General features: G+C 37.9%; 5 protein-coding genes across 6 annotated transcripts; 3 read left to right on the top strand and 2 right to left on the bottom strand.

The window, feature by feature from the left end:
* Positions 1 to 3,130: 3,130 nt before the first annotated feature.
* LOC129760471 (uncharacterized) lies at positions 3,131 to 19,060 on the top strand. Its single transcript, XM_055758113.1, has 6 exons — positions 3,131 to 3,284; positions 13,171 to 14,418; positions 14,477 to 14,679; positions 14,872 to 15,282; positions 15,340 to 16,849; positions 17,219 to 19,060. The coding sequence occupies exons 2-6, from the start codon at positions 13,204 to 13,206 to the stop codon at positions 18,080 to 18,082; spliced, it is 4,203 nt and encodes a 1,400-aa protein (XP_055614088.1). The 5' UTR covers positions 3,131 to 3,284; positions 13,171 to 13,203; the 3' UTR covers positions 18,083 to 19,060.
* Positions 19,061 to 20,378: 1,318 nt separating this feature from the next.
* Positions 20,379 to 21,961, top strand: LOC129760472 (uncharacterized). Its single transcript, XM_055758114.1, has one exon. The coding sequence runs from the start codon at positions 20,379 to 20,381 to the stop codon at positions 21,906 to 21,908; it is 1,530 nt and encodes a 509-aa protein (XP_055614089.1). The 3' UTR covers positions 21,909 to 21,961.
* A 2,823-nt stretch (positions 21,962 to 24,784) lies between these two features.
* On the bottom strand, positions 24,785 to 34,841 carry LOC129760476 (serendipity locus protein alpha-like). Of its 2 annotated transcripts, XM_055758119.1 has the most exons (5): positions 34,638 to 34,841; positions 34,369 to 34,548; positions 26,792 to 27,428; positions 25,067 to 25,987; positions 24,785 to 25,003 (listed from the first exon to the last, which is right to left on the bottom strand). In XM_055758119.1, the coding sequence occupies exons 1-5, from the start codon at positions 34,731 to 34,733 to the stop codon at positions 24,789 to 24,791; spliced, it is 2,049 nt and encodes a 682-aa protein (XP_055614094.1). In that variant the 5' UTR covers positions 34,734 to 34,841; the 3' UTR covers positions 24,785 to 24,788. The 2 variants fall into 2 exon arrangements, with proteins under 2 accessions (XP_055614094.1, XP_055614095.1); XM_055758120.1 differs by lacking the exons at positions 34,369 to 34,548; positions 34,638 to 34,841 and adding an exon at positions 33,829 to 33,917.
* Positions 34,842 to 37,827: 2,986 nt separating this feature from the next.
* LOC129760473 (regulator of nonsense transcripts 3B) lies at positions 37,828 to 40,568 on the top strand. The gene is made up of 2 exons (XM_055758115.1): positions 37,828 to 38,189; positions 39,414 to 40,568. Exons 1-2 carry the CDS (start codon positions 37,920 to 37,922, stop codon positions 40,488 to 40,490), a joined length of 1,347 nt encoding a protein of 448 aa, XP_055614090.1. The 5' UTR covers positions 37,828 to 37,919; the 3' UTR covers positions 40,491 to 40,568.
* Positions 40,569 to 40,879: 311 nt separating this feature from the next.
* On the bottom strand, positions 40,880 to 62,025 carry LOC129760469 (zinc finger protein 236-like). Its single transcript, XM_055758112.1, has 4 exons — positions 61,588 to 62,025; positions 52,058 to 52,364; positions 45,319 to 47,181; positions 40,880 to 45,258 (listed from the first exon to the last, which is right to left on the bottom strand). The coding sequence occupies exons 1-4, from the start codon at positions 61,626 to 61,628 to the stop codon at positions 45,226 to 45,228; spliced, it is 2,244 nt and encodes a 747-aa protein (XP_055614087.1). The 5' UTR covers positions 61,629 to 62,025; the 3' UTR covers positions 40,880 to 45,225.
* Between the last annotated feature and the right edge of the window lie 4,707 nt (positions 62,026 to 66,732).

The following is a 66,732-nucleotide window of genomic DNA, read 5'->3' as shown; positions in this document are numbered from 1 at the left end:
AAATGCAAATGTTTGAAAAAATGTATGGAAAATTGCCAAACACAACAATTTAAAAGCGTGTTTTCTCGAAATTAATTTTTATACACCTTTACCCCTTCGGCTCATATCAATTCAAAGAGATTTTCAGATCTTTATTTTAATTTATGTTAGTGTAGATTCAAATATATTTATCCAAATGATATAACGATATAACCAAGAAAAACGTTCAATTCTTAAAACATGGTTTTTCCGAAAAGAGCTTCGCGGGTCACAAAAAGTTGGTCGCGGGTCGTGGTTTGGCCACCCAATTTTTGAGATTTTAGGTTCAAAATTTTCTCATTGTTGATCGGTTTGATTTTTTTCTCAATGTAATCCGAACGCGTATGAGTAAGGAGTGTATTCGAAAAAAATGCAACACTTTGTTTTGTGAATAACTTCAGAATGCATAGACGAAATGTGAGCGTGTAAAAAATTTGGTGCCAATCTGTCAAGTGGTTTTTGAGATATCGTCCAAAACAGAAGCTAATTGTCAAGTTTTTTGGGCAAGATACAGAAAAATCCAGGAAACTCCCAGTGGGATACCCAATAACAACTGGAAATCAACTATTCGACCAAAGTTCATAAAGTAAATTGTTTAAGGAGCGCTAGAGGATCTAACAGTGAGCTAAAATTTGCATAATAGTAAAGATGATTGATTTTATGAACTTAAGGAATGTGAGAGGTTTTATCGAACGCAATCTAGAAGTTTTAATCGGGGAAGTGGTAATAAAAAGTAAATTTTTCTGACTGGTTCGTCTCTAGCTGACTAATAAACAGGCCTGACTTCTTTTCTACAAAGTAGAAAAGCTGTCTACCGGTTAAATAAACAAAATACGGTGGTCAAATCATGCGCAAAATATTTCATAATTTGATGTCTAGTACTTGAGGAGACTGACGATTTGTGGAAGCCGCCATCAGTCAGTATTTAATAACGATTAACACGATAAATTGCTAAATATACTAAGAAGACTGTCTCCAAATGTGACCGTTTTCCCTGCACTTCAATATGTCCCAAAAAGTTTATTCTCTGCTTTGGTTGGATCTGAAATCACGCCATTACGCGTAAACTGAAGTGGAGTGATAAAAAGTGAAATATGTAGTTTTTGTGCCGAAGGAGGAAAATCGGCTAAATTTATCATAATTTCGATGAAATTAAACATTTAAGTAATTTTGAAGGTCAAGATTCAGGAAATAAAAAACGTAATCAAAACTAACTAGTCTCAATCAAAAAGGTGGTCCAAAGCATAAATCATAGATTCACAAGGTTTCCAAAAATGAAAGTTGAAAAACTTCTTCATTCTGTCTAAAAACCTCATGACAGAACGTCACAAAAATTCGCACATGTTAAAATTACTATACTGAGAATGGCCGTAGGAACAGGGGAAGATTAACCCCTCACATGAGGGTCCAAAATTCCCAGTGAAATGTTTTTTCTATAAACTCAAAATTTCTAATTTCTAATTAAATATTGATGAACGACTAAAATTATACAAGAGTAACAATCTCGACTCAGAACTTAAACCAAAACATCTAAATCTTATTCCAGGTAAACAATTTTAGTAAAATTTTCCCAAAAAATTCTCAAACATTGAAATTTAGTCCCGAATATCGAATTTCAATGCGATAAGACTAAGCTTGCCAGATTGCCCAGATGTAGCCCGATTTTGTTCACTTTCTTTGTAAAATCAAACTAAAATTTGATTTTATTCATTTGAATTATGAATTTTGCATTCCAATTAATTTTTGAGCAACTCAGAGCAAGCATAGAAAATCAATAAAAACGATTTTTGGAAACCTAAAATTGATTTCAAAAAAAAGTTTTTCAATTGCTTGTTTTATGATTTTTATTGAACAATTCGGATATAAAATATTGGGATTTGGTTTATATTCCTGCGAGTAAGCAGAATAACTTTCCGAGGGTCGAACCGCTAATTGGAAAGAAATTTGGAAATTTTTTTAAACATTTGTTTGTTCTGGTTCTGAGTTTAGAACGAAAAAGGTTGTTTTGGTTGAAGTGATGACGTGACGATTTCAAAATATATGTGTCCGGATGGAATCATCATCCAATGTAAGCAGAAAGCTTATGTGTTTTCCATGAAATTAAAAGAGTGTGAGGAAAAAGGGGCGGCTTTAAAGCGGTACACTATTCCCTGTTGTAATTCTCGTCTTACGAGCTGCCTGGCAGAAGGATAGATAGAATTGTTTTTGGAATGGATCGGTTACTGCGATTGACAGCAATTTTATGGAAAACAAGGGAAGTGCGTCTAGTCGTTTCGAATCTAGAATTTACAAAACAACGGAAGTGCGGTAGTTAGGAGGAATTAGTATCAATGAAAATATTCAGTAGCAACCCAATTCAAGATTACCAGTACCAGGAAGAACTGGGAGATAACAACGGCGGAAACCTAGCACCTTTTGATGAACTTTGGTGAGATCGTTTCTTTGTGAAAATTTATGCTTTTACATAATTATGTTTTATTTTTACTGGTTGCAAAACATGTTTTTTAGTAGTTCAATTTTATTGGATTTGGTGAATTATTTTTTTATAAATGCTAAATTCTTAAAAAAAAACCTTTCGAGTTCTAAACAGGACCCGAAAGGTTTTATGTTCTTTTAATGTTTCCCGTTTCCTTTTTATTTTCAAGAGCGAGTAAAGGCGCTTTATCCTTGGTCGATGACCAGAAATGATTGTACATTGAAATTCAAAACAGTTGAACGAAGAATAATAATTCTTAGAATTTTAAAATTATTATATTTATAACATCCCATTTTGTAAGATGTCTCTATTCTCAAGATTTTGTGATTTCTATGTACAAAATAAGTCATTTCCAGCCACTGACGAATGATCCTTGCGATTGGTGGAGCTACTTTACATAGCGCATAGTCATCATCATCAAGGAGCATTTTTCTTAGCATGCTTCCAACGATATTGCCCATTTGAAACGTATGGTACTGGTGGTCCACGTTTCTTCCTGTTCCTGTGTTCCAGATATCTCTGCGTTCTCTGTTCCATAGTAGGCCCAACCACTTTATGTTTTTGATAATTTTAATATTTCTATGTTAAAATGATTGAAAGCATGAACAACGAGAAGATGAACAATAATTAGCTTTTATTGTTCTTTGGGACTCAGACATAAGTTCTGGCTGTGGAAGTATGATTAGTGATTAGTGAGTGAATAGTGAACAATTCGGATATAAAATATTGGCGGATATTGGAGAAAATAACCCGTAAATGCACGGCCCGTATATTGAAGGAAAAATATATGGTAAGCCTAGGTTAGAACAAATTCCATATTTTGTGGTTTCTTGGCATCTTGGCATCTTCCATCTTCGAAATTCATCATTTCGGAATTTGAAAAAGGAAAAAAATATAACTATTACAATATTACAACTTTCAATTATTTTGCAGAATTGGAACTTAAAAAATTCATAATGATGATCTAGAATTGAAAAATCTGAAACAGTTTCATCATTCGCAATTTTTATTTAGATTTACAAATTGAATTTCGAATAAAAAACTGAAGAAAGAATTCATATCAGAAAACGAAAATTCAGAAGTCAAATATGAGAATTCATGGTTAGGGTTCTGATGCAAATTTCGCTTTTTGGTTCATAATTAAAAGAAATTATTATCTGCATGAAACTTAGATTAAAAAATCGTTTTCAGATTCGGAATCCAGATGTTGAACTGAGGTTCAAAAGACGGAATACCATCCGGAATTGAAATTAAAAATTCTGATTCAGATTCAGCTCGAAGTTAATTTTAAGAATCGAAATTTCATTTGGGATTCAAATTGCAGGAGATCGCAGTTTCATTGTTCTAATTATGGATTCAAAATTTAAATTTTATTATCAAACAAAGTTAGTTTAGAAAATCAAACCGGAAGAAACCAAAAATATAAAATAAAATTTGGATTTATTTTGAAGACCGCAATCTTTGAAAAATCTAGATTTATTTTTTTAATACTCACAGGATTCTAATCATGCATTTTTTTTTTGTTCCGATTATAGTCGTTTAACCATCTTTACGGCATTCGCGACTTTATCTATATACCAACGTTGCAGTGGGTGAACAGTTATTGAAAAACTCATCCGGTACAACTGTGATCGATGTTTACTCTTGGGCTCGAACTCTTGGACATCGGCTCAGGAAGCAACTGATTTGCCACCTAAGCTATATCACAAGCCCTTATAATGAAATATTTTATTAATGATGAAAGAACTTGAACTTAATCTTTAAGCAAAAGTTTTTCTCTTAAATGAAACCTTGAAAATCCATTATTTGTTTTTTTTAATCTACATAAGAAATATGCAACTTCTTGGACTTCATTTCGAAAGTTAGAATTAAAATAACTTTTATTGTAAAGTCGCCGCCCGTGGCCTAGAAGATATCGTTCTAGTCTTCTTTGTCAACGGTCATGAGATCAATTCTCGGTCATGGCATAAATAGTACACATTCTGTGGGTTGGTGGTTTTAGAATTTGTAAGATGTTAGCCATCATATTCTCGAAAGATGTACGCTTAGTGTAAGTTAAAGGAATCTCTTCGAGGAAACGTCAAGTTTCATTGAGATCTTATACGTGTTTGTGTTCGTTTTAACCTTCATGTTATAGAAAAAATGTTGTCACAAAAATCATATAAAATGCGGTTGCGCAGGCAGGATAATGCTAGTTGTAAGAATGTTTATTAATGTCGTTCCGGCATAGAATCTTATACCGATAATTCTGCCTTCAAGGAAGTTCATTATTGGAGTAGAGTCTGATTTGTGGGTGTACTATCGACATGAATTTCATATGTACTTAATTTAAACATTTGTGTCAAATGAATTGAACAGTTGGATGCAGACACCAGAAGGTGGATTTTTCAAAGAATATTTCAATACATATATGCTAAAAAGCAAAAAAATAATAATTTTTTTTGCAACTCGACCTGATGATTTATCTTTATCCTCAAATTCGACTAGATGAGTCAAGTTCTCATATTGAAATGGAATTGCATTACTAATCCCCAAAGTTATTCAAAGTAACTTAGCAGGAAAAATACTTTTTTCATGATTTGATATTCGCTTTAAATTTGCTGCCTAGTACAGGGGGAAACCTCCATGTCTATTAAGCTTGCGTAGACTGATATGCATGCTTCAAACTATCAGATTAAAAAGTCGGGCTAGGTAAGTTGTCGACTGCTCGCGTCCGAATGTATGTATCACAATGCAGCAAATATTTCTTTGTTTCCTTTATTAGCCTGTGCATGGGGCGGCCCACCGCACATCACCCTCTAGTTCTAGCAACTACAAGCAATAAAATGCCTTGATATGCCTTACCGTTGCGTTGCTTCAAATCTTCGATGAGCTAGCTCATGGCGTACCTAGAGTCTAAATTCTTCCATACGGGGGATGCTTGTTGCTTTTGTTTCTGTTGTGTCATTCCTTAACGTGATTGCTCAGTGACTACCTCCAGGAGGCTTCCGTGTGAAATATTCCTTAATCCAGGGGAAAACTTCAAAAGGGCTTACAACAGTTATAGTACAAACATAATAAATGACTTATTTTTTAATCAAATTTCAATCAGAAAATGAACATTGATTCGGTCACTTAAGATTATTCGATAAAATAAACCCAATAATGGATTGAGTGTCCGCATCGCGTGTATCGGGGAGAGGTGGGGGTTAAACTTTATGGGGCACGCATTCCCCACTCAACAGGTCACGAGTGTTTTCCACAAAAAAGTGGTTTTCCGCTACCTAATCGTTCAGGTGCAAGGCACCGAGAAGCCATTGATGAAATGAGTGAAATTCTCAAATGACTAACAGATCTAGCTAAGCAGGAAAAATCCTAACGCATGGTATGGTGGATTGGATTTTAAGTAAAAACATTACCTACCACCTCTTAGACCTAGAAAACATATTATAATGATGTGACTGCTCGGGAAATCTGATAGCGATACACTTTGTAACTATAATATTAGTCTGGCACGATACTGAAATCTTTGTAATTGGTCGTCGTCGTCGGCCGTAAGGTAATTATTGTAATACGATAGTTTACATCCGTCCGCCGTGTTGTGTGTTTGATATCGTTGGTTTTTTGTTGTTGTTGCGGTTTGAGGTGGCAAATAAATAATAAGTGGTTCAACCGAAACGGACCGATCATTATCGCTAATGTTTACAAGTTTTTTTTGCTTGCTTCAACAGTCAAGTGAGAGATATATTGCACCGTTTAGTGCTTAGCGTTGGGTGTAAGTAGATAATATTAGTATGATCTTTGACGATCGTTTTTTTAATACGTTGGTGAGCGTCAATTTACAGATTAGATAAACCTTGGATTTTTTCGGGCCTATGCATTTGCAAGAATGATAAACTTATTGACGTGTTGCATTAAATACAAAGTTCATGGACCAACTTTTTCTTTGCTGGGGCAGCTTAGCAAGGGTTGCCGTAAATTAGGTACATTTTATGTAGGATTCTAAGATCTAAACCAGTGGTTTTCAAACTTTTTTCACTCACCGCCCCCTTTTGCAAAATTCTCGTGATTTTTCAGATTTTCGAAATAAAATCGCAAAGTTTCCTGGACAATTACTTGAACCATATAATTGATATAAATTCGTAACTTTTAAATTTTGGTAAACAAAATTCTTTATTCACCATAATTTGTATTATTGAATACAGTCTTTTCGTATATGTTTTAGAGTTCATTATCAAAACCTTTATTTTTGACAAGTTAAAAAAAATAGAATCTAACTACTGTCGAGCCGGAGAAATAACGTAAAAAATACTATAATTTTTTGATATCTGAAATTGAGTTCTGTTCAAAGTTATACAGCATTCAAAGGTCTGAAGTTTAAATAAAATTCGAATAACTGAATTCCGGCAATGTTAGTGATAACCGAATAGATTAAAAATTAATTCATTGCAAATGGCACAATTGATTTTTTCAACCAATTGAAATAAAGATGAATAAGTAAATTCTCTTTCCAAAAATAATTCTTCCATATTTTCGTTCCAAATAGCTATCATCAAATTACAAATGACTCCTTTTTACACAGGTTTTTTCGAAGATTTTTCTTTCTGTTAAGAAGATTTCTTATAAGACAATACATTTTAAAAATTACCAAGCATTGCCATCTAAAATTATTCTTTTTAAGTATAACCCAAAATAATCTTACAAAACAAGATCAACATGTAGAGCGTATAAAAATCCTGTGACAATTTCAAAGTATCTTCTAGATACATTTTTAGAAAAAAAAATACTGAGATAGTAGAACAAAAATTTGCTGGCAGCTCTGTGAAATTATCGATATTTTAGTCTTCAGCCTGATGTTTAGTTTTGTAACGTTATTTCATTGTTTGGCATCGAGTTTACTCGTTGTTATTCAAAATCTATGTTGTTTCGTGATTGTGAGTTACGACATCACCGCCCCCTTGAGCCTTTTCAACGCACCCCAAATTTTAAAATTGAGCTCACCGCTCCCCTGGAAGCTCTCAACGCCCTCACGGGGGCGGGAGGGACCACTTTGAAAACCACTGATCTAAACCTTCAAATGAAATGTGTAAAAAACAATATATAGAGGCAATTTAAATTAGTTCAAACTTCGTTTAAAGTTTATTTATGCCACCACGAGCAAACGTTGTTTTTTAGAAGCTTGACGTAGCCACGTAATGGGCTATCAATGCCAAATCAATGCCGATTAGTGCCAAAATAATAGCAACATTAAATATGAGGCCCTTGGAGCTAAAGTGGTATAAGTGCATTGAAGCTGATTTCGAAAAAAAGCAACTCAATGTTCGTTATGTTCCAATAAATTCCATAGATGTTTTTCATAATATTTTTCAATCAGTTTGATCTTCTAAAATAAAAACAAATCATTGAACACTATTTTTCAGAAAAACAACCTTTATTTGACGTTAATTGAAGCTACACATGATTTTTGATTTTTGCACTTATACCCCTTTGGCTTCAAACACATGCACTTATACCCCTTTGCCAACAAAAAATTCACTTATACCCCCTTGCCACCAACAAATTTCCATTTTCAAGTGATTTTGTCTTGTTGATATTATTCAGAAAACATGTTATTTATTAACATACTCATTTTTTACTATTATCATGGGAAATGTTCCCTGGTACAGTTAATCAAGAGACTTCATGTCTTGTCAGGTTAAAGTAAATCTCTTCAAACAACAATTTTTTATCAGGATAATTATAAAAATAATTCGTAAAAGTTATTTCTTTATGAATTTTCAATCATTGCATGTTTCCTGCGCCTTTTCCTGATAAATTGGACATTGGACATGGACTTTCGCTCATCATTGTTTAACATTACTTTACGACTAGCGCTTCAACGTTAACCCAATCATCTCATACAAATACATATTGAGCCTAGTCCGAAATTTGTGGAACACTCTATAATTATGACCAGAAATCAGGAATTTGGGATTCATTTATTGGGATTTAGAATTCAAAATTTGTTAATATTTTGTTCACTAGAATTATCACTAAATGCAATGAAATGATTAACTGTTGATAGTAAATTTTCAAACATAATTTTCTATTCAAATGCAAATTAAATTCCACTTTTTTTTTAATTTTTCGTCCCGATGGAAAAAACACTTCTAACTGGAAATAACATTTGGGTTAGTGGCAAAGGGGTATTAACAGGGTTACTAGCGAACCGGGAAAACCGGGAAAAACTTTGGAATTTCATCGCGTCACCGGGAAACCGGAAAAAAACCGGGAATTTCGGCACCTTACCGGGAAAATTGTCAAACTTGAATTTGTTTCACGGAATTTCAAAAATATTTTTTAAATAATTTCTAAATTTAAGTGTAGTTCTTGGCAGTCTCAATATAGATTTATCTCAAAAAACGAAGTTTCAATCGTATTTTTAACTAATTACGGAGCAATATGTGATTCTTTGCGTGTACTCCACATATACAAGGAAAACTCAAATGTTATGAATTTAATAATGAAACTATTATCAACAAAACTAACTGTAGTCGAAAGTCGATAAATGAGAGTCTAAAGGACTAACCTTTTTTCTCGTTTAAAGAGGTTTCTAACTAAACCAGATTCTTTTTTTATAGAGGATCGGCGACATATAAAAGCATCAAAATGATCTAGAAATGCAACTATTCAATGTGTATATGATAAAAATCCACTGATTTATAAGAAACCAGTTGATGCATCAGTTCGAAGTTTTCTCGAGTGAGTTTCAATATGGAACTATGGATATTTGCTCTTTGGTAACCCAATATTATTTTGGTTCCAAAACTTCAATACAATCCTGGTATTTTATCTTATTTCCTTGGTCTAGTCAGGAAAAGGACTCTAGCTTATGATGGTTTCTCACTGTCACTTGATTAGGTTTTGTGCTTTAAAAACCTTGAAAGTTGGTGTTTTCTCTCACTTATAGAGGTTTCTCCTTTATCCAGGTTCGACTGTACCAGTTTAGTTTTAATAAATTTATGCAGAGAACAAATAATTTGACAGCGTAAGACGTTTTCCAGCAGAGTCACACCGTTTTAACCAGAAAAAATGATTTTTCAATGTTGTTGTTGTTGTGCATTTCGTTTGAATTAGCCTGAAGAACGAAGCATTTTATTGCAAGTGTTTAGTGTTTAATTCTTCCTACGTTAAACTTTTGCTTAAAATTTCCTATGTCTTATGTAAAAATTCTATCGAAAAAAGCTCCTGTCGAAATCCAAGTTCATCTTTGATTCAAGGTTTTTAACCTTATACAAAAGGATAGCTTACATTCAAACAATTAAATTTCTGACCTGTCTTATACACGATTTTCTATATTTTCACGAATCTTTAGTTCAAATGACTAGGACACTACAAAAGTTATTATTTGTTTTGTATTGGAAACAAACACAATTGTTTCTCAAACATGTCTTAGGATTTGTACAAAAAAACTGCATTCAGAAAATAGCTAAACACCGGGGGAAAACCGGGAAAAACTTTGGAATTTCAAAACGAAAAATCGCTAGCAACCCTGGGTATAAGTTAATTACTTGGTGGCAAAGGGGTATAATTGCTAAACTTGTACCCCTTTGACTCCAAACGAAAAATAATTTTCAGTTAGCAGGATTTTTTCAACGAGATCAAAACATAAGAAAGTAATGAAATAAGATTATTATTAAAACAGCATATAATGTTTGACAGTCAAGGATTCGTTCTAGATGGTTATCTCGATTTTTTCCATTTTGTTATTTATACCCCTTTGGCTCCAAGGGCCTCATTCGGCATGGATGCTCACTAGGACCAGGAATGATAAAAATAATTTTAGATTTTCGGATGACCCCTTTTTAAAGGGGTCCTCCACACAAGAGAAATATTGCTGATCCATTCTTTTTTTCTATTTCTGCGATAGCTGATTTGGGCTCCCGTAGGGTACCACTGTAAAAAAAATTACAGTATTCAAGGAAAAAATGAGCATTGTTCTACATAAGGATTATTTATCGACTCAAATTAAATCGGATGAACAAGCGGAAAACATTGAAAGATGATTTAATAAAAAGTTGTCAAACAAACATGTATATCAAATATTATTATCGGATTATCTATTGTTTATAAAACAAAAAAATGTGTTTGCCTTGAGCTTGGTCAATCAGCGGTCAAAATCACGAAAAAAAATGAAAACCTGTAGTTGTTTAAATAAGTTTAGAGTTCGACGACGTTTTGCAGTCGGAGTTATCCGTATAAAGTTTAACTGAAAAGCGGTTAGCGTGTAGAAAACCGTCAGATTTTATACTGATTTGACAAATCGCACAAATTTCGCAGTTATGAGTGCGCAGTTCAATTTTTTGCGATGCGAATGGTATTATTTCCTGTAATAGATTATTCACCGTACACAACTCCTATTTCTAACTTCTCATATAAGATTTGTTACATTTTAACGACAACATAATTGAATTCGACCAGCATATAAAGTATCATAGACGCATTTATCGCATCAAAAATCTTCGTCATGCCAAATTCGTTAATTCTCAGGCTATGGAAAAATGTGTTTTCAATAATGTAGATCAGGCATGTCAAACTCGTTTAGGTATGCGGGCCGCATTAAAAATTTTCTATGACGTGGAGGGCCGCAGCCAAAATTAGTTAAATCGGTACATTTAGCTTTAGTTTTATTGCATTAATATTTTACATAAAAATCAGTGGTGTTCTTTTTGTGACAATTTAAGACGGGGCTACGCGGGCCGCACTAACGTAGGCCGCGGGCCGCATGCGGCCCGCGAACCCCCAGTTTGACATGCCTGATGTAGATTGTTTTTTGTTTTGTCTGGGATTTTAACGCTCGTAATTAATTCAATCTAAATGAATACTAAGAATAATAATATTTCATTCCGATGACTTCATGTTTTGTCCTCTCTTGCAAAATAATGAATTGAAGATTGATTCAAGAATTTACTTCTTAACTTTTCAATGAAATTAGTGAGTAAAAGTGAATTTTTTAACTGTGTTTACTGCTCCGGCTAGCCTACCGCACGGAAGGCTACCGTCGCGCGATTAGAAATTTTCTCAGTAAACGCAATATTGTGTTAGCGATATTGGCGTTATTATACATCGGATTGTGATGGAAATTTGCACATGAGTGACCAATCGAATCCAGGTATCAAATTCAGTATTTATAGGTAGGGGAGAATGAGGATACTTGATCCCTGGGGATACTTGATTCCTTAGCTATATCTCGAGACTGGAATGTCTTACAAAGATCAAATGTTCTAGAAAAATGTGCCAAAATGAGCAAAATAACAATGCTTGCAGTTTAAATTTGTTTAACAAAATAATTGTTTGAGAAATTGAACTTTGTTTGAAAAATTTCACAAAATGTAACTTGAAGATCTTTTTTCATCACTTTAAAATGTTCCTTACATGGGAAAATTATGAAAAAAATATTTGTTCCAATGTATCAATCGTTCGAGCGTAAAATGAACTTCATAATGCCATATTTTCAAAGCAATGGAAAACTCTCAACTTTTTTCAGAAAAAGTTTTCTAAAATGTTGATTATGGGTACAATCGATCCCCTAGAATTGGGTACAATTGATCCCCCTTCCAAACGGCATATTCTTGTTCTGAATTGATCGTTATGATTGCTGATTACGAAATTACTAATATTTATCCAAAAACTAATATTTATCAAATAATTGTCTAAAGAAAAGAGCAAAAATAATTATTTTTTTCTAAATTATAAAAAATTGCGCCTTTAAGTATGCAATGTTGTTAGCGTTGAGACAAAGTTATAGAATTTTCTTCTTATGTCTGCTATAAATTGTGAAATGAGAACAAACATGACCGAAATAGTCAATTAACATTCTATCTTGGGGTTTTGTTTGATTTTTATACAAGGATTAGGGCTTCCTGAATAAAAGATCAAGTCTCCTTCAATAGGGGATCAAGTCTCCCCTAACTTCAGAAAAATCGCATTTTTTTTACTCCCACGAAAATGCTTCTAGCTCTTCAACGGGTTCAAGTATCGTTCTAATTTTTGGAGCATAGAAACTTGAAGTTACAAGCTGTCAGAAAATGTCAAAGACGGCGAGTTGCTAAATTTTTCCAAAAAGATATGGTGAAAATAAGAAAAGGGGATCAAGTATCCCCACTCTCCCCTATATAAAAAAAAACAGTATCAAAACGTAGAAAGTCGATTTTTGGCCAAAATTTTTTCGAGATAACACCAATGTTGACGTTTCATGCATTTGACATAAAAATTAAAATTTCAAATTCGAGCGAAACTTTGAGTATTTGGTCCGCAATGTGTTCGGTCGATAGAGTCCAAAGTTATTGAGCCAGATCGAACCCCTTCCATGATTTGATTTTCCATGAGATTTTCAAAACTCGCCCGATTAGGGCCACTCTAAAGTACATGTATGTATTTCGGTTAAGAAGTTACGATCCAGTTTCCATGCATATGCTAGTTCGGTTGTTCGGCAGACAGGCTGTTTTAACTTTTTTCTCTTATGTTTTCTTTGGCCTTATTTCATTTGAACTTATATTGAAATTTCCAAAATTCATTGGCATTGTAGCCACAGTTGCTTGGAAATATTTGACGTGAAGAATCTTCTTTTCGATTTGGGCTAGAGTCTAGACACTAAATGTTGTAAATAATACTCGTAAAATCTAAATCTAATATTCACCTTTTTCCTGTAATTTCAGTAACACACCCACCAATAAACAGTAACACTCAAAATGACCACCTCTAATGAACTGCTACACCTGCGGCTGCTCCGCGAAGAACTCTATGACCTGGATATCGAAGACATCCAGGAGGGGCTAGTGGAAAAGAAAATTTTTAGCCAAGCCGAATATAACGAAATACTCGCCGAATCAAACGAGGATGACCGACTCGATTTGATCTTTACCATTTTGGAACACAAAATCCGCTCCGGTAACATTTTTATCATTAAGGAATTCCTGGAAGTGCTCAAACCCTTCTACAAGTGGATCGTTGATCGGCACGAGGAGGACTTGAGAGGTGGAATCACGGGGCCCATTAGCCGATATCTGTCCTATCGAACCAACACAACCGTTCCCAACATCGACGAGCTGAACGTGTTCCGGCGAGAGCAGCTCTGGCTGATTCAAAAGTATCTAAAACAACTGAAACACGGTGTTCGCGGCCAGAGATATTTGTTCGTGTACGGAGGATTCGGAACCGGTAAATGGACGCTAGTTAGCCAAGCTTGCGAGAATTTCTCCATCGTCGAACACATGGGCTACAACATCTTCTACCTGAGCTTGGCTAATTGTAAAGCTCCGGAACAGACCCTAGAACTGTTGGAACACCTCAGTTTCCAGATGGAAACCGACTTCAAATCGGATGACGTTACTTATAACGGACGATATCCGACCAACGAGATCTATCTTCGGAAAAGGCGCCTAATTCAACTTTTCGAAGACCGTTATCGAAACAGTTTGCTGGTTCTGTCACACGTGCGCGATCCCGATCTCATCAAATCGTTTGATCTCAAGTGCAAAACGTTGGTCATAACAAGCGACAAGAATGTGATTGAAAGCATCAATGAAAACGAGCGTTTAGTAGTTGAATTGCCAGCCGGATTCACGGAAGATCAGAGCATGGAACTGTTTGGGAAAGCACTTCTTCTGAAAGCGGATCATCTGCCCCAGGAAGCACACCAGATCTACAGAACCTGCAAAGGCAATCCTTTCGTGATCAAGCTGATCGCACGCAAAATGTCCGCCTACGCTCAAGGCGCCCACAATAATCCTTCCGATGACCAAGTGCAGACAATTTGGAGACAACTGGCTGGTGAACTCAGTCGGCATAAAATCGCCATCGAAAATATGACAATCAAATCGATTCTGGATCAGCTGTCCCAGGAAGAACAGGAAGCCTTCAGAAGTTTGGTAATCTTCCGAGATAATGTGAAAATTCCAGCCAGTGTAAGTACCAGAAATTCAGTTTTAAACAGTCACCAAAAGAATCCATCCTTTTGTGTAGGTACTCCAACGTTATTGGAATTTTTCGGACAAGCAGACGGTAGACATGGCTGAACAGCTTTTCAAAAAAGGTCTACTGGACAAGCGGCCTTGCAACACTGAGATGTATTACGTGCTGCATTATGTATGTCATAGTTTTCTACTAAAAGACAGACCAGGTGAAAATTACGCTAACCTCCATCGCCGATTGGTTGAAAGCTATAGGTAATATTGCACACACAGAACTAAATTCCATTCACTTCGATTCGCTTTGACGAGTTGTCATTCCGTACTAAGTTTACGTTTTCTATTCAATGAGCACAATGCACCGAAATCGCCAGTTAACTTTTCAACGATTTAACTCTTTAATGTTACTAAACGTAATCATGTTTTGCTACTAAAGTATTCATTTTTTAGGATTTCGGAGGCCCTTCAACACCGCATTGAGCTGGATCTGCTGAAATTCCTTCCGAATGATCACTATTTCCACTTTTACATTGCCAATCACATTCAGCAAGCCGGTATGAATGAACTGTTTCCGGTTCTGTTTCTGGATTTTGGTTTTCTAGAACAGAAGCTGCGCTTTAGTGGGCTGCCGAATACGGTCGGTGATCTGCGCCAGTACCAGAATCGTATTTTCTTCCAACATAAGGATCCGGAACAGTACGCCGAACTGTTGACTGAGTTCCTAATGAGCTCGGAAGTGTTGCTAACGAAATCGGCAGACACTTGCTTGCTCCAGCTGGCCCTCAACTGTACGGGAATGATTGCTACCGAGGCCAGAATCCAGGCACGTCATTACGACAATCGTGTTTGGTTCTGCGACATGTAAGTCTCAGGGAACGTTGTGTTCAACACAGATTTAATATTGAATTTTTTTTTCAGTGATCACACTCATCAACATCAACTGGTGCAGGTTAGAAGTGCTCCAATCAAGGTTCGTTTTCTTGACTCCGGATCAGCTTTGGTCAGTTTCAAAGATAATAAGATCTCGTTGGCTGACCTTTCCCCGACGTATTCGGCTCCTTCGACGATATTTGACGGTTGTGAAGGAACTGTGAAGGATATGCAAATCGCTAACAATTTTCTTGTGGCCCTGGACGAAATGGGATCGCTTAATGTATGGTCAATGAAGAATATTCCCCAAGATAGAAATCCCCGGCAACACGAAAGTGATGGTACTTCTCGCAGTCGAATGCAGTGCTTAAGATCGCATGATTTCTTGGATCCTTTTGTTAGCTTTTGTGTGGTTCCGAAGAAACCCACCGTGAACGACAAGTCGGAACTATTTGCTATCACCAAGAATGGTATTTTATACATCTACAAGTTTCAGAATAACTTCATAGAAGATACGAGCTGCAAGACAAAGATAAAAAATACATACGTTATGAAGTTACTGGTGGACGATCCAACTCGTCTTCCGAAAATACTATTAATGACGCGAGATGGCAAAGGATACATCTTCAACCTAAGCTCAACCAGTGTTGAATGCAGCTTTGACGAACCAGAAGTTGTGAATATCCATTACATAGGTAATGCTTTGGTATCGGTGAGCAAGAACCAGATACGGTTGTGCAAATTAAAGCGCGATAAACGCAATCAGCTTTATACCGATAGCTTTGAGATTATCTACGAAACTCCAGCTTACCATCAAAATACGTGCAGTGCCATTTCGGATGACTACGAGTACATTATTTTGGGAACCACACAAGGGATCTCATTCTTCAGCATTCAGGATCACGTGGAAGTGCGTCGTACTAATATCAGCCATAGTATACTGGACGTGGACATTTATTCGCTTGATGATGATCAGTATCGATACATACTGATTTCATCCTCGGCAGATAACGGAAATTTTATAAATATGTACTCTCTTATGGTAACTGCCACAAACCAGCTGGTAAGCAACCAGTATGAGCTGCAGGGAAACTCCCACTTCCTAGTCGATTTTGATCAGGAACCTGTTACCGTAAAAACTGTCGATCGCAAGCGCATCATACAGGAGCTAAGCTTTAAAACTATTCAAGATTGTGATGATTTCCAGAAGCTGATTCCAATGGTCGAAAATCTTCCATTGAATAGCGATATCCGCCAATTGATCCATACTAGTTCTGAATACTATTTAGGATTAAAAAATGGGGAAGTACTACGATTGAAGGAATGGAGTACCGCAAATGATGAGAATCTTAGACCCAAGGTTATCCTAAACATGAAACAAGCAATAAATTTGCTCAAGTATTACGAGGAAACCAAGGTGCTGGTTGCTGCGACTGATAAGAGTTGCATAATCCTGATAGATGGTGTGTCCAAAATTAAAATCGAAAAAGAGTTTAGTGAATGTTACATGTTCATGGAACGGTATCTGGTGCTTGTTTACGAAAACTGCTCTGTTATGGTAGGTAGACTGTTTCTTTATTTCTTGCATTCACTAACCTTCGATTAAGGCGATATTCCAATCAATTAGCAAGTTACTAACACTAGGTAAGCGTGGTAAGAGTTTTCATGTATTTCCTAATAAATATAATGACTGCATTGCTATTTCGAAAAGGATTTTGTTTTTCATCAAACTCTTTGCTAGGTGCTCATCCGAATTGAATGTAAACCACCATTCAATATAAATATTCAGAATCTATTTAGTAACTCGTGATCGGATTCATAAATCAAAAATACCTTTTAATAGTACAGAAATCTTTTTCAGTGCTCACCTTGCAAGGGTTTGCTCTTTTATGTTTAAAAAGTTAATGAAATTTGAATTCCATTCCAGATCATCAACATACTGACCGAGGAAAGCGAATATCGACTCGACTACAGCCTAACGTATGCTGCATCAGCTTTTAATGAGCAATACCTGATCATATGTACGACCAAAGGTGCTATTTTGCAATTAGGAATATACCTAGACGAACAAAATTCTCTAGAGCTACGACTGCTCTACATTTACGGACAATCGGAAAACTCTCTGCCGCGTCGTATCTCGAGCTGTGCATTGTCTACCAACGGCGAGGTGCTAGCCATAGGTTACAAAAAGGGTGCTATTGAAATTTACAATACCGAAGATCACAAACTTATTGCCACTCTCGAATCGCACAAATACGCTATAGCTTCGATGTATTTTAGTCCCTGGCTTGATCCCAACAGTCCTCACATTTTAGTCAGCATTGGTGAACAGATCGTGTTCTGGAGCTTGGACTACGTTATCAACAATCCTCGGCTAGATCCGTTCGATATCAAAAGGCGTTCCAATCGTTACAAATCTCGTCCATCTATAACATCGAATGCCTTGGATATACACCGATCTTCGTTCGGAAGCCGTTCTTCGGGCCTCTCTTCACCAATGGCCGCCAGCCCTGCCCGCAACGGATCGTTTATGTTCGACTTCGATGAAGCTGCTCAGCAGTGGCTTCACAAGGTCGGTCCATCCAACAAACCCCAGCTGCTGTCCTGCATCAAATTGATCGGTTCCGCAGAAAGACTTATCATCAATCGAGATTTCAACAAATTCTTTACCATCGACGACGAAGGTTACCTGTACTACCTTCGACTATATCAGCCGAGCCAGAACAGAATAATAATCAATTTCGAATCGCCAGTTCGAATGCATAACAACGGATCCTCTTTTCATATATGACTAAGGTCACGCGGAGCTGCTCGATCCATAATGACCTCGATCTACTACATCTTGATGTACATTTTCTACACTGCCGTGCTCAAATGAGCACCAAGCGCAGATACGTGCCAACTCATAAGGATTTCAACAGCTCATCTCTGGAAAAATACTCCATACATCTATAAACCAGCAGCATCTACCAATTGTGCGAGCAGCCCGTCATTTTTCAATGTTTACTTAAAAGTATTCTTCCCTCAGCGAACTCGAGGGACGCTAGCGCAAGTTTTTAACCCCAATTTCTTTATACATCTCTAGCTTGTAAGTTAAAAAAGAAAACAAAACAACAGAAATGTAAGTGTGATAGCCATTTTCTATTGCAAATGGCGCGTAATGTGAACGAGAGACAAAAGACAAATTTTCGTTTTTCTAAAACGAATCAATCGCTAACCTTAGAAAGTATTAAGCGAAAAATTATACACAGTCGGATTTTAATCGTGAGAAAAATTAACAAAAATCTTAGAAACCATTTCGATCGATCGTGTTTTTAACGTAGTAGCAAAACAAATTCGCAAACGTTTTTAGCAATGTGAAACAAGCAATTCTAATTATTGGAAATATTTTTGGTTTTTTAACTAACTATATAAGTTTGGCATTTACTTAGCAACTTACGATCACACATACATAGACACACGTACAGTACACACGGTTTAGTCCTATAGTTCTGTTGCTCAAATATTTGCATTTGATTGCCATAAGTAAAAGACAATGTTGTCTTGCTATTTTCTATACTCGGTTTTATTTTTGTTTTTTAAACTTTTGTGAACCTACTTTTATTCAAGTTTTTTAAGATAGAAAAAAATTGGAAACATCCACCGTTAGGGAATTGTGCGCTAGCATTTATTTTTATTAACTTCCATCCATTTTAGTCTATTTGTATTTGTACTTTTTGGTACTACTGTATTAAAAGATTTCAAATAAAGAGAATTTTAGCTTATAAAAGGTTTTCTTTTTTAATCAAATATCACAGTATTTATTCAGTTCGGGGTTGAATCATACCAAGCGATGAAAATATCTGAAAAAAAGTATTTGTTTAGTTGAGTTCGTCAATCGTCTTCGCTATAAGTCAAATTTTTGCTCACCATCGAATGCAATAGATCTCTTTAAAAGATTTTACCAAATGGAATTATGTTTGATTTTCAGTGGTTTTGAGGTCTTTTAATGAGGCTGCATTTTCAAAGTCGCGTCAAAATTATAATTTTGCACATATCAACATCACATTACTAGGAAGTTTTACTAAAAAAATGTCATCAATTTGCATCCATTCAAAAGTTATTTGTTATTTACAAAAGAAAGTGTTGAATTTTGTTTTTCAAATACAGTTCCTATCTACATTTAAGATCTTTTGGCCTATGATTTCATATTCTAGATTCATATTCCGATTCATGTTAATATTACAGAATAAAATTTCAAAAACGAGAAAATACCTAGGTTTAGCAGTTCATTTTGGTCTCTATGACTTATTTAGGAATTGGTTTGGTATCATCTTTCGACATTTTGATGCTTCAGTGAAACCTTATTTTGCCATCGGGAAAAAAGGCGATACTTAATTATGATATCATTGTGGCATTGATAGCTAATTTTGTTTATTGTTTGCTATCGGTTTAGGCATCAAAGTCTGCTCGGGGTTCTATAGCTACCCTGGGGAGGACCTAACCACAACACAGTTAAACTGGATGGGTATGTAATTAAAATCATAATTTCTCTAAAATATTTAAAAGTTCAAAATGTTGCCTGGTAGAGATGAATAAAACAATGTAATTTAAACAATATAAAAAAAAATCATAGAAATAAACTTTTTAACGAATTTTGAAAAGAATTCGTTCTTGTCTATCTACCTATATCTTTCAACTAGCCAACAACGAAGGAATTTCCTTCCAACCAATCAAAAGTGCGTGTGTGTATTGCACAATTACCCCCTCTTTTGATACGCACAACGACGCATTCCTTAATGATTAGCACTCATCACATCCGACTTGGAATAGTTCCGTTATAGTGCTTAAGTCTGCAATCTATCAAGAATAGGAAAATTTCTTAACAACCCTCACGAGGGCAGAGCTGTATTATGTTTACGCGCCAAACGGCAGCGGAACCCTTTTCAATAGACCGGAACGCCGTGTCGCTTCCTTGGCAACGTCGTTTCGAAATTTCTACCGTTGGATCGATCACATCGCAACACTTTCACTAGTTCTGAGCTTTGTTTTTATTCAAGCTACGCGTTTTATCCCTTCACTAGAGTTATTCTCTCGTCATTTTAATCATGTTAAAGTTAAAGAAAAAACTGAAAAGTAAATTCAAATCTTCGAAAATTGAGTGCCTTCCAAGTGATGATTTTAGTGTGCTATCTTTTGAATTAGATGGGATGGGGAATTCACCGGCACCTCCACCAACAGCATCGGAGCCATCATCATCGTCCTCGCTGTCCCTGTCACCTGTGATGCCCAGCAGCCCGAGGCGTTTGATTTCTAGAAATGTTCAACCATCGGAACGACATCCGACAGGGCCTAGTCCTGGGTGTCAGAGTGGTCAAAATTCTACATCTATGAGCTACAGCTGTTGCTACAATTATAATTTTAACATCAACTACAATTTTTCACCCCCACCCCCGCCAAGTTGCGAAACTGCGTGCGACGGAATGAATTCACCTAAGTGGTGTGACGAGGAAATTTTCGAAGAGCTAACACGTTTCGATAGCAATAGTCAGCTCACGTCGGAACAATCCGGAGATCAGCCCAAGAAACCTCACTACCAACGAAAGGTCCGTCCAATGTCCACGGATCGTAGCAAACGTAGCACATCCAGCATGTCCTCGAAAGTCACTCCCGGAAACCCACGGTTACTGAAGGCAACGATGAAGCCGGCCCGGTGTCTTTCGACAAGCGATCTATCCACCTACAAGGGAAGCATGATTGGCGAGGCCAACCACGATATGCAGAACATCTGCAACCGGTTGCACTCTTCCAAGATTACCGAAATGCTGGACCAGAAAGGCACTCAACTCACGGATCACGATCGAAGAATCCTTCACTGCATGGTCCTCAAACGGATCAAAGAAATTGAACGTCTCGAAGAATCGGTTGTAGCCAAGCAGTGCTGGGAGCAGGAGAAGCACTACAGGAAGTCTCTGCTGGACCAACAGGAACGCAACTACAAAAAAGCTATCAAACAGAAACGGAGCATCGAAGAGATAGAAAAAAGTCAACGGAAGCAACGACTTGCCCGCTTAGAACAACAACAGATAGAGAGAATTCAAAATGAAATCTGCCAAAAGGACATCCGGTCGACCAATCTGCTGAAAACCCTCGAGATCAAGAAGGGCATCAAGGAGTGTGAGAAAAAAAATCGAGAACTCAAACGCATCGAAGATGCCACCGTTAACCAAGAGGAGAAAATCCTTGACAAAGATATCTGGCGCCAATCCCTGGCCGACCACATGGAGGAACGCGTGCAGCGAGCAGAAGAAATACGCCATCGGGTGCTCACGGTTTATCGGCAGCGGGTTCGGATTGACAACCAGCTGGAACGAAACATGCACGCCCAGAACCTCAAGCAAACGCTGGAACAAGAACGCTTCAAGCTAATCCAGCTGCAGGAAAGAATCCTGGCTCGGGAGAGCCGTTTCCAGAAGTTCAAGGACAGCAAGAAACGGATCTTCGATCAGCTGAAGAACCGCGCCAAAGCTACGGCTGCCCTACGGGATATGGTTAAACTGTCCATTAGTCCGGATGCCTGTGCGAAAGTCATCGTGCCCAATCAGCACCGGATGGTGAACGTTGTCCACGTAAAATAAAAACACCTTCATTAGATAAGTCCAATACAAAAATATAAATGTGTAGATTAACAAAGCACCACCAGTTTAACTTTGTATCAAAGTTTGGAAGATTGTACTGTAAATTGGATAAGCAAAAATGTTCAATAATACAGATTTTAGTTGAAATTCTGTTCAACTTATGCACCAACTATGATAAATATTCAACTCTGAAATTCAGAACTATGAAAAATTTAGGTTTTAAATTTAAATGCACTGAAAGACTTCTATTAAGCTCAAAATGAATGAATGAAATTTTTTATTTCGATTTCAAGTTAAGATTTCATATTTCGAATTCGAATTTCAGATACCGAGTTCAGGTTTCAGATTTAGATTTCAGATTCCGATTTCAGATTCAGATTCAGATTTCAGATTCAGATTTCAGATTCAGATTTCAGATTCAGATTTCAGATTCAGATTCAGATTCAGATTCAGATTCAGATTTCAGATTCAGATTTCAGATTCAGATTTCAGATTCAGATTTCAGATTCAGATTTCAGATTCAGATTTCAGATTCAGATTTCAGATTCAGATTTCAGATTCAGATTTCAGATTCAGATTTCAGATTCAGATTTCAGATTCAGATTTCAGATTCAGATTTCAGATTCAGATTTCAGATTCAGATTTCAGATTCAGATTTCAGATTCAGATTTCAGATTCAGATTTCAGATTCAGATTTCAGATTCAGATTTCAGATTCAGATTTCAGATTCAGATTTCAGATTCAGATTTCAGATTCAGATTTCAGATTCAGATTTCAGATTCAGATTTCAGATTCAGATTTCAGATTTCAGATTCAGATTTCAGATTCAGATTTCAGATTCAGATTTCAGATTCAGATTTCAGATTTCAAAATTCAGATTCAGATTTCAGAATCAGTTTCCGATTTCAGATTTAAGATTCCAGAATCAGATTTCAGACTCAGATTTCAAACTCAGATTTCAGACTCAGATTTGAAACTCAGATTTAAGATTTCAGACTCAAATTTCAGATTCAAATTTCAGACTCAGATTTAGATTTAAGATTCAGATTTCAGATTCAGATTCAGATTTCCAATTCATATTTCAGATTTCAGATTATTAGATTTTGGATTTTGGATTTCAGATTCAGATTTCAGATCCAAATTTTAGATTCAAATTTTATATTCGGATTTCAGATTCAGATTTCAAATTTGAGATTCAGATTTCGAATTTAAGATTCAGATTTCAAATTTCAGCTACAGATTAAAGATTTAAGATTCAGATTCTGATTTCACATTTCAATTACAGATTTCAGATTCAAATTTCAGATTTAAGATTCACATTTAAGATTCCGATTTCCAATTTAGATTTCACCTCCAGATTTCAAATTAAGATTTCAAATTCATATTTCAGATTCAAATTTTAGATACGGATTTCAAATTCAGATTTCAAATGCAGATTTCAGATACAGATTTTATATTCAAATTTCAGATTCCAGATTCAGATTACAGATTTCAGAATCAGATTCAGACTTCAGATTCAAAATGCTTGTTGCGGTAAAATCTACATTAGCGTGCAGCACCTTTTGGTTTTAGTACTTTAAGCGTATAGGGAATTCGAATTTTAAAATATATACGCTGAAGATTCAAAAGAAAAGGTATGAGAAATGGTTGATTTTGAGATTTATTTTTGCAGTAGAGAAGCAAATTCATTCATCAGTTGAGGGGTGAGATTTTATTTTTATAAAAATGAAGTCATCGTAAACAGACTTACACATTTTACAGTACAATATAAAATTTTCTTTTATTTAGAAAAGCGTTTTCGATAAGTGTGGTACCACCATATTTTATACAATACAATTTAAGATCGAAACATTAAAAAATGTTAAATACATTTACAAATAAGTACGCATTCTATTCATTTACAAAAAACCAAAAGTCCTTAAACTTGTTGTTTTTTTATAAGGTACACCGGGGTAAGTGTGGACGGGTTTTCGTATAGTTCAACTTTAAAAAATCATTAAAAAATCAGCAGTGGAGCAATTTTGATAAATTGACGTTCAATGTGATGCAGAACATGTTGTTTACAAAAGCTGAAGAGATGAGCTCGATAGAAGCAAAGCGAAAAAAGTTATCACGTAAATCGTTATGGACGGTTGGTGTCTTCACTTACCCCGCTTTAAGGGGTAAGTGTGGACGGTAGATTTTCCCTTTGATTTCTAAGGAAATTTTCAAAAAAAATTGTGTTTTCTTGGTTGAATACGTTACTTTATTGCTTGAACCGTCCAAAATTTTGAAAAAAGTTCGTGATACTATAATTATAGTGTGTAATTTATGATACAACACACGAGATCCGATTTTATCAAAAACACAGAACAAATAAGTACTTTACTCAAATTTTCAAATCTGAATGCTAAATATAGCTAAATAATACAATTCATAAAGGATGAAGGACAGAAAATTGAAAAAATGTGTAAACATCAAGTCTTTTTAAAGCCGTCCACACTTACCCCAGGTAGGGGTTGGAGACATAATTTAAGTTTTTTGCAAATAAACTCTTTTTTCTTAATTTTTAACCGCCGTTTCTTTTCCTAACTGGTTGTTTGGAATGTAAGGATTGTTTCAATGTAGAGTTTTTCATCGAGAGCCAGCTAGTTTAGGAGAAATTTGCAATTGAAAAAGATGCACATCAACTCGACATCGTAGTTGAAAATATAAAATTCCGAAAAAGTCGCTGTAAACATCCGTTATTGTCTGAATCGTATCTTTTTCACAGTTATTGGATAGATTACAAGTAAATTGAACATTCTGCATCAAAAGTTTGAAAAAATAGTGCACAGTATTGTTTTTATAGCCATCGTCCACACTTACCCCGCGTCCACACTTACCCCGGTGTACCTTATCTTAAATATCAGTCGTAATATTAATACAAATTTTATTGTCATCAGTAATCTCTATCTCCTCCTTGGTGATAGACTTCCTGTCTGATTGTTGAGTCTGTTCTTCTACTTGTTCCAATTTTTCCAGATGCTCCAGGTCCTGCTTTGTACAATTTTGAACAATTGTTTTCTGATCGATTGCAAACGTTGACGACAGATCTGTTAGCTGATCCAAAATTTCTGCAACATTTATTGAAATTTTCAAATTTTTTTATTTAGTTTTAACGAACTTTCTGAGCATACCTGTTATTTGTAGATCCACATCGCTTTTGAAACTCTCGAAAAAATCAGCCGTCTCTAGGCACTGCTTGCGTTTGAACATTGCCTTACGAAGACTATCCCGTTTCATCAATCGATTTTTCGATGATGAGTTTGAATCTGGTGAAACCACTTTAGGGGCGCCCTTTCCAGGGGTTGTTTCCACTTGCTTTCGTAGCAGAGAAGGGACATCTGAAAAACTTTGAAGCTGCAGTAACGAGGCCGTAGAATTTCGCCTAGCTGATGGAGGTTCTCCTCTTCGACTACGGTAGAGAATATTTTTCGCCGAAAAGCGGGCTTCGGTTAGAGAGAAAAACTCCTTCACACTCTGATCCACTTCCTTCTCCTCGTCCGTTTTAGCCATCGATTCCAAGGGTCTCACATCAATCTTTTCATCTTTGAGAACTTCTTTGCCCTTTCCCGAGCTAATGGTTTGCTGAATTTTTCGTAACTTTTGCAGCAAAATTCGAAAGCGCTTTACTACACGATCTTTCGCTATCGACGGATCTTCGCGAGCATATTTAACGATGGCACGACACTCGAGAAGCATCATTTTGAAATCCTCGTAAAACAGGCTCAAGGGTTCACGCAACAAATCCAGATCTTTTCGGTTGAGTTCCAGGTGCTGTCGGAATACTTCGGCTTTGTGAAGTAAACCTTCTGCACAGTGTGATTCGTAATTGACTACAAGTTTATCGATTCCACCGTCCAACAGGTCAATCAGAACCAAAGCGAAGGCATTGCTGTCGATGATCCGTTGAACGTGTGAGCGGAGCTGGCTCGATTCCTCGTGCCAATGCTCTTCCAGCAGTTTAGTGTGATGTACACAGGGCACGTAGATCGAAGGGATCAGGTAGGAATCCAGTGCCTCAATCGAGGCCAAACAGCTGCGGATTACCGAAGCGACTGGAATGTTTGGAATTTTTTTTATTTATCTGTTTAGCTTCTGTCTTTAGGTTGGATTTTTTTTATCATAATATGAATATTATTCTCTTACACATTCTGACAGATGTTAAATCATATTACTCAGTATCCATTCCATTTATAATCTAAGTTTTATAATCAGTTTTTTTATAAACCTAAGCATTGAATACGTGATACGATGATAATTTACAGTAATTTTATTGTGTTTGGTAGACTTTACGTTGTTCAATTTTAGTTAGTTTTATGTCAAACAAAATTACCTTCGTGAATTTTACAGTCAGAGAGAGTTTGATATTATCGAAAATGTTTCTAACTAAGCATCCAAAGATGCTAATCGCAATTTCTGCAAACTACGCGCTTCATGCTTTGATTCATCACATTAAATTTCGATTTGCTCAATGCATTTCCAGTTGGTTCAATGGGAACGAATTACTGGGCCTACATGCAGCATTCGGTTAGCAGTAACAAAGAAACATGAACATAATAGCGATTTTGCTACTGGTTTTCTTATACATCTTCATATCATGGCAACATGAAACAACTGTAAGTACTTAAGCAATATGTTAAATTCAAAAATCAGTGAATTAACTTTTTTTTAAGGAGAAACCAAAATGCGAGGAACCCTATAGGTCAGCAGATGGAGTTCCCCTACCTCCTTTACCAAAATGTTGGACTATGCCTCAAGATGTTAAAAGATGACTCTCAAAACATTTTATATAATAGTTTGAAGTCGAAATTATACCCAAATTAAAAGATAAAATGTCAAATAAATATAAATTTACCTACCTTTCGCATCATCAGCGTACGATAATGTGAACAGTCCAATTTGCATGATGCGATCTACCATGTTGTCGAATCGGTCCGCAAGGGCATCCATTTTTTCATCCTTCGCATCATCGGTTACTAGTTTTCGCATCTGGCCAACTAAATTCCTATCCAGCTCGGAGAATGTTTCGTAGACCAACCTCAGAAAGCAATCGTTGGCCTGGATTTCCAGCTGATAGATTGCCCCTTCGAGCAGTCCAGCTTTCAAACATCGGTCCTGATCACTGGTGAGCTTCTCAAGGTCCAGCGCTGGATCTCGTTCCAGAGCTATGCACTCTCTCAAAACTCGCTGGCATGCCTGAGTTAATCGTTCCTTGTCTTGCTCGCACAGTACATTGCCAAAGGCGAATACCTGTGTTATGAGCGCTTCGACAACGGACCGAATCCTAACCAGAGCTTCAGCATTATCTTCGTCGTTCGCGTAAGCTGCTGCAGAGTTGCCCATCAGCGTCATTGGGCTTATCAAACTGAGCGCCAAATCGAGAAAGTTTACAAAATTGGACTCAGTTGTACATTCTTCAGAATCGATTTGTTCGGTTAACGTTTTGATCCGTGTTATGCACCACACGATACGGTCCAGGAAGCATTGGCGGGTGGACTGCAAATAAATAAAAGTCGATTTGAATATAAAAATCCAATTCATTTTCTAATAGTGTTTTCGTTTATTAGCAGTGGCAACCTAGTTGTCCACGAGTTTTGCCCTAACTGCTGTTTTTGTGTTCGTTTATTAATTCAGAAGTCCACTAGAATTGCCCGAGGTTTGAACCTCAAGCAGGCGGTTGCAACCCGTAGAAGTTGTCAGTGTTGGGGGTAAGCATAAGGTTGACTATAGCAACCATATATTTGCATCGTCCCGGGTGACGATTCTGTTTGTTTATTCAGAGAAAGATTTGCCCCGCGCCCGTGGAGAAAAACGAAAACGGCATAAACTAATTGTTGAGAGGACCCCCCGTCCGAACCAGTGGATCAACTGGTGGCTCATCAAGTGACGGCTGTCACCCAGAAGGATGCCGCCCTGATTGATAAGAGAAACGTCAACTTAATGAATGTCATTCCACACCTTGCTTAGAGTCGAATCACACATCCTTTTAAAGTTTTTTAAAGTATTTGTATCTTCGGAATAAAGTTATTTTAATTTGTTTGTTGCTAAGAAGCTGTTTTTATTGCAACAAAGTGGCGACGAGAATTTTGGCGACAGCAGTCACCAGTTTGCGGAAAATCGGTAGTTGATCGTTTGCGGGAACCAGACTGTAGATTTGAGGTTAGGATGCCGGACACACATGGACTGCCACCACCACCCACCGAATCATCGTTCCAGCAGGCAATTATGCAAATCCTGCAGCAGCAGCAACGTCTCATCGGTCAAATGGCAGAGCAGATGTCCACCACCCAAAAATGCCTCAGGGAATTGTCCCGCGACGACGTAGCGTTAGAGTCACTCGCAAGCAACATCAGCGAGTTTAGCTATGATCCGGATCAGGGTTCGATTCATGGTACTCTCGATATTCGGATCTGTTCGACAAGGACGCTAAAAAGCTAGATGACTCCGCGAAAGTGCGACTGCTTATGAGGAAGCTCAATCCGATGGCACACGAACGGTATACGAGCTTCATCCTCCCCAAGCTATCCAATGCATTCACCTTCGGTGAAACCATCGTGAAACTGAAGTCACTTTTCGGGTCCCCAGTATCCGTGTTCCACCGTCGATATCAATGCCTACAAACGGTCAAAAGTGATTCAGAAGACATCTTAGCATACTCTTGTAAGGTGAACAAGATGTGTGTCGACTTTAAGCTCTCTGCACTTACAGAAGAGCAGTTCAAATGCCTGATCTTCGTCGCGGGCCTTAAGTCGCCCAAAGATGCCGATATTCGAATGCGTCTGATTACAAAACTCAACGAATCGTCGGACATCACCCTGGCCAAGATCGTCGAGGACTGCCGGAACCTGTGCAATCTGAAAAACGACAACGTGATGGTCGAATCACAGTCCCCAGTGTCAGTGCATGCAGTGAAGGAGAAGACCTACAAAAACAACAAGCCCAAACGTAAACAAATGGGTGAAAAGACGGTTACCGATCAGCCACGGTCGCCTTGTTGGTCCTGCGGCGGCATGCACTACTCCAAGGATTGCCAGTTCCGGGATCATCTGTGTCGAGAGTGCGGAAAGAAAGGCCACAAAGAGGGCTATTGCTCCTGTTTTTCCGGCAAAGCTGTCGGGAATAAGCGAAGCTTCAACCCCAAGAAGGCAACCAAGGTGGTTTCCGTAAACGCAGTCAACCACGGAAGAAAGTTCACCGAAGTGGAAATCAACAACGTTCCGGTTCGTCTTCAAGTGGACTCAGCTTCCGACATCAGTATCATCACCTACGAGATGTGGAAGCAAATCGGGAGACCACGAACGCAACCTACGTCCTGCACGGCGGTAACAGCATCTGGCGAGCCGCTTCAACTAGCCTCTGAGTTCTGGTGCAACGTCTCACTGAACGGAACGTCCAAGAAAGGTTTGTGCCGTGTTGCTATACCGAACATTAATCTTTTCGTTTTAGGAACCGACTGGATTGAAATGTTTGGGCTGTGGGATGTTCCATTCAACGCATTCTGCAGCCAAGTCGATTGCCTACCAGCGAAAGGTGTCAAGGGACTGCAGTCAAAGTTCCCCAACGTTTTCACCAACAAAATGGGTCTTTGCACGAAAACCAAGGTCCAATTATCACTTCGTGGAAAGCCCAAACCTGTGTTCCGTCCAAAACGCCCGGTGGCATTCAGCGTCAAAGGTAGTGTCGAGCAAGAAATCAACCGTCTGCACAGTCTAGGAGTCCTACAACCAGTCGACTTCTCGGACTGGGCTGCGCCGATTGTGGTCGTCAGAAAGCCAAATGGTAGTGTCCGAATATGCGCAGATTTTTCAACCGGGCTAAACAGTGTACTCGAGGCCAACCAGTACCCTCTTCCCCTGCCAGATGATATTTTCGCCAGAATGTCCGGATGTCGTGTTTTTAGCCACATTGACCTTTCGGATGCCTACCTACAGGTAGAGGTGGACGAAAACAGCCAGCCCTTACTCACAATCAACACTCATCTGGGGCTCTACAGATTCACACGGCTATCTCCAGGCATCAAATCAGCTCCCGGCGCGTTTCAACAGATTACTGATGCGATGACTAGCGGACTTCAATTCACCGCTGGTTATCTTGATGACGCTATCGTTGGTGGAAGAACAGAGGAAGAACATAACCGGAACCTACATCTCTTTCTTGGTCGCCTCCAAGACTACGGGTTTACGGTGCGCATCGAAAAATGCCGATTTTTCATGTCCCAAATCAAATACCTCGGTCATATTCTGGATGGTGATGGTGTTCGCCCAGATCCAGAAAAAGCTTCCGCTATCGCTACCATGCCGCCACCTCACGATATTTCCACCCTCCGTTCATACCTCGGAGCCGTAAATTACTATGGCAAATACATTCCAGAGATGCGCAAGTTACGGTTCCCTATGGACACATTGCTGAAAACGGGGGTCAAGTGGGAATGGAGTGATGCTTGTCAGAAATCGTTCGATAGATTCAAGCAACTTTTACAATCACCACTAGCACTCACCCACTACAACCCAGCTTTAGAGATAGTGGTATCAGCTGATGCGTCATCGATCGGCATTGGAGCACGAATTGCACATCGGTTTCCGGACGGAACAACAAAAGCAATTTGCCATGCTTCCCGGAGCCTCACATCTGCCGAAACAAACTACAGCCAAATCGAGAAAGAAGGCTTGGCTCTCATCTTTGCTGTGACTCGATTCCATCGTATGCTTTTTGGTCGGCACTTCATCCTCGAGACTGACCACAAACCGCTGTTGGCCATTTTTGGGTCGAAAAAAGGCATTCCAGTCTACACTGCAAATAGACTCCAACGATGGGCCTTAACTCTTCTTTTATATGATTTCACAATCAAATACATCTCAACGGACAGTTTCGGGTACGCAGATATACTGTCACGGCTAATCAACACCCATATCCGTCCCGAAGAAGAGTATGTCATAGCATCAATCGAAATGGAGAAATCTATCGACAATGTTATTCACCAAACGCTTGAGGTGATCCCGCTTACTTTCAAAACGATCCAAGCAGCAACAGAAGCAGATCCACTCCTTAAGCAGGTGCAAAACTTCGTCCATCAAGGATGGCCGAATAAAAAAACCGAATTGAAAGATCCACATCAGCAGCAGTTCTTTTTGCGTCGTGACGGATTATCTATCGTCTCCGGCTGCCTTACGTATGGTGAGAGATTGGTCATACCAGCGAAACATCACAAGCGAGTACTACAGTTGCTCCATAAAGGTCATCCCGGCGTAGAAAGAATGCGGTCCATCGCCAGAAATTACGTTTACTGGCCTGGGATCGACGACGACATAACGCAGCTCGTTCGTTCTTGCGCTGAATGCGCGAGTGTGGCAAAAACTAATCCCAAAACCAATTTGGCATCCTGGCCAACGCCAGCAAATCCTTGGCAAAGGGTGCATATGGATTATGCTGGTCCCATCGACGGTTGGTACTTTCTGATCCTGGTCGACGCCTTCAGCAAGTGGCCCGAAGTTGTTCCCACCAAACGCATCACCACCGAGGCGACATTGGCTATACTGCGTGGCATTTTCGCTAGGTTCGGCATGCCAGAAACTCTTGTTAGTGACAATGGTCGTCAGTTTGTCAGTGAACAATTTGAACGTTTTTGCGACCAAAATGGTATCCTGCACCTGAAAACTCCACCCTTCCATCCGCAGTCAAACGGACTCGCTGAACGTTTTGTGGACACGTTCAAACGAACCCTGAAAAAAATCACAGCGGGGGGAGAAGCCTTTGCTGAAGCAATTAACACCTTTTTGCTCGTCTACCGTTCCACTCCATGCCGAAGTGCACCTGAAAATAAAACACCAGCTGAATTATTGTTAGGCAGACCTATGCGAACTTCGCTTGATCTTCTTAAACCACCTGCGCCCTTCTACTACGAAGAAAAGCAACAAGAGCAGCAGTTTAATCGCAGGCATGGTGCCAAAGCTAGGAGCTATGATCGCAAGGAACTTGTTTGGATCAAAGTGTTCGAACACAACAATTGGAAATGGGAACCTGGAGAAGTTATTGAACGTGTTGGCCGTGTCATCTACAACGTGTGGCTGACCGTAAAACAAAATCTTGTCAGATCACACTGCACAGTGGTCCAAAAGGGCCTGAAATGGAACTTTTTTCCTGGTGACTTTGTCTTTCATTTTAGCTATTAGATGTCTTCAGAACATTTACTAGTAAGATTGTTTCCCATAACGTGAAAGTATCAAAAATAAGTCACAGCCTACTACGATAAAAATAAAAACACTAACTCTTTTGTTTGAAGAGATAGAGACCAAATTTGTTCTACAAAGTTGTAGATATCATCAAAATATGAAACTTTGCTGAAATAACAAGAGCTTTATCTCTATTCAGTGCAGAGTTATAAAGCTTTTAGTTCAAAACATACTTAAAATTTGTTTTTTGTACTTAACTATTGTAAATTTTGAACTTACATAAATATGATGTTCATAACATTTATTGCGATACTTAATACGCACATTTTGCACTAGATCTTAAGTCTCTACGACCTTGTCTTCCGAAGTTATCGCAATTTCAAGTTTTATTTTTGCTTAAATTCATGAATTTCTAGGGTAAAATGGGGCAAGTGGATCCAAAAACTAAATACCACATCTTGAAGTATAATTCAAGTACTACAAACTAAGCCAAAAACTACTTGTCTCCACGCGCCCGTTTTTGAGTACGGTCGGCAAAACTTTGTTGAATTCTTAGATTTTAACGAGAAAATAGAGATTGATTGTTTATAATTCTGTCATATCTTCTCAAGGAATGAACTATCTGTTTTGATGTCTTCAAATGAAAGTTGCAACAACAAACGAGCTATTGAATGGTATTTTTTAGAGAATTTTTGATGATACCATTTGTACCTTTAAACAATTTTTAAAGCGTTTTTACGGTTATAACAGGAAATGCTTCTTGTTAATTTTTTTTTTAAATATTAAATTTGAAAAGGTGATAAAATTTCAATGCGTTTTGATGTGCTATTTGATGATTTCAGTTGAAAACTGATAAAGTTATGTGCATTTTAGGCATGTTTTTATTTCAACGATGACAAAAAAACTCTATTTTCTCGTTAAAATCTAAGAATTCAACAAATTTATGCCGACCGTACTCAAAAACGGGCGCGTGGAGACAAGTAGTTTTTGGCTTTGTTGGTAGTACTTGAATTATACTTCAAGATGTGGTATTTAGTTTTTGGATCCACTTGCCCCATTTTACCCTAGAAATTCGTGAATTTAAGCAAAAATAAAATTTGAAATTGCGATAACTTCGGAAGACAAGGTCGTAGAGACTTAAGATCTAGTGCAAAATGTGCGTATTGAGTATCGCAATAAATGTTATGAACATCATATTTATGTAAGTTCAAAATTTACAATAGTTAAGTACAAAAAACAAATTTTAAGTATGTTTTGAACTAAAAGCTTTATAACTCTGCACTGAATAGAGATAAAGCTCTTGTTATTTCAGCAAAGTTTCATATTTTGATGATATCTACAACTTTGTAGAACAAATTTGGTCTCTATCTCTTCAAACAAAAGAGTTAGTGTTTTTATTTTTATCGTAGTAGGCTGTGACTTATTTTTGATACTTTCACGTTATGGGAAACAATCTTACTAGTAAATGTTCTGAGGACATCTAATAGCTAAAATGAAAGACAAAGTCACCAGGAAAAAAGTTCCATTTCAGGCCCTTTTGGACCACTGTGCACTGTAATCAATTGAGGAAACGATTCGAGAACGCTGAGGTTGAACACAATGTGCAGAAACAAAATCCTGAAATTCCACTTGCAATCCTGCTAGAATCCTGGGGCCTAGGTTGTGCACCAGCTCATCTGGAAAATGCAATAGTCGAACCCCAAATCCAATCAGTACCGGAATCCAACCTTCCGACTATTGATGAACTCCAGCAAGTCGATAGACCACGTCAACGGATCCGCAGACCAGCTCATCTTCCAACTCCAGTAGCTGAACCATCCCTACTTCGCCACTCTTCGCGTACCAGAAGAGCTCCTGTGCGATACGGACCGTATCAGCTTTATTGAAACGGGGGAGGTGTTGAGAGGACCCCCCGTCCGAACCAGTGGATCAACTGGTGGCTCATCAAGTGACGGCTGTCACCCAGAAGGATGCCGCCCTGATTGATAAGAGAAACGTCAACTTAATGAATGTCATTCCACACCTTGCTTAGAGTCGAATCACACATCCTTTTAAAGTTTTTTAAAGTATTTGTATCTTCGGAATAAAGTTATTTTAATTTGTTTGTTGCTAAGAAGCTGTTTTTATTGCAACACTAATGAACGCGGTAATTACACACATTCAAATCAATACTGAAAATCGATATATCTCAAGAAAAAGGATTAAATATCTGTAAACTAATAAAACAGATTGTCTCATTTTAAATTTATATTGCAATTCCCACTTACCATAAGCGTCCGGTCCTGGTCCTGTTCTATGACGAATGTTCGCTCCAGGTACCGAATGCAGACAACGATTTGCGATAGGCACAAATATAGCATCTCCATGCTGCCTGCGTTATCATATTGTTCAAAAACCATAAACTTATGCAGAACTCGCAACAATTTGTGGAAATCTCCACAAACAGTCTGAAATCGCAAGACAGTAATTTTATTGGATTCGAACAACTATATGTACAATACCAACGTATTGAATTAACGGGGTAAAAAAAACTTACATTAAGCCAGTTGATGTCGCTCCGCTTTGAGGACACATATCCACGGGAAAGATTCTTCTGTGCTAACTGGATGGCTTCCTGTAGTTCCGGCAGCATGTTGGATAAATCTTTAAGCGGAACCAATGGTAACTTCTATAAAAACTTCCTACGAATGCTCACACCAGGAAGGAACAACGGTCGGTATCGAGAATGCATTCATCGATTCAAAAACACCACCCGATAAACGCTCGGCGGCAGAGGTGCCAGGTGTCCTGATTTATCAGGATTTGTCCTGATTTTCGAGAGACCGTCCAGATTTTTTAAAAACTCTTGAGTTGTCCTGATTTTTGAAAATTGGTACCTAAAATGTCCTGATTTGTCCTGATTTTCATAAAAACTTCTCAAATACAATCGAATTTGTAGTTTAACAATGAGAAAATCGAATAAATAGGTAATAAAATAGCTTAACCCATTCAACAGATGGTAATCTTCGGTTCAGATGATATTTAATTGGTGTTTTTCGATATAAACTACGCAGGCCTGCACACTTTTGTTGCATAAATCAAGGCGTTTACAGCACCTGAATTGCGCCTTTATTTATGCAATCTAAGCAGAAATCCTTATTATTTCATGAATCAAGAAGTGTCCTGAAAAATCCTGATTTTTAGCTTCACGTTGTCCTGATTTTTGACGAAACCACCTGGCACCCCTGCTCGGCGGCGCGAGAGAGAATGAACACGTTCAACAAGAAAATTCAAGTTGCTGTGATCAACTCACCAAACAGTGAGAAAAATGGAACAAAAGTTTGGCCGAAATTTTTATTTGTTTTCGTATCTTGTAATATGTATCATGGAAATATGTAGGTACAAGAAACTATAGTTATTGAGTGCATCATTGTAAATGTTAGAGTTGAGTCTTTCTTGAATATATCCATCTTCAAAGCATAATAGAAGGTTTAAAGAAGAACGTAGGAAAACAAAATCATACTTTTTGAAGGAATGTATTTGAACAAAAACCTTAGATTCTTAAAATCCCGGAAAATGATTATATTAGTAGTTTAGTTCATGTGTTTCACACTTAACTGACCGGCGCCTACTGCGAGCATACAAATAACATTAAATTTTATTTTCGTTATTGAAGCATTCACAAATGTCTGATGTTGATGCTGAGTTTACAAAAAAACGAAAAACTGAACAAGTAAAAGTAGATATATGGATATATTTACTTAACAAATTTTTTTTCATCTTCGTTCGACATTTTTTCAATTGAAAGTCCTACAATAATAGTTCTACTAAAACAGATACAGTTTACGATAAATTTGTCAGATTTTCAGTTGAAGTTTTTGTTGCTAAAATAAAACAATGTTTTTAATGGATTTTGTGCACTGAACCAAATCGGGCTATAAAATGTATAGGCTCATTTTAATAATTTTTATTATTTCATTGTCTGGTAAATACTAATAAAAAATTCTATACAAAATATCACGAAATCCAATACTTTCTACAAGTTCGTCGATATCCGACAGTATCCAGTAAAAGATACTAGAAAATCCAATGAATCTTATATACTTGTAGCACTTTTTGAAACGTATAGGAAAATCCAGTAGCTTTGTTCGTTATTTAGTTTTCGGTACCTAGACTTGGAAAGTAAGCCTATAGCTGCCGGTAAACATAAAATGCCCAAAAATAAAACGGCTGATGTGTTTTTGAGCCTATTAGTTTGTACATCTGGTTGGTGCGGAATCAAGAAATCATTTGGCAGCGAAGAATCGAACAACAAGAGATAAAAAATAAACTCCAGAATTTTTTTGAGCATGTAAGTAAACATAAATTCTAAATTAAATAAAAATAACTTTTTAATTGATTATTTCAGCTTTCATCTGATTTAAACGGGAGCATCGTTAATTGAAATTTGCTCGTCTGGCCAGAGTAACTTATGGGCGCAAGATTTTTATCAGGCGAATATGCCATTCATCATACAACAACAGAAAGGAGAATAATTAAGCTAAAACTTCAGAATGTACGTAGTACGTGATACTTCGTTCAACTCCCGGCGAGATTTGGTTTTTCGAATAGTATCCTTTCTGTAGAGGAGTGGAGTAACCCGGACCAGAAGAACTCCCAGACCTGTACCTTCGCGGTTACGGAAAGTCTTAGATCGGTAAGTTTTGAAACATACATACATTTTCAATGAGTAGTGATTTTATAATTAATGATTTCAGATGATCACATAAAAACGGAGTACAAGTTGGCGAGGGGGATCACTACAGAATCCTCATCAATAAAAACGCTGAAAACAACAACCGAATCCGGAAAATGCTTCTATCTGCATGGTAAAATTGATTTCAACGGAAAATTTTCCTTGACGCTCAGAAGCCAGAGATGGATGTATTTTTTTAGACGGGATAAATCTAGTAACAATAAATTTTTAATAATTAATCTCAATGATGTATTTTATTTACGCTATTGTGAAAAAAAACTTAAAATTTAAGAATAAATTGAACTAGTACATATTTTATTGAATCTATACACTATTCATTTTACTTCTTTTCATAATAAATTTTATTATCTTGACGCACTTTCAAATTCATTAAAATTTCCTATAAAATTAATCAACCCTATTTCGACCGTATAATAGTAAAAAGTATTGGATTTTCTTTTAGTGCAAAAACACTAAAATTCTCAATAAACCTTATAGCCCGATTTCGTTCAGTGTGCCAAGAAAATTTATTTGTACGCTTTAAATTTTCTAAGGATTATGATGATTTTCATCCCACTCAGGTTCATCAAAATATAACAACAGTAGAAAGTGTTGCCAAATCGTTCTTGTTTGGTAAAACATGTGTTTTTTGTTTTGTTGCACATTTTTGGTTTCATAAAAATTGAAAATTACAAAATAACAAAGAAAATAGTTCTAAAATGTTGAAAGGTTTGTAATGAAATTTGTTTATAAAAATACTGTTATTTCAATCGATCACCGATAAATCAACTGCATTTGTGATTGTTATGGGGATGATTAAGATTGAAAGCTACATCAATTATTAAGATTTCTGTTGGTATTAGAGTTCCAAATAATGATTTAATTTTTTTAAACAAAAATCTGATTGTTCTTCTTTCTCGTTTTAAAGAGAAAAAAATCAGAATATAAAAAAAATCAGCTGGTAACTCTAAAAACAGATATTCTAATAATACTTTGAATTTTTGGCATCACTGTTAACACATTTTTTGGTAAACAAACCAGTGCCCAGAAAAAAGGTGAAAATTCGTGAAAAAGTATTATAAAAGTGTAGAAATCTTGCCCAGAATGCTTCCGGAAGCACTTCTGAAGCGACTGGCTAAACGAGGAATCGTCCAGGGCGATGGTACCCCGGCAGCAGCATCAAAACAACCAACAAATATTGCTGCACCTATACAGCAACAACAACAACATCAAGCGCAATCAGATCATTCGGATTCTTCCTCCAAATCCAACGGGAAATCGGATTCTGATGAGGACGATGACGACGATGGAGAAGAGCGACGCGAGGCAGATGAGGAAATTATTGCCGAGGATTACGATGAGTCGTATGATCAGGTAAGTGACGCTCAAATTTATTGATTTATTACTTACTGTACAAATTCCGGAAGTTATCTACTTCTTGCTCCGCCTGATATTTGAAACCTTTTAAGTCGGAAGACGATACTGTCCATTTGGTGGAATCAAGATTAAACATTCCAAATTTTTTTTTCGCACGTAACCGGGTCGCACAAATTCGGAAGAATTCTACTACTTCTTATATTTCAACCCAAAGTCTGATGAACTCCAAGTATATTTTATTTCAAATCAAGAAGAAAGTCAATAAAAATATTAAACTTTTTTCTATCGATGCACATTGGTAGCATATAAATCGCTTTTCAGATTTCAAAAATGGTATTTTTTGTTTTCATTTTTATCCTTTGGATGATTCATCCCATTTTATGAAATTTGATAAGCTAAAAAATCTTTGGAGGACGTTTAATTTAGACAAAAAATTGAGTTTTTTGCTCAATTTTGCGAAAAATCTACAAAAAATGACAAAATGCTGAATTATTTACGGGCAACGGAGCCGGACCAGACTTTTCCTAAATTTAGTTTTGAATATCCGGTGAAATTCGAATGCACAAGATAACTGAAACGCAAACATTTGCGCAATATATCCACTTCAGACTTATGAATAGTTTTCCACATCTCCCAGACGCACCAGAAAACAAATACGGTCGATTACCTTATCCGATTGTCTTATTGGAGTTTATAAAATGATACAAAATATCAACAGATGGGGTGTTCAAGCAAAACTTAGGCCCACCTAATGTCAGTTTCTCCGGAACGTTCATTGTGATCTTCCGGGTTTGTCTCCAGATTAGAGACTCCAGTAAGCTTTATCTGAACATTACGGTAGTGATTTCAAGATGGCCTTCCATGTCCAGCGATCGAATACTTACAAATTGTAATTGTAAGTTACGATGATCTCAAGTCCGGAACGAATACATCCTGGCAGGATCGCCAATGTGTGAGTTTGAGTCTCTGAGGTCTAGACCTTTAGGAAGTTCAAGATAAGCTTCCCTTAGAAAGTGTGTGGAATATCGATTTTCCATGGGCAGCACCTCACAAATAAAACATAAAATAATCTACCAGGCGCATCTCAAGTCATATTTTCTATAATTGTCCAATATTCCGATACGATTATGCAGGGGCTGTTAACCTATAGGACCCGCTAGAATATTTTAGATAGGCTTGCTAGGAAGTGTATCACTATGTACTTTTTTTTTAAATCATTAGGTTAATCCAGAGGCCTTCGAATATCCTCTGCAAAAGAAGAAAGCAAATCCGGCTATGGATTGGACGGAAAAGATGAAACAGAAAATGATAAAACGCTACGGTTTCCAGTCGGTTGATGGATGTCAGAACAAGTACAACATCTACCATCACTGTACGATGTACTGCGTACAACGGTATGGCGAGGTCGAGTTCGAAATCGACAAAGAATATGAAAAACGGGTGAAACGACTGCTGGAACGTTACCCATTGCCACGTCACTGGCGCAAAGAGTACGACATAGGATGCAAGGCGTTTTACTTTTACAACAAAGAAACACGCATCGTGTCCTGGCTGCCACCGACTCATCCCGATGCGAAAATGACCAAAAGCGCAAAGGTTCTGCGCAAGGAGCTTATGGAAAAGATCAAGGACCAGCAGAATGCTAACGATTCTGCTCCAAAGGCCGTTATTGTGGAGAGCTACCCACCGCCACCGAAGGCAGTGAGCCTCCCTAGCCGGGAACCTAACATGATGATTGGACCAACTGCTGGGGCAGAACATCTTAAACCTCCTGTGGTAAATCCTCCTAAACGACCTCATCATGCAAAGCCACCGCCTCCGTACCGGGATGATGAGAAACGGCCTCGCATGGGAGGCAACGGCCCGGGTCGGTTAGATCGAGACCGGGACCAAGATAGGCATCGAGATTACCGTGATCGTAATCGTGACCGCGAGAGGGACAGAGAAAGAGATCGCGGTGACCGAGATCGTGAGAGGGGGCGACGTGACGACTATGATGATCATCGGAACAGGGATAGAAATCGCGATCGTGGTGGTGGACGGGGTCGACAAATCAATGAAGCATTAGATCCCATGGATCCGGCCGCCTATTCTGACATTCCACGTGGTACTTGGGCTAGTGGTTTGGAGGCAGCTTCCGGCGCAACTAAAAAAGATAAGGACAAGGATCGTGGTGATAAGAAAGAGGAAAAAGGCAAAAAAGGTACGGCACGAAACGATGACAGTGACGATGAGCATGAGGTTCTCAAAGTGGCACCTATCAATGAATTCACACAAGATGATGACAAAGATGAATGAATTGCTTTTTCGCCAAGCAGTGAATTTGTGAGTTTCTCTGTGGCTCATCTGTTCTATGGAATATAAAAACTTTTCAAATCATTTGTTTCCAATCATCAGCATATCACAGCCGTAATTTTTCTAACAGTTCGTCTTATTATCAGTACAGAGAATAAAAATGGATTCCCAAATCTTAAGTGTCTTGGATTATTCGATTAGGTACCTTATTGAAAATTCGGCTGGTAAACGGCCACCTTAAATGGCTAACAAATGGTTCAGTTTCTTGATTTTAATTGTTAATTAAGTTTAATGATTCTTTGTAAGGAATGACACCAATGTTGTTTGCAAGAAGGTTTTTGAATGTTGAATTAAGGCTTTCGATATGTTTTGGAAGATTTAATTATTGCAAATTTGAACATTTTGTTACACTTTATTGTTTGTTTTGTGTATCAATTTATATACCATGGCGACATACAAGAACTTTTCGGAATTTCATGTTTGTTTTCAGTTTTCACTAGTTAATTCAATTTTGTTTCACATATTTTTTTTGTTTTTGTTTTCCATTTCATAATGCTCATTGTATTTTCCTAAATTTGAATTTTCATACCAGTAACGAATTTCTATCTAAAATCGATCAATTACCAAAATCATATTTAACGAAACCAAACTAAAAATTTTATGTTTTTTTCCAAAAAATTGTCGCTCTGCTCGCTTCTTCATTCCCAACAACGATAATAAAATATATCGAACAACCAACCTTTCAGTTGAGGCTCTGCTTGCCAGGTGCTTGGATTCTTCCGGAATGAAAACTCCGGTACACTCCACAATGAGCCGAATTCAATTGTTATTTGTTGATCTTCCTTTTCTTTTGCTTTTTTGTTTTAGTGCTAAATAATTTAATCGCTTACAAATTACGAGGAATTTTCAAACAAGGGTGAGAATAATCATTGTTTCACTTCTTTAAACTAACCAGATCACATTATTGACATTTATAATGAAAAATTAGGGAGGATTTTTTTCGTACTGCGGTTTGCGTGTATGTAATATAGAGTCAACTATAGATATTCGTACTACTTGCTGCTATTAGCTGGAAGAACCGATTCTGATGACCTTGTACACTATAATAACACTAACGAGTAGGATAAGGAAATTAGGCCCTGTTTTCTTTTTCTGTTGAAACGCGAAATGATATGACAAAATGTGGTTGTACCTCTGTCCGCGGTTTTCACATCAGCGGTATAGTGTTTGGCGGTATGCTATTTTGGCGGTTTACCATTTGGCAAAAGGAACTAAAACGCGGCATGACAATTGGCGGTTTGGTCGATTTGGCGGTTTACCATTTGGCAAATGGTCTTGTTTGGCCGTTTTATATTTTGCGGTATGAGTCTTTCCGTGGTTTGTCTTTTTGGCGATATGCAACATTTCGCGGTAAGATATTTGCTCAGAAATATATACTGAGCAAATGTTGTACCCAAATCTTTTTTCTGGTTTCGAGACGTAATGCGTACACATACATCATTCTGGTTCGAACGCGCAGCGTGAGGAGGCGGCCTCTTGGTTTTGATCTACGTTTCTGAGACGGCTCCGTTTTTTCTAGGTCTGCTGAAAACCTAGGAAGGCCCCGTGTTTCTAGGTTTACCCAAAGCTAGGGACAATCCCCTAGCCCGGTCCGCAACGCGAAGCGTAAGGACCATACTTCACCGTAGTTCGAACGCGCAGCGTGAGGAGGCGGCCTCTTGGTTTTGATCTACGTTTCTGAGTCGGCCCCGTTTTTTCTAGGTTTACTGAAAACCTAGGAAGGCCCCGTGTTTCTAGGTTTACCCAAAGCTAGCGACAATCCCCTAGCCCGGTCCGCAACGCAAAGCGTAAGGACCATACTTCACCCTAGTTCGAACGCGCAGCGTGAGGAGGCGGCCTCTTAGTTTTGAACTACGTTTCTGAGTCGGCCCCGTTTTTTCTAGGTTTACTGAAAACCTAGGAAGGCCCCGTGTTTCTAGGTTTACCCAAAGCTAGGGACAATCCCCTAGCCTGGTCCGCAACGCGAAGCGTAAGGACCATACTTCACCCTAGTTCGAACGCGCAGCGTGAGGAGGCGGCCTCTTAGTTTTGAACTACGTTTCTGAGTCGGCCCCGTTTTTTCTAGGTTTACTGAAAACCTAGGAAGGCCCCGTGTTTCTAGGTTTACCCAAAGCTAGGGACAATCCTCGTAAGGAAATCCTCGTAATTATGATCCATGTATCCGGACTTTTGAACATTTGAAACAGACCGCGAAGTGACTCAGTTGCCAATTATCCATACCGCCAAATAGTCTTACTCGCAAATTGGGAGACCGCGTAATGTTACAAACCGCTGAAATGCAAACCGCCAAAAGGGCCATATGCCAAATGAGAAACCGCCAAGTGTTACGAACCGCCAAATGATAAACCGCCAAACAGGTTCATACGCGAAATGTCATACCGCCAAAACGAATACCGCGAAATGGTTTACCGCGAGCTGTGATACAATCCAAAATGTAGAATAATTTGAAAAAGTAAAACAAAACTCATGATTGGTAAATTCTAGAACTAAACTATTCGAGCGCGTTCATGTTTTAAAAACGATTTTTTTTACCGTAAAATTATAGCGTCAATTTGAAAGTAACGTTCGATTCGAAGCAAAAGCACCACTTCAAGTAGGTTCAAAACCCACTGTTTCTTTTTTTTCGTTCCATAATTTGCCTTTTTAACAATTTTTTTTTCACTAATAAATAGTAGTATACAACTAATAATCGATTGCGGTAAGCAATTATTGCAAATAAGCCGTTGGTAGAATTAAGGAAACAGGTTTTTCATCTTTTGATATAAATAAAACTTTTTCTTTATATTAATAATAAAACAATAAAACAAAAATCCGAGAAATCATCGCTTTTTCTAAAGTCCTTTCTTACTAACTACTATAATAGATTTCTGATCGTCTCTCTAATATTTGTATCATTTGTCTATCCTGTTTTGTTTTTGTAATGTTTTGCATATACCATCAAGTCGCCATTCACCGCCCAGACACCATTTACCGCCCAAAATCATCCTTTTGTGTGTATTTTAAAAAAACTGGGATGTTTTCACCAAAAAAAGATCTGTGTTCTGTGTCGGCATCATTGTTCGACCATTTCACTGAAAAAACATCACTTAATTATGCTAACTATAGCCAGAAATAAAATATTTGGGTTTTCGTTTCCGGTCAAATTATTGAAATCGACGCCTGTTAGCGAACTAAGCATTACTGTACTCCTAGGGCAGAAAGGGTTTTTGTTTACTAGATAGTACCTATTGGATCTAAAATCGACTCGAAACGATAGTTTTGTTTTCGTAGAATAGATTTGCATCAAAAAATTTTCGATTTTTTCAAAAGTTGTTGTTTTTTGAAGCGTTTAGTGACGGGCGGTAATTGGTGTATAAAAAAAAGTGTGGGTTCCTAATGACCGGTCAAGCACAATTTCTTTGTTTTTAACGCATGTATTGTGTCAAATTTGTAAATTGTAAGAAGCATTTAGTTTGATTATGTTAGAAAATGATGTTTTATCGCTGAAAGTAACCGGTTACTTGAGGTTGTTTGCCGGGAATCATCATTTTGTCAGTCAACGCACTTTGTTAAAATTTGTACTAAATTTGCGGAAAAAATTTCACAAAATGTATTATCTCAAGATCCAAAATATGGTTTTGACAGCTCGTTGTATGGAAAATACTAAAAAGAACAGTTTCCGTGTTGTTTAGATAGTTTTTGCTTAAGAAAACATTATCGATACCCGAAAAAGTCGAGTGGGCGGTAATAGGGCCAGTTGAACTCCCCAAAGTTTTGTTAATTATTTTGAAAAGCGTACATTTTTCGCATTCCACTAATTTTTTTATTGAAAGAAGAGCAGTTTTGGGATGTATTGGAAAAGAAAGCGAATAAAAATCTGCCGTCGTTTTTTTATTACACATGTTTGAAGTTGAAAAACCGCTTAACTGGGCGGTAGATGGTGACATGATGGTACATATTTCCAATAAAATATTAATCTTTTCCTGACCACAATTGGTCCGGTTGACTGGCTGGTTGATCCTAGCAGGGGTGGAGAACTAAATGAAATAATCGTTGACCACCCCAGCTAGCATAAACTAGTCACGAGCAGGAATTTCCACCTCCGTTAATAACCGAAAGCCTCTCCAAACCATCTTAGGATTGGGTCAAAACCTTCTAGGATTTGTGTCTAGATTTTCAAAACATTCCAAAACAAATACGTTCCAGTGAATTTCCCCTGTAATAGCATGTTCAAGGGATAGGATATTTTATTAAATCACCATGCTCAGCAAATGCCTTGATCAAGTGGTCCAAGGTTTTTGAATTTGTTCCTGTCGTGCTGAACGACCTTAACATTCTTTTTAGGAATTTAACCCAATAATTCAGCCCAACTGCTGGACCTGCAGACAGGGACCAAAATCAGAGTTCGCCAGGTTATTTCCATTGGTTAGGTAATGGTTCCAAACCTCATCTGAAATATGGTCGATATAGGAAAATTCTTTGCGCTAATTTGGAGGGGGCAAATTGGTTGTCAACGGAGTGGCTAGTTGTTCATCATACATCTTTTTAGTTACTTACTACATATTTTAAACTCTCCATCTGGTTTTGCTTTTGTGTGATACTGTGCTGTTTCTGGAAAGGCAAGAAGATAAAATTGTAACAGTTCTCTTTCGGCATCTTCGAACAGCAAAATTCCGAAGCAGGTTAGTAATCTGCTCATTTAGGTGGTTGTATTATGTTGAGCATGTAACACCTAGAAGTAAGAGATACATAAGCAATCGGATAGGTAGATTAAGTTAAAAATAACTCTTACCATATGCATCACCAGAATCTCTTTCGTCTTGAACGAAATCGGGCACAATTTGCACTTGAAAGGTTTGTCGTTGTCATGCTCGGCATAGATGTGTGCCTTCAGGTTGTTTAGATGTACGAAAGTCTTCGGGCAATTGTCACATTTGTAAATTTTAGGGCCACTCGAGTTGGCCTCACTTTCTTCGATCTGTTGCAGCAGCTGACGATGCATCGCAAGCCTGTCGATCCCTCCATTAGTAACCGGTTGCTGTGGGGCTGATGCCGTCGTTGTAATGGTCGAAACGTTCGGAACAGATGCGGCGGCCGCAGTCGCTGTGGCTGTTGTCGTTATAACTGTGGCCGTTGTCGTTATAGCACTGGGAACCAATGAATTGGAACTCACAACCAGCTTCCCTCCTCCGCTTGTGGTTGCAATAATAGCGTGAGCTTTGTTGTTATTGGTGTTATTAGCAATTGGAGCCACTTCCTCCTCTACGACCATCATTTCTTGCTCAGCGCTCAAAACAGTAGCTCGTTTGGCTGCGGGACTATCAGTGACACTAGGTTTCTGGATCTTAGTTTCGTCTATCATTACCTCGAAGTCACAGGTATCAGAAACAGAAGATCTAGTACTTACAGATGCCGGTGCAACTGGCTGATGTATTGAAGGAGATTTGTTCACATGCTGCTGCTGTTGGTGTAAGGGTAGGTTGCGTTGTTCTACAGCTTGAGCTATGACTGTCGTAGCCGGAGCGGCCGCGGATACTGTGGTTACAACCGATGTGGCATTACTTGATCCGTTTATATTATGCTGGCTGTTCCGGTGGGACTTGAAATCTAAATAGGAAGTGAAGGTTTCTACGCATCGGTCACATTTGTACACGCCATTCTCCGAATGCATTTCAATGACATGGTTCTCCAGCCGGGTCGGTAAACTGTAAGTGCGGAAACAAATGTCACACTCATAACGTTGCGATGAGTGAGCTTTCAAGAAGTGCTGCTGACATTTGCGTTGCTTCGTAAATGTTTTCGAGCATTTTCCACAACGATACAAAACCTTTGCGTGGTTCTTCATATGCCTCTCATAGTTGTACTCATACTTAAAACTGGTTTTGCAATGTTTGCATACATATGGTCTATCATGTACGCCCCTAGGAGTTATGACCGTCCCAACTGGAGTACCACTTTCATCCACATACATTTCTTCTTCTGGCATTTCTTCATCGATAGTTGTGCATTCAATCTCTGTCTGGTTTTCGTATCCTTGTGGCACATAATTGGCAGCGTTAACATAACCCTCCGTTGTCGTGTGAATAGCATATGTATCGGTTCCATCTGTGTAGTAAATCTCATGCCCTTCGCCCGAAGGAACTCCTTCAGCTTCTCCGTAACCACTAATGTGAATCTGCTGCTGCTGGTTAGCACTAGATACTGTTCGTACATCTCCGGCTTCAATATATTCGGTCATTGTGCCATCGGCTGCCACATACTGTATAGTTTGCTGTTCGACAACCTGATCAGGTTGCTGGACCACCTCCTCGGTAGTTTCCTCTTCCTGATATTCCTCGACTTCGGCGGCCGATTCATCTATAGCCAATGTAATATCGTCCCCGTCATCAATGTACTCTTCGGTCATTTTTTCTTCAGCAATTATCTGCGCTTGTTGCTGCGCCGGTTGATGATGGTGTTGTTGCTGCTGCTGCTGTTGCTGATGCTGCTGTTGAAGTTGCTGAGCTTGTTGTTGCTCGGCAGCTTTAATCTCATAGTACTTTATTCTTAATATTTCATCGTTTTCGATGCACTGTCGCCGGAAAATATGATACTCTTCCAATTTGCCGCGGCACCCGTTGCAAATCGATGATGGAAAATCCGTTGCGTATTGTACCTGTTGGTAGAAAGAACGTTAATTTTTTTTCCTCATAACTTATAACGGCGCTATATTACGAAGGTGTTTGCTCAGTAAGCTTAACTTTCATGCGGACTTAGATGTATGTAGGTACATAAATTTTTTTCCAACCTTGAAGTCTGTGGGAGTTTATTTTCATAGAACTCATTTGGTTTCTCAAATCTCTCTGTTTTTTCAGTTTCAGTGGAATGAAACTAACTACCTAACAACTTTGTTATGTAAGCTTCGCGTCGTATTGACCCGAATGGCGTAGGAACAAAAAGTTCGAATAGAAATAAGTCCAAGGACGAATATTTTCAATTTCCTTGAGTACCCGACTTTAATGCCCAATCTGATAGTATATTGAGACCATAACGAGGTGTCAACAGCAACTTGAGAGCATTGATTGCTGTTTATTTTTCTGTGATAGCAAAATAAGGCATCCTTATTGTTTCAAAACTTTGAAATTTAGTCAACAGCAAGCTGCTGGAACAATTTCATGGGTAGATATTTATTTGATGGCAAAACTAGGTATCAATAAGCATTCTTTTTTTTTCTAAAATACGAAACTGAAACCAAAACGATAACATTATATCATCAAATTTATTTGAAATTTGGTCAACAGTAAGCTGTTGGAAGAATTTCATGTGTAGGGGAAAGTCGGGTAAGACGAACACAGCGGGTAAAACGGACACTTTCAATATTTCGAAAATTACTATGTTTGGCACAAATCTAATGATGGGAATATTTTCGTCTAAGTGTATCAACACTTTCGAGACTTTCTGTTTATTTGTATTAAGTAAGGTCCCATAGTAGTAAACAAAACAAACAAAAACTTTGAGGATCCATTATCCAATGTAATTTTCTTTCCTCATAAAACAGTTCAGTTTTCAAAGGTAGAGTGCTTATTAGAATTTTTTTTAACCATCTGGAGAAAAATCAGCGAATATCGGTCAAAGAGCTTGAGCAACAAAAGTTTTGGAAAAAAGTTGCTAAGGCAGATAAGACGGACACCTCAAGGTCGGGTAAAACGAACACATAAGTTTTCTCCAGATATTTTATTTTTTTCATCGGTGTGATCCTCTATACGCCTTCAATAGACCTTGACAAGAGCAATTGTCGGTCGAAAAGCACTCACCAACTCAAACAGGCCATAATAACTGTGAAAACATGATCTCCGGTGAAAAAAGCGCCTATAAAATACAGAATCCCGGAAACCACACTTTTAGTTTCTGGACCATTCACAGCAATTTTTGCGGCAAAATGTACTTTTCTAAGCATATACGACAAATGAGCCCGATATAAACTTGGAATTTATCCATTTCTTTGAAAAAAAAAACCTACAAATTTTCAAGAAAGTTCATCCTACACCCAAATCGATTTTTTTCAAAGCCACTAACACAGTTGAAGAAGACTCAAATTAAATTTAAAATTCTACAAATCTACAAAATTCTACAAACTATTGATATTAGAAACCATGTGCTTGTTTCTGTTGACGAAAGGCTTAAAGAATAGACTCGAGGTTAAGTTTGGCTTAATTTAAAAAAATATATTACAGATACAGATAAACAGAGAAAATTATGACATAACAATTGGAAGATCCTCATAAAAAAGTGACAACACATTGATACAAGATTGAAAATAGCTTAACAACAGTATGTTGACCGAATATTGACAAAAGACTTACAGGAGCTTAGTAAAAAAATTAACCAAAGATTCAAAGTTAACAAACAAAAAAGCACAGAAGTTTCACTAGAATAAACTTCTACGTAGATTATTTTTTAAATTCAAAACTTAGAAAAGAATTTAGCAAATGTTCGTTAAGGTGAATGTAAGTCAATGAAACATTAAGCAGAATTTAAAAACAAATTATTAAAAATTTTAAAACGTTTTATGAAGTTTGACAAAAGCGCTTTTCACAGGTTTACCTCACATTCAATTCAACCAAAAACATTGATAGCATAGCAAATGTTACCTGCCATGCCATTTTGTAAGTTATGCCATGCCAGTTGTAAAGTTATTATTGAAAAATGTGACTTTAGTGACCAAATTTCAAAATAAGTAACATCTGAGTGACCAGTCTGAAAAAGTGACAAAGTTACTAAAAAGTGACCAACTTCTAGCCCTGGTTTTCCGAAATCTATAAACTGAAAAAAAGGGTGCGTGCAATTTAAAACTAAAATAGTCATGAAGACAAGTTTACGGAAAAAAAAAACAATTATATAAGGAGTTATAGCCATTGGAAGTTAAAAAATGTCATTTGACCCCCTTCGGTACTAAACGTACCACGTGTTAAGCACAATTGTATTATTTATTTTAGAAATTTTTCAAAGAAGAGATTATTGATTCAGTTTTTATTAACCACATCTTCGCACATTCTTTTGAGAATCGCTGAGGTGATTGCTCAGCCCTATCCGCCGCGCGATAGCGTAAAATTTCAAACGCGCAGCTTGAGGAAGCTCGTATTTTTTATTTCTCTACAATGTGTTGATTTTTTTTTAACAAGTAAGGTATTCCGACCTCACACTGTGCATTCGATCTTTTATAAAATACAGTGAGACAACTCAGTACTTTTTTATATGAAATCAATTCGAATCAAGCAAACAACTAGTATTATTCTTTGGAATCTTGGCTATCAGGTTGAACTGAAAAAATCAAGAATAGCTCAAAAAACCTTCCCAAGACTTCCGTACACTTCCTACGGTGCTCGCTACTACAGCTTATAGGATTATAGGATTTTCTTCACCAACGCCAAGACTTTTACAACTGAGCATCTTCACTACCATAAATTGCGCAAGTAAGGTCAGCAGAAGAATTCAACAGCAAACATTATTTTTCTCCAAAATTTTCCGGCTTTTTTCATAAAAAAGACCGACCCTGGGTCTCCGTAAGGACCCCTGCGCTGTTTTGAGTGTAACTTCAAGACCAACACTTCTAACCACTCAGCACCGGAACCTTCGTGGCGTACTGAACGAAGGACTTTGACCCAGATGAATTCACAGCTTCAACAGGCTTGGAAATCCATGGAATGGAATGGAAGCCGCTCAGCTTAACTATGCGATACCGAAGATGACCCAAAAATGGCATTGAATAGGGAATGACATTTACGGAAAAAGTGCCAGCGGAATCGTCCAAGGCATTCGCAACAGATTGAAGAAATGTATTGAAGTCGTGGAAGGGAATCTTGAAGTTTTTTTGTTTGATGTTGTTTTCAAGGTTTCATAGAATGTTACTAGTTGTTCAGGTGGTTCGATTTGACTTAATTACTAAGCAGGGCTACGATTTTAAAGCATTTAAAAAAATACGAGAACTTTATTGTCACTGTATTGTTCCTCCCTCTATTGTTGGACGGTGCTACTAACGGGTGGCAACTAAAATTTTGGATTATTTTTCGAGGCCGAGCAAAACGAGCTCAGAAAAAATGAGAGCGTGTATCTGTGAGCTTTATTCTTCTCCTCTTTTCGCCAGTATTTTTTGTTTTGAAATGTTTGCCCAGTTTTGCTCAAAACTGGCGACCGCGTTGTACAGTTCTACGAACTGCACAATAATCTCGACAAAAAGTATCCAGCGCAACATTTTAAAATTTAAAATGTGACGGTTTCCACTGTTTACCATATTCTAAAATCCCCAACAACTACTCGCAAGCCAGGTAGTTGCTGGCAGACCAGCGATAATTATGGACGCAAAAGGACTTCGTTCTCTTTCTGGTGCCTTCAACAACAAGAATTCACTGAGTCAGTGGGATGCCGCCAAAAAGTACAATTGTTCTCACCAGTACATTGGCAAGACATTGAAAAAAGTTATAATTAAATGCCTAAAGAAGACAAAAGCCCCAGAATACACTGAGGATCAGATTTCGACTCTTAAATCGCAATGCCGCTGGATGATTATTCTGGGAAATATTTTGTTTTGGACGACGAAAGTTACTTCCCTTTTTCGAAGACGCACATCCCCGGAAACGATCGATACTATTCCAAGGATAGTTCTACTACATCTCCTAACATTAAATACAAGTTCAAACATTGAACAGAAAGTGATTCTGTATATCGCCATTTCCAAGAGAGGTATTTCTAAGCCATGGTTCAAGCCGTCTGGTATGGGGCTATCAATAAATTTTCTTCAATCGTTCATTCTGGACGTTTGAAAAAAAAAAATTTGATTCCGTTTCTACACAAACATCATGCAGGTGGGAAATACGTGTTTTGGACGGTTAAAGCATCATCGCATTGTGCCAAAAAAAACACAATCCGTCTTGAATACCCATTCGATCCCATTTGTACCAAAAAACCATAATCCGACTAATCTGCCTGAGTGTCGCCAAATGGAAATTTTTTTCGGAATTTTTAGCCTGGCGTACAAAAATAATTGAATAGCCAAGAACGGGTAGAATGTATTAACAAAGTTGAACAGAAGGCCATACAACGCTCCTGTTCCGACATCAAACGGAAGCTTTGGCGAACAGCCGATTATGGGCCGTTTTCAACTGTTCACTAATATTTATTTTGACAACCAACCTAACAATAAAAAGTGTTAAAAAAGTGATCTAGACTTAAGCAAACAATTGTAAAAAACAAAACGAGTTTGGCTCCTTAAAGCCTAAAGGTATGAGCCGTTTCAAATAAACGAATTACAAAAAAAAAAAAAACCAACCTAACAATTTACCTTTAATTCCAATAAATAAAGAGAAATTCCAAAATTTTAATTGACACCCGTTAGAACCTAGGAAACCTAGGAGGCCCCAATAGACCTACACTAATGTGATCAGCTCGCCGTTTCCGACGGCGGATCGGCGGCCACCTCTAATTGAGAAGCCTTAATCTTTAGGTAATCTCGATGTAACCATTTATGGCATTTACTCCAAATGTTCAAATGTTACCTGTATCGTTGTGAGTTCCAGTATCTTTTGAACCAGCGGTTCGTCCGGCGTGTCCTTTGCGTAATAAACCGGTAGCAAACGGGAGCTTGGGGTCCCTTCGGCCAGACACAGCCTGCACATGTTCATATTGAGTCCTACTTTGACGGTTACGGTTGGACCCGGAACCGGAACTGGAGCCATGGCCGGGCTTACTGCGGCGGCCGCCACCGTAGCGCTCCTACTGCCATTGGCCGTGTTGCCACCGGGAGCTCTGCGGCGGCTGTGTAGCTGTCCAGCAGCTACTGTAACGACCCCACTTCTCCTGCTCCTGGAAAAGAAAACAAAAACAAGCGTATAAGCAAGCATACACACGGTTATCTCGAACCTGTTCAACAGACGTGATGATGTGTGGTGTGTAAAATTAAAATAATTCGCGCGCGTGTGTGCAGCGCGGTTTTTCTCATGTGGGGATACCTTTCCCCACTACCTACGTAGTGGAAAACCTTACTGATACTTATGCATTAGAAACTGTCTCATACGATGGCCCCCTTTTTTTTGCTGTAAGGAAACCTAATTGATAGTATTGGACTGACGTTGAACTATCCGAATGGATCAGTATGGGTTTCACTAAATAACAGAGATTTGATACTGACGTGAGAAGTAAAAACAGCCTTGTATTCGCTAAGCGAAAATTCGATTCAGCGTTATTGAACTTTCAGATTGATGAACCATTTTTATTGCTTTGATTTTTTAAGTCAAATAACATCAAATCAAAATCTGAAAAATATTTAGAATTGGCAAATGATCAAAAAACAACTGTATTTCAAATTAATCAGTTGAATTAATTTCTTGTCCTGGAAGCATACATAACAGCTTTTACTTATTTTTTCATCCGAAAGTGCTATACAATACAACAGTAATAAGCATCACAGCAAAGTGAGTGCATCACCCTATCCGATGTGTGTAACAAACAGCATAGCATAGCACGATCAGAGACGGAAGAAAGATTGATTCCTCCGTTCGCTGATGTTGGCTGGCTGGCTGGCTGACTGACTGGTATGTGTGTTTATTTATATACCTACATAAATACATAAGAAAACGAACAGGCCACCATACAGTGATGGAACGCTCTGCCTAGTCATACAAAGCATTAATAAAAACTTGCGCAACGATGTTCTGTAACAGCTTACCAGGGCTGCCGAATTTCGTTCATCCTATCTTGGGTTTTGGGTACTCTTATTAGTGAAGAATTAATCTAAAATTGATGATTGAGACTGAACATCTTCAAATTATCATTATGCTGAATATATGTTCAATGTTCACTCCAGACGAAATAAGCCGTTCACGTCGCTGAATGCAGGGTAAATATGACCACTTTGGCTAATGGCCCTTCCTAGTAAGTATTTAAAGTTCACATTTAGCTGAGTAAAGGTTACCCAGCGAAAAGAAAACGACATGTCCTCCTTTGGACCCAGTTCCTATCCTTGTACGAAACATTGAAAGTTCAAAACAAGTGGTTCATGGGCCTAGAGTCCTAATTTTGTTTCTACATCATCTTCAACTGCGGAAAAAACAACACGACTCCGAGTTTATCCTAAAAATTCAACCTCTTTTGGGCCTTGGGTGGTTTCTATCCGGCCTAAAACTAACGAAAAAAAACAAAACTTAGTGCAGATCACTAAAGATCTGGCGAGGTAGCCCTTTTTTACCAGCGTTAGAAAGGTAAGATCGACCGAATTGCGCGTTGTTGTGGCCGACCGGGAGGTTGTAACGGGATTCTTGCGAGTAATTTTTTCAACTTAGAGTATCAGCTCTATATCCCGTCTCGAGGCGTGGAGATCGAGGGTGTGGTTACCGAATCGAGTTTGGAGACCGACTTTGGTCGATATCTTGGATTATCGCCAACTCAGAACTGCCACCGACGTTGATGGAATTAAAATGTATACTCCTTCAGACTAGATTCGTGTGACCTTCGTGGGAACTGCCCTCCCTAACTACGTCTTGATTGACAGAATTTTAAGGCTTCCAGTACGCCTTTATGTGCCTAGCCCCATGGAGTGCAAGAACTGCATCATGTTAGGGAACACTGCTTTACATTGCTGCAATAAGCAGCGATGCCCACGTTGTGGGGAGAATCATGGGAAAGGAGCGTGCTCAGCAATATAACAGAAATGTGTCTATTGGACTGTCCCAAATTTGTATGGAAAATTCCAAGCTTGTGAAATGTTATGCCCTGAAGGCTAAAATTGATCCTAGGCCTAGTACAAGGTCTCATGCCAGATTTGTGCCAGATCGGATCACGGGAAGGGGTCGCTCAACGAGCCTGAAGTTTGTATGGGATTTTGAGACATTTTGTTCGGCGAGGAACATGAAAATCCAGTTTTTCATGAATAACTTTGGTCCCCTTCGATGAAAAAGTTATTAGACTTCAAAAATGGGGTAACTTTTTTCAGGGTGACATTCATCACTGTTAATACTGCGTCAAAATGTTCGAAGCAGTGTCTCTCGTTAATAGTGCTGAATATCACCCTGATAAAAGTTACCACATTTTTGAAGTCTAATAACTTGTTTATCATAAGTCGAATTGAAATGCAATCCTGGGATGAAACATTGGTCATAGTTTAGGCTCTAAGAAAAACCGTTTTCGAAAAAAATCGGCAGCACCAAAGTTATTCATGAAAAACTGGATTTTCATGTTCCTCACGAACAAAATGTCTCAAATTCCCATACAAATTTCATGCTTGTTGAGTGACCCCTTCCCGTGATCCGATCTGGCCTAAAATTGGCATGAGATCTTGTACTAGGCCTACGATCAATTTAAGCCTGCAGCGCATCACTTTTTCAAAAGTCGGGTCATTTGGGGCACTCTAGTGTCTATTGTGGGGGCTTACCCCATGATACGGATGAATAAAAAACGGAAAATAAGATTATGAGAGTTGTGACACGTTGCAACCGGTATACGCCTAGTGCTCTTATGCTTGACATGCTTAAATGGCTGTCTGTGAAACAACGAATTGCTTATAATAGCCTAATGTTTGTCCATAAAATGAAAATTGGAATGTTACCTTCATATTTGGCTCGAGATCTACAGTTTGGAAACGATATTCACAGTTACAATACGAGAAGGGCATGTGATTTTAGACTTCCATTTGCTAAGAAAGAAATGACGAAACGATCTATATTCTACAACGGATTGAAGATGTATAACAGCTTGCCGCAAGACATCAAAGATAATTTAAATATAAAAAGCTTCAAAAGAATGGCAATACTATATGTGAAGACAAATTTTTAAGATATGCAAGAATCCCAAATGGGATCTTAATAATGTGAGGGAAATATGATATCAGACATATAATCTGTACAGTGATGGACATACGCGGGAGTTGATAAGACGAACAAGTAGTACAGAAAATGACAAAGAAATGTGTAAACAAATATCCAAAGGATAAATTGTCCCTCCCACTTCAAATGATGCGTATGGGGTGGAGGGAGGACCCAAATGGGCCTCATGGGACCATCACAAAAAAAAAAAAAAAAAAAAATATCTCCTCATGCGAGGCGACGAACGTGTTAAAAGAACATTCCAAATGTTCTTATGACCCAATCTTGTGTTGTCAGTCAGTCTCTGTGTTGTCAGTTGATGAGGGCACAGATACGGCAGATGAAATCCAACCAGTTTTCTCTGTGGGAACCTATCGGATGCGAACAAAAGCGCCTTCCCCTTGAATTCCTACAAAATCCCTACGGTTACCTCTTTAATCAGGGTTGAAAAAAAATCTTCCGATGCAGAAGAAGAAAGTTTCTCCAAGTTTTCGCGGAAACTACAGAATAAACCAACCAACGCGAGTTCGCACATTTTGAACGAAATTTTCTCGTGTTTTAACGTATCGGAAACCATCAGAGGCATTGTTTTTGCAATGCTCCCTGTAGTAAAGACATTTTTAATGCAGTTAATGCATACTTGGCCTCTTCATTCAGTTTTTGTCTCTCTCGTTGGCTAATTTAAGACGAGAGGTCGGTGATATCACTGTTCTACAGTGAAATTGTCATAGTCTTATTCCAAAATTGGATACATTGAACTATTTACTTTGTAAACGATATTTTCGTGTCAGAAACTTGGCTTACTTCTCAATCTAATATCTCATTTCACGATTTTAATATTATCCGTCTCGATCGTGACGATTCTTTTGAAGGGGTGCTCTTGTAGATAAATAAGTGTCACTCTTTTTATAGAATTCTCTTTCCGGAATTCAGACGGGATGGAAGCTGTTGCTTGTCATACAACTATAAGAATTAAGGACTTATGTATTGTCAGTTTGTACTGGCCTCAGAGCGTTGGAGAATTGGAAGTCACCTAGAAGATCAGTGCTCCCTGAGCCAAGGTTGATCCTGGGTGACTTCAATTCACATGGAACAGTCTGGGAAGAAAAAGTTAACGATAGTCGTTCTACTCGCATCTATGAGAGCGACATTTTCAATTTAACAGTTTTGAACACCGGTGAATAAACACGGGTACCCAAAACTCCTGCAAGACCAAGTGCTATTGACCTCTCACTTTGCTCATATTCAGTATCATTTAATTGCCAGTGGAAGATGGTACATGATCCTAATAACCACTTACCTATAGAAATTAAAATCGCAAATGGGATAAACTCTTCAAACACAATAAATATGACATAGGCCTTACAAGACACATCGACTGAAAAAAGTACTCGGACGCAATACTTACAGCCGTCTACCCTATGCATGTTTTACGTCCTTTGGAGGAGTACCTCTTTCATTCTTGTTTGATACATAAAAGTGCAGTTTGCGCTCAAACCAAACCCATTCCAGATTCACCGGTGCCAATTCATGGTGGGACCCACAATATTCCAAGCTTTATAAGGACAAACCTACATACAGCTTTGAAAGATTTTCGATAACATGGGTATTATTTTTATATTTTTTAAATATATTTTTTATGTCTCCCTTGAAAATTAGTTAAAAAATTTATCAAGTGGATAAAAAAAGGCGTATTTGAGGAATTTTGGAGGTGGTTTATCACGGGAAACGTCATTGAGTACCTTGTGGAAATGGCACGAAGCATGCGTAATCGATCATCTACGAATGAAAGTGAGGAAAATTCACATATATAAAGTCTATCCAGATTCTACACCTGTGCAAAAAATAATCCGGAATGTGCCTTCTGATAGGTGTGGCTTTTCGATGGTCGAATCCTCACTTGCGCTCCTCTCTTGCAACAATTCAGCTCCGGGAATTGATAAAATTAAATTTTACTTGTTCAAAAACCTTCCGGATGGCACAAACCAAATAACCCATTCTCCTTTGTATTTTTTCATCAAAGTTCCTCGGAAAGACTGAACAGTGTTATGAGAAATGAAAGTATCAAAAAAATATAAATTTTCAACTGTATAACATGCTCCTTGAGAAGTTACGTTGGTTTTTTAATTGGGGTTTGGTCTTAAAACTCATTATAAGTGTATGAAAAGTTGTTTATAGAGCTTCCAGTAGGTAACGTCCGTATGCAAAATATTTGAAAAATCGACAGAAGGGGTCGCGAATTTGAAATTTTAAAAAGCTTACTTAGTAGGGTAATCCAAAAAAGTAGTACATATGTTCCAGAATCAAAACCTTGAGGTTTGAATGGTTTGTTGAGCTGCCCATGTTCAGCTCAGTTTGTGTGAAATTTGACATGATTTGTTTTGGCTTAACTGCAAAATCCACTCATTTTAAATAATTCGAGCTCACATAGGAGCTTTTACCACAGAGAATGCTTTTTCTATAGACACATAACACATGACGTATACAGGGCACGACACATAACGTTTTTTCTTAACGGAAAAAGGATAGAAAATTTAATGGTAGAAGAGAGATAAATATGTCAATCTGAAGGGTGTAGTTCTAAATTGAACGGGAGAATGGGGCTTTTCGATGTCAGGGTGGCCAGCGAATCGGGAAAACCGGGATAACCGGGAAAAACCGGGAATTAAAAATTGCACCGGGAAAACCGGGAAATAACCGGGAATTTGAAATCAAAACCGGGAAAAACTGTCACTAAAAAAACATTTTTCTTCTTAATCTACTTACATACTTAATAAGAAAGTTCATCAAAAGAATTTTTTTCAGAAGATACAAATTGGTTAATTTTTTTCTGTTATGATTCAACAAGAGATTAAGTTGCATGTTTTTGTGCCCCAATTGAGTTTTCTTTAAATATTAGAAATAACCAGCCATAAGAGTCCGAATTTAAAAAACCTACTTCAAATAATTAAATTAAAAATAGACTTTTATTGAAAATTCAAATATGCGATTCAGAAATAATATTCATATGTGATTTGTCGACTTTCAATGAATTATTGGCATACTTTTTTGATCAGCAGTTTAACAAAAACGACTATTACTTATGATTCCAAGGATCGATCAAGGATTGAAAAGTTGGAATGATAAATAAAAAGTCGTTGTTGCTATTTACTAGACTGTTCGCCGAAAAAGTATCACACAGAATTTATGTTCAAAATTTTAATAAGAGTTTCAGAATCTGAATTTATTTTGAGAATTTCTGTGGAAAAGATAAACTTTTGAAAAACAAATCAATTTATGCAACTAAAATTAACCTTGATTTTTAAGTTGGATACATAGAGTAGAAATTAAAAATTCAAATTCTTTTTTTTCAAATTACATCGGATTTTTTAAACCTAAATTCGAAATTTCTCAATCACTTCTATTTTAAGTAACATGTCGTTTGGAAGCTCTAAACCTCATCAGTTCTGATAAAATTTGATATTGATAATTGATGAGCTAATAAATCTACACCCAAAATAATTTTGAAATTAATTTTACGGTATTTTTCACGTAAACTAAGCTTTTGTGGCATCACATCGATTCTATGGTATCGGGTAGTACCTTCTTATGTATATGAGGCCTTAAGACTCGCAATAATGTTAGATTTTGAGTTAACACCGTCAATCTTTAATTCATAATTCAAACTATATTTTGTGTTTTTTTCAGATTTCAAGAATTTTATTTTTATTTGTAAACATTCGAAAAAAAAAAAGGTTTTTTTTAAATATACGGAAAATAACCAAACACCACATCTTAAAACCGTGTTTTCTCGAAATTATACCCCTTTTGATCAACAGGCCTTACGATTTCTATAAACTTATGTTGCCCTCGAGGATTCAGATGTTTCCTATACGTTCTAGATCTCATAAAACAATGCCTTACTTTTGGCATAAAATTCTTTTAAACGTCTACGAAATTTCCGTGTTTTAAAGAATCGATACAATTCAAGATTTTCATTGAAATTGATATGGCAGAACATCTAAAATTTTGAAATCCTTTGAATGTTGTTCAGTTTTTCTAAAAAAAGGTAAATACACATTTTTAGAAAAAAATTGTATTTTCAAAGGTCAACAAAATCTCAACCATTACGGCCCCTTCCCTACTAACCTAGTGAAACGAATACACTCGGCACATTGAAACTTTGTAGAAGTAAAAGGCCTTTAATAAACTAGTTTTAAATAAAAAAAAAAAAAAAAAAATCTCAACCAACTCTTTAGTTGAAAAAAGTTTATTGCTTAGAATCAGAACCTCAAATAGAAAACAGTTCTTAAATCATGACTTTTCAAAAAGGGTAAATTTTGTAAACCTGTTTTAGCAATTGAATTTAGAATAAAATTTTGAAATTTAAATACGATTCATTTTCTTTCATCTTAAAAAATTGTAAAATGTCTTTTCTACGGTATAGAAAGTCTTTATCTGGGTATGTAGAAACCGAAAAAAAATTTAAATCTTGATCAGGAAAACCGGGAAAAAACCGGGAATTTGATTATGGACATCCGCTGGCCACCCTGCGATGTTGATATGGCATTAAGATCGATAGATTATTTCTTTTTTCTATATAAATATTTTTAAACGGTCTTTTATTGAAATGTGTGAATGTTTCAGAAAACTAAACTTGTTCATGTACAAAAACCTGAATTTTGCAGTTTTGCTAAAACAAAAGATGTTAAGTTGCCATACAAACTTGAGCGTCGCTAAGGCAAAGGCCGTTTGTCATTCTTGATGTCCTATTTTTAGACCATCCTATTACTCAATCTTTAAAGGTATGAGCCGTTTCAAATGAAGAACAGAGACGAACCAGCCAAAGGATGAAAGTCTCTTAAAATAAAAAAAAAATAAGAATTTACAAAAAAAATATATTACTCAATCTTTCAAAAGATTGTTATATCAGCAGCTTCTTAATTACTGAACTGAAGCTGAAGCAAGCTGAAAAAAGTTGTTTGATCCTTTGCAACAAGAAATATAATCATGAATTATTTACATTCATTTCTTTTGCTTTGGTATTCCTCTTGATTTTTAAGAAGTGCCAAATCATCCAAATCTTTGCCGCTTTCAATTCTTCCACAAATATTTTTTTGTATTAATCTATTATAAGAGAAATGAGATGGAACAAAAGTAGATGGTTCAAAAAAGAGTTCGGTAATGAGTAATGAGGAAACAATTAATTGTTTTTTTTTTATTTTTTTTTTCGGGATTTCAAGCGTCTACGGCTTATCCATCCCCTAAGATGAATTGTCAACCCAAACATTAAGTTTTAATTAAATAAATTTAAAAAAAAATCTACTGAATTAGGTAATACAAAAAAAATTAAATTATGGTGGTATGAACTCAATTATTTTTTTAAATACATTGTTAAGGATAATCAAGAAGTATTCAAGTGCCATTCATTCATGTACATATTAGAAGTTAAAGTTGTGACTCAATTTGGAGTAATGACTGGTTTTTTCTCGCTCGGAATTGTTATAAATTCAATGGCAACAATGTAATCGCGTACCCCCATTCAAGATCTGAGTGTGTTGATGTGGCCCCAACCAATATGCAAGCATCAGCACAGCACAGCGCTCGACGAAGAAAACGCAACCATTGAGAGTTTTCCCCCCACAAATCGTGTCGCCGTTTTTGTACAATACACGTAAAACTAGAAACAGCCCCACACACAGATCCGTTCGCTTTTGCTGTGCTGTGCTGTGGCCAAGTGGAAACCAACCCGAGTTCATACGCTGTTACCTACGCTACTTTGCGTGTGCTTGCTTGGCTCTGCCTTATGATTATTGCACTCGAAAATATGTTCACGACATTCACATCGTTCGCGCTTCTACAAGCTTATAGTAAGGCGAACGAAGTTGAAAAAAAAAACCAACCCAAAGTGAGAGTAGTAGATAGACTAACATAAGGCAAAAGCTAAAAAAGATCGAAAACGGTGAGGCACAGCCAGCGCAAAAAAAACTTATGAATTCCTTCTCTTCCTTCTTTTATACATTATCTGCTGTTGGTTTTATTAGCCTCTTACGCCTATACTGAGATCCATTTTTTTGCAAATTGAAAAGGGAATCCATATTTTACACCAAGCCTGTGCTGCTGGCAAAATTATGTTGGAAAATATTCAGCAAAAAGGACACCTCAGTTTGATGACTTCTGGCTGGCTGACAAATATCCTTCAGGAAGTTTGGTTGACGAGAGAAAAAAGGAAATGAAAGTTCAATACTCACCGGGTAGGGTCCACTTTCACGCCACCGTGGTCCACTTCCATTGGGACGATGGTCGGTCCAGTAGTTAGATCCGTTCCCCAAATTGGAGCAAATTTGCACTTTTGCCAGCGGTTCTCAAACCGAACGTTTTACGCGAGGATAAGATTTCTAGGTGATAGATATTGGCAAGAGAGTATGACTCTCGCACCTCTGCTCATGGAATTGGTCACTTCAATTGCTACTAGTTACTAGAACACAATCCGTGCTAGCTGGCCCTAGTCTTTAGCGCGAATGTAGAATTCAATTCTGTCACTACTGGGGAAATTGTGACTATACAAATCAGTTCAAATTTGCTGCCTTTGCTGCTGCTAATGATGGTACACTGTGTGGTGTATCCCCATCGTTCATCGTCGTTCCGTTCGTCGCGTAACAGCTCCACACTACTACTAATCGTGATGGGTGATGAGATGATGGGGACGACCGAAATTCGTCCAATCCAATTCAACTCATCCATCCACACAGTTGTAGATAGCCTGTAGCCCATGTAGCCTGGCTCTGTAGACGACGAACGTCGTCGAATGTGCAGACATTTGGGGTGCCTGTGCGCTTGTGTGCGAATGGAGCCTGTTGGATACCCATCCATATAACAACCGATGCGATGCCGTGCCATTACCGTTGTTGGTCTGATGTGGCTACCTACATCTAAACGTTTGCATCAATTTCACACACAACTCCGTTCCCCCCGTTTGGCTGTATTGGCAAGATGGGTCAGAAATATGCATTCGTTCGGCTCCACACCACCCACCAGCTATGATGGGAGGGAGCTCGCATATCACCTATACTAGACCACCCCTAATACGATACAGACGGGTGGACTGAAATGCACTTTTTTCGCTGGCTTGTGGTAAAAGGACGGCGATTCGATAAGATTCGCACAAGCACAACCAAGTACGGATGCGGCTTGGTGTGAAGAAATTCACACCCACCACGTCAACATGTACGAAATATTTGCGTGCGGGACTGCTACTGCTGCTGTGGGCCGGTTAATTTCATTGTGAACTGGCTGCATTCTTATGTTGAAGCTTTTTTTGAACCCTCCGATTTTGTTGACCCCCTAGAGAACCCTGCGTGGAAATATAGGAAATTTAATAAATTTTACTGAAAAATGATTAATTTTGTTCAAAGTTTGCCCGTTTCATTATGTTATTGACGTGACCTTAACCAAGAAACTAATTCCTAATCAATGATTGATTCGTGCTTAATCAAAAAAGATTTACTTGGGTGTTGCTGACTATGTGCAGTGGCTCCCAAAAATAAGTGTACACCTACTTTTTACCGATATATTGCCTTCTCACGGTCACTAGTATTTTCCATTGAAATATTTTTTTAACAGTTTAATAAATCAAATATTTGACATACTATTGGTACAGATGAATTATTGACATATTCAAATGTTGATATTTACAAATAAAAGGTGTTCGGATCAAAAAGTGGTCAAACTGAATTGCGTGTAAATCGATTATTTGTTTATAAAAAAAATCAAAGTATCTTTCCTTTTGAAGTTCAATATGCATAAAATACTCAGTTAAGATTCCGGTCGCCCTAGTCCAAATTGGCGAGATTGTCGTTTGTCACCTGCAATCATAATTTGTACAGTTACCTTATCCACTTTCTTCGACGCAGAACGCCAGTTTGCTTTAACTGCTTCTAGCTGCTTACAGTTTTTTGGGGTCTTCTTACGGTTTTGCTTAATTATTGTCCAATGTTTTTCGATTGGTACAAGTTCTGGTGTGTTGGGAAGGTTCTTATCCGGTGACTCGCCTTGCCTCGGTATGCAATCCGTAAAATGGATTTACCACCTGGGTTTTTTTGTAAATTCTTTATTTGAAACGGCTCATACCTTTAGGCTTTAAGGAGCCAAACTCTTTTTGTTTTTTTTTACAATAGTTTGCTTACTTCTAGTTCACTTTTTTTTAAGAAAAGAAAATAGATAGGGAACTATGGAAATAAAAAGAATTATAGACGAAGATCAATAGCTTTAAGGAAAAGATATATTCCGAACATGTAGTCCAAGTCTATCACTGCCAGCACATCTCTCACTGGAACATAGGGTGGTTTTCCTCGGGCCCGAAGGGAGTCTATCAAATTCGTCCTAGCGACAAGATGGACCTCGCACGACCAAACAATATGCTCGATGTCGTGGTAACCTTGGCCGCAACTACACAAATTGCTGCCAGCAATATCAAAACGATAGAGTACCGCGTCTAAGGAACAATGATTGGACATAAGACGTGAAAATATACGAATAAAATCCCGACTCAAGTTCAATCTATTAAACCATGGTTTAAGGCTTACCTTTGGGATAATCGAGTGGAACCACCGACCCTTCTCATCCTCGTCCCATTTGCGCTGCCAGTTGACAAGAGAGTTTCTTCGAACCAAATAGTAAAATTCGCTAAGGACGATTTCACGTTGATACGTGTCGCCTTCCATTGCTCCCACCTTTGCCAGAGAGTCTGCCTTCACATTGCCCACTATCAAGCAATGAGAGGGAACCCAAACAAAGGTGATGGTAAAGCGACGTTTTGATAAAGCACTCAAATTATTTCGTATCTTCTCGAGGAAGTACGGCGAGTGCTTTCCCCGTTTTATCGAATGGATTGCTTCAACAGAGCTCAGACTATCCGTTACAATATAGTAGTGTCCACCTGGCCGTGATGCGATACTGTCCAAAGCCCAGTGAATAGCTGCTAACTCTGCTACATATACAGAGCATGGTGACTGAAGACTGTGAGAGGCGCTATATATTTCGTTGAACACTCCAAATCCTGTTATTTCCTCTATAAGTGATCCATCGGTAAAGTACATTTTATCGGCATCGACGTGTCTATATTTAGCTTCAAACATTCTTGGAATCAGAAGAGGGCGATGCGAGACCGGGATTCCACGAATTTTTACCACCTGGGTTATCAACTAATAAAAAAGTCATTTGACAACAAATTTAAATTTCGATTTTTCAGATTTCCTTTGGTCCCCCCAGCTTGTTTTTGGAAGTCCTAGAATTCTCAGAAAGTCGATTTTTGATCTATTGTGAATTTAAAATTTTTTTTTAAACTATACAATTTTGGCTTAACTTTTAACACATAGCGGGCCAAGTGGTAAAACATAACTCAAATTTACAAATCTATTTTGCAATTGATAAAAAAGTTTGCTAGTGCGGCGCGTTTAACGCACGCAGATCCAGATCACTTCCTGTTTACCTGTTCAAATTATGGAACAAGTAGATGGACGATATGGAATATCCTGTTGGAGAAAAGAATTACACCAGATGTTCAAATAATGCTTAAAAGTCTTAACACAGAAGTCCTTTAAATAAAATTTTTAGAAACGTCGCTGGTGAACTGGCAACAAAACACAGACTTCCGACAATCTAGTACTTCACTTTTCTTTGTCGGAAGTCTTTGGGAAGTCCGGACTTCCGAAGTAAAATTTAGTGCTGGCGCTGTTATATGTCAATAATTCTACGTTTCAGTGTTTTTTTTTTTCAAAATCGCACAAAAAATATATTTTGTACAGTACAAAGAACATTCATCACTCCTTAAATGTGCGGCCATTTGGTCTCGCACGGTACACGCATCATTATTTCTTCTCTCAGCTTAGCTCTCTGCCCAAATCACCACCCACCGTACCTACTCGACAGATGAAATTTCAATTTGTAAAAAAATCGCGCAAAGTAGTGAACTTTGAAAAATTTTAGTAGATTCATTTTTCGTTGCATTGAAAATCTAAAGCCTGCAAAATGTTAGAATTTTAATAAATTTTGTAGACATATTTTTTCAAAAACTCTACCATCGCTCAAACAGTTTTGACTAAATAGCAATCGAATGAAAAGTAGGTTTTTCAGGACACTTTTTTGAACTTTTTGTGACTATTTCATTAAAACAAATTTAAAAAAATATTTCTTGACTTCATGATGTAGACATTATCTTCAGCTTTCATATGCATAAGGCAAATATTGTTTTGGACGTGTTATATATGAACTACAGCAGTTTTCCTGAGGCATGTTTTTTCGGATCTTTTTTTTCTTTCATGCTAAATAACGAGAAAACTAGAAGCTTTAGCTATATATAATGTTCTAAACATATTTTACTGACATCACAAGGTAATTTTTATTGTAATCGGTTAGATATAAAAAGAGTTATGACGATTTTAGCTTGGAGTGTCAAATTGACACTCCTAGTGCTGATTAGGGTAATGAAATCTAATGCGGATGAGGGTTAAAATCAATCATTTTATGTTTGCTCTGAATACTAAAAAAAGGTGTTGTGCCGCTAGTAATTGATTAATTTTTTTTTCCATAGTATTCCGTCTCACGATCTGCACAAAATTGATAAAATTCACTTGGTCCATGGCAACCGTTCTCCAATTTCTCGGACATCCCACATTCGTCCACTTGGTCTAATCACCTCGGTTGTTGCGCCCCGTCCTGCTCGTCACTTTCCTTACGGATTCGTAGCGAACACCTGTTTTACAGGACAGTAGTCCGGCATTCTCACAACATGTCCTGTCCAGCGTATATCCGGCCTGCCTTCACCACCTTCTGGTTACTGGGATCGCGATAGGGTCGTGCGAACTCGTGGTTCATCCTTCGCCTCCACATTCCGATCTCCTGCACGCCGCCAAAGATGGTTCTTAAGAACACTCCGAGTGTACGCAGGTCCTCCTCGAGCAATCTCCATGGCTCGTGCCCGTAGAGGGCAACCGGTCTAATGAGCGTAATGTACAGGCTGGTGTTATTGTCCGGAAAATCGCATGAAGCACTGCGTTCCATCCATCGTCGCCTTGATCAGTCTGGTCAGCTTCCCGGAAAAACTGTTCTCGTCCATGATTTACCATAGCTCGTCACGGTCCATCGTGTCGTATGCGGCTTTGAAGTCGATGAATAGATGGTGCGAAGGGACTTGGTGTTCACGGCATTTTTGGAGGATTTGCCGTAATATGACAATGTGGTCCGTCGTAGACCGTCCCTCCATGAAGCCTTGACTTCCCACGAATCTGTTTGCTTGTGGCGTTAGACGGCGGAGTAGGATTCGGGACAGCACTTTGTAAGCGTTATTTAGGATCGTTCGGTAGTTCTCACAGTCCAATTTGTCGCCATTCTTGTAG

This window comes from Uranotaenia lowii, unplaced genomic scaffold, assembly GCF_029784155.1.
Source record: "Uranotaenia lowii strain MFRU-FL unplaced genomic scaffold, ASM2978415v1 HiC_scaffold_62, whole genome shotgun sequence".
Classification (NCBI taxonomy): domain Eukaryota; kingdom Metazoa; phylum Arthropoda; class Insecta; order Diptera; family Culicidae; genus Uranotaenia; species Uranotaenia lowii.
Note: the sequence above shows the minus strand (reverse complement) of the source record. Positions and strands in the feature narration are given on the sequence as shown.

Coding starts and splice junctions, on each gene's coding strand:
- LOC129760471 (XM_055758113.1), top strand. CDS start 13,204: ATGACCACCTCTAATGAACTGCTACACCTGCGGCTGCTCCGCGAAGAA. Junction 14,419..14,476: donor ATGTGAAAATTCCAGCCAGT/GTAAGTACCAGA, acceptor CCTTTTGTGTAG/GTACTCCAACGTTATTGGAA. Junction 16,850..17,218: donor ACGAAAACTGCTCTGTTATG/GTAGGTAGACTG, acceptor ATTCCATTCCAG/ATCATCAACATACTGACCGA.
- LOC129760472 (XM_055758114.1), top strand. CDS start 20,379: ATGTTAAAGTTAAAGAAAAAACTGAAAAGTAAATTCAAATCTTCGAAA.
- LOC129760476 (XM_055758119.1), bottom strand. CDS start 34,733: ATGCTGCCGGAACTACAGGAAGCCATCCAGTTAGCACAGAAGAATCTT. Junction 25,988..26,791: donor GTACGCTGATGATGCGAAAG/GTAGGTAAATTT, acceptor CAAACATTCCAG/TCGCTTCGGTAATCCGCAGC. Junction 25,004..25,066: donor TGTGGATCTACAAATAACAG/GTATGCTCAGAA, acceptor TAAATGTTGCAG/AAATTTTGGATCAGCTAACA.
- LOC129760473 (XM_055758115.1), top strand. CDS start 37,920: ATGCTTCCGGAAGCACTTCTGAAGCGACTGGCTAAACGAGGAATCGTC. Junction 38,190..39,413: donor ACGATGAGTCGTATGATCAG/GTAAGTGACGCT, acceptor TTAAATCATTAG/GTTAATCCAGAGGCCTTCGA.
- LOC129760469 (XM_055758112.1), bottom strand. CDS start 61,628: ATGGAAGTGGACCACGGTGGCGTGAAAGTGGACCCTACCCG. Junction 47,182..52,057: donor TGGAACTCACAACGATACAG/GTAACATTTGAA, acceptor TTCTACCAACAG/GTACAATACGCAACGGATTT. Junction 45,259..45,318: donor AGATTCTGGTGATGCATATG/GTAAGAGTTATT, acceptor TCTTACTTCTAG/GTGTTACATGCTCAACATAA.